Below are 72,089 nucleotides of genomic sequence, written 5' to 3' on the forward strand. Positions count from 1 at the left end.
TTAGTACTTGCTAATCCTCTTGGTCCTGCTACCCAGAAGCAATTACCCTTCAACTTCACTCACCTTCTCCTCACTTAAACAAACCAAAAAACTCTCACCTGAGGAAATTGGCCAGATTTTCCCACCACCCAGCAGAAGCAAACAAGACAATTCATAAAGAGCCCCTGGAGCTTAGAAGGGGGTGCACACTTGGTGTGGCCCTCTTCCTGCTGCTAGCTTCAGAGCTCATCTTTTATTCATGCTTCCACTACAGTGAGGCAAGCCTTTGATTTTTATTTTGATATGCCTCCATGTCCCACACACCGAGATCATGCTTTCTAGCAAAATGCTAGATTTAGCACACTACCCTTAAGACCAAACAAATCACCTGATAGAGCTCCTCAGTGGAATTTCATGGCATGTGGAAGCACTTACTTCCCAATCATCTAATCAGGTCCTTACCTGAGAAAATCTCACCATTACAGGTCTTCCCAGGAATTTTTGAGAATTTGGTTTAGTTCAGTTTCTCTACACTGGGGATCCCATGAATGCTTTGGTTCTGTTACATTTCTACTGTAATGTTACTTGTGCCCTTTTTAGTTCCCTGTGGAACTGTGAGCCCCTTTTGAGAAGAGACAATGTTTTATTCATTGTGAAAAAGCAGTAAGAGTTGGTAGAAATAGAGAAACATAAAGCAGACGGTATGGGTGTCCTGTGCCAATGACCTCAGCCCACTGTGGAGAGACCTGTAGGTGGTTCTTATTCCCAGTGCTGGCTTCTAGCATCTCTATGCCTGGGGGCATCTGGCCATGGGACTGTGTCAGCCTACATGTGCAAGACAGGCCAAAGTACAAGGAGTGAATGTCCCAGTGAAGGAGGAGAGTTGGTGTGTGAATACCCTAGCCTGATGACCCGGTAGGACAATTCAGAGCTATGTGCCAAACAGTTTCTCAGATGGTCCCCAGCAGCGGGTCTAGCAGCATGTTAGAAGTTGCTTTCAAATCAAGATTTTCTTAGGAGTTCACGTATTTTTCAAATTCAGGAGCTGGGTATGGTCAGATCCATGAAGTCCTAAGGTCAGGTAGGTTCAACATACAGGGTGTCCCAAAAAATGTATATACTCTTTGAATAACTATTAATTCCAACGGGTTAAATCTGAAAAGAAAAAAAAAAGAAAAGAAAAGAAAAAAAACAAACCTATTGAGCTACCAGGAAAAAAGTGTATACATTTTTTTAGGACACCCGTATATGTCTGATATAAGAGAAATGCTACATTTAGGATTGGGCCCAAGTAGGTCTGAAAGATACAACAATCATATGCAAAAAGATGACCAGACCCTAAGTTGCCAAACTCTCTCATTTAGTTCTTCTATGGCCTTATGATGGATTCTCTAAAACCAGCTGATGGGAAAGTGGGGCAAAAACACGCCTGGGTCATGGGAGGGTCATGAAAACGGTCTGCTACCATACTATAGTACAACTCAGGAAATTCTCCTAGGAGGGAGAACCCCAAGAAGCACACATAGTCATTAACCTTGTGGGGGGAGAAGTGGTCAGAGGGAAGAAGATTCAAGAATTTCTAGACTGATAACTGGATTGGTCGGTTGGTCAGGGGCCTGGAAGGAGCAAGAAAACAATATTTGAAGATAGAGACAAAGAGGTTTGGAGAAGCACATCAGTGGATCAGTAGGAACAGGGACAAAATGTTGCTCTTTGAGATTCGGATCAGTGCCTACCAGACCATCCACCATGAGAAGTTATACAGAAAGGCTCACACCATGGATGCCAGCAAGCCTGTGTCCTCAGACACACCAGTATCTACAAAACAGGCCCATAGCATGGGCTCCTTCTTACTCAGTCAAATCTTGTTATTCCCACTGCTTAATGTCAGCAATAGAAACTGGTACTGAGCTCTCAATATGGTACATTCCTCAAGGAGTCCAGCAAGCCACATGGTAGCAAGATGATTTCATTGGGTCTCATCCACCCTAAGGAGGACAATAATCTTTGCTTACACTGCCTGTACCAATACCACTATTGGGGAGTTCACAGAATATCTGATTTACCAGCATGGGATCCCCTATAACATCTCCTTGGACCAAGGGACCCACTTTACAGCAATGCACCAATGAACACATGACCACAGGATCCACTGGTCCTGTTATTATCACTCCATTGAAAAGGCTGCCAATCTGATGGAATATTGGAATCACCCTTTTTTTTTTTTAATTTATTTGAGAGAGAGAGAGAGAGAGAGAGAGAGAGAGAGAGAGAGAAACATCAATCGGTTGTCTCCTGCATGTGCTTGACCAGGGATTTAACTGACAACCTGGGTATGTGCCCTGACCTGGAATTGAACCTATGACCCTTTGGTGCACAGGATGATGCTCCAACCAACTGAGCCACACCAGCCAGGACTAGACTCACCTCTTAAAGACACAGTTAAGGTAACGACTTTAGAATAACACTCACAAAGTTGGGGTGTAACCACTCAAGATGAGTTATAAACATTGAATCAATAACTATTATGTGGTCAGTATCCCCAGTTGTTAGAATACACGAGCCTGGGAACTAAGGGTGTGAGTGTGAGCAACCTCTCGCACCATCGCTTCCAGGGGCCTCTTGTGTATTGTGGACTTCCTGTCCTTGCAACTTTAGGTTCCACAGGATTAGAAGTTACAGTCCCTGATGCCCGGCAAACCCTCAGATCCTTGACTGAGTTCTACTTTAGGGCAAACCCAGGCTAAGACAAAAAGAAAATGAAGGAAATTTTGATATATCCAACTAAAAACAGAATAATATGAGAACAATGAAAATAAGTATATAGCAATATGGAAAGACACATGCATTACAATGTTAACTGAAAGAATATTGTTTGTCTATTCTGATTACAAGCAAAGGAAAGCATATGTTTATAAGTGGAATATATAAGATCGATCATTGCTTTGTTGGGGTTGAGGGAACAAAATTTTTCAAGGAGGGAGAATAACGTTCTAGTAGATAAGGCTGACATTTACCCAGAAGACTGGGAAGGCTCACCTGAGTCTGCTGGGGCTGTAGAAGGCCTAGCGGGAGAAGTCAAACTAACAATGTGCAGCCTTCATAAACCTTCCGAGTTTGAAAGAAAAGCCTGACTTAATGTTGGGATATTCATTACCCCCAGGGGCCCCAAGCCCTGACCTACCTTCTGAGTCTAACAGGGCTGAAGGTGCCCAAGCCACCAGAATGACCTCATCATGGCCTCTGTCACTGAAAATTTTCCTTTTTACTAAGAGAAACAGATTAGCATGTGTCATAGGCCAGACCATAAATGAAAAAGATGAAACGAGTTATCATATAAAAGCATAGAAAATTTGGAAACAAAATATACTCCAAAAAGAAAGTCAAAAGCTAAATAATAAACTGGAAAAAAGCATGTAATATATATGGCAGAGTTAATATCCTTAGTAAATAAAAATAGGAGACAGATGGTGAATAATCTTTATTCAAAAGCTTCACCAACATATTTGCACTGAAAGAGACTGTCAGCCCTCAGCAGATATGTGGAATTTTATGCTGACTTAAGAGAAAAATTGTAATGCTTTCATGGTAGAAAGAAATCAGCATTTATCAATGGCAGTGAAACTGCTAGAAATTGTGGAGGAATCCAGGAAACGCCTGGGCTCATTTTCCATGGTTTTATACCGAGCAAAATCAGGAACGAGAAGTGTTACCCTGGAGCTGAGCATATTTAAACTATAGAACAACATGTAAAACTGTGATCTAGGGCTTCCTAAAAGTTAGTCCTAGCAAGCTATGGGGAAAACAAATAGGGGAATCATTCAATAATAACTGTTTTTAATATGATAATGTTTTGACAGTTCTACAGATTTGTTTCGGCCAGCTTTGAAACAACCACAAAAGTAAAATATGAGGTAATTATTTTGATAAAAATAAAAACACAACCCAAGAGTTCACAAAGAGCAAAGGACATCAGTACACTGTATTCCTCAGAAACGGCTAACCGCACACATTACCAACACTGGTATTGTGGGACCCCAGGAAGGTTCCAGTGGAGATCATTGCCCTAACTTCCTCCACTGAAATTCGACCCTTGAAATTGAATTCACTGAGATCTCAAAGGCCTTTGGTTTCTTGTGCAAATAGCGACAAGGTGATTAATCTAAAGTCACTTCCAACTATCACCTTTTGGGGAGGGCGTTTTTCAATTTAGCATCGGGACCCAAGGAAAGGAGAACTGAGACTGGAGAGTGAGGTGAGACCCCTCAGAAAGGAAGACCTGGGAGGGGCAAATACACATTTCTATCAATTCCAGTTGTGCCCAAAAGCATTCCTCCTGGGCACAGGTACTCACAGGCACATCTGAAATCATACAGCCGGAGTGAAAGCTTCTCCGAGTCATAGTACATTGACTGCGGGAGTGCGGTGCGCTGGCTCGGATGAAGGCCCACCTGAGGAGGCCCAGCTAAGCCTCATAATGGACCGTCCTTCCAGAACTCCTCCCACTGCCCTCTCAGCCTTTGGTGCCTCTCCAGAGTTTCTCAGACCCACCCTTTTAAAGAAGCTTCTCACAGATCGATAGCCTGCCCCTGAGCTGGGTTTGCACAGCCACTGCCCACCTTCTCTTCATTTGCCTGCCTTGCTGGGTTTTAACAGTGAAAACAGTTGGTCACAAATGAGTGAGCACCTCTGGGGGAAAAAAAGTTTTTCTGAGAAAATAAAGAGAGAAAGCTGGCAAAGCCTCCAGATGCGAAAGAGCTCAAAAGAATCGCTTGGTACTGCTTTGAACTGAGCCTTCTAAGCAGCAGGTGAGAGCCTTTTGATGCCAGAGGAATTAATAAGCCAGGCTTCCCAGGCACAAGTGGGAGCGAGGCTCTCACGACAGCGTCAGAAAATGAATTTGCCAAGTCTCGCACAGGAGGGTGGATGTGGAAGAAGGCTCTATTGGTGTAAAGTTGCATTTCTTGGGCCCCAAATCCCCTGCACTTTAAGCCAGTCCTGAAAGAGTGGCAGCTGGGAGTTCAGCGAAGTCAGAGGCAGGGTCAGCATCTAGTTTTTGTTCCATGTTTCAGCTGGGTGTGGTTCAGCATTCAGGCCAGATTAAAGTCCATTAGTCCATGGTGGAGCCCCAGATGGCCACGAGCCACGCGGGGTGCAGGGGAGCATGCCCCTGCAGCAGGAGTCCCAAGAGGGCCCAACACCCTGGAGCGGAGAGAGGAGAGAGAGAGAAAGGGGGGGGGGGGAGGGGGAAGGGGGGGAGGGGGGGAGGGAGGCAGGGAGGGGGAGAGAGGGGGAGGGGGAGAGGGAGGCAGGGAGGGGGAGAGAGAGAGAGAGAGAGAGAGAGGGAGGGAGAGACGGAGGGAGAACTTCCTTTGTTTAGAAGTTTATATGTTTAGATTTCGAGCTAGGGCAGTGACCACACCCATGCCGGCCCATCACCTGTTTCCAGGTGTGATTGACCCACAGGTATTTTCCCAGGTCACTCAGACCTTGCTGGGCGTGGTTCTAAACTGCCTTTGTCTAGTCCCTTCCCCCATTAATTAGTGGGGAACAGGCTTGGAGAATGTTAAATGCAGTCTTTTCGAAAAGCTGTATAAATGGCTTGCCTATATCTAGTCTTCCCTTACCTCCTTTCCTGTTAAATAATAACCAGGTTATTACAAAGGTATCACTTTCTCATACTAACCCGCCTTCCACCAGCCCAGGGACAGTCAGGCTTCGTTCGTCGCCTTCTGAGGCTATCTTCAGTGTTCAAAAACCAAGAACACTGCATCTTTTCCACCCAGCAGTGTCAGGCTCTGTGAAAGGTGACTTACATGCATTTAATCTTCCACTTGCCTCTTTGGGGTGTGGGTGTAATTGCCCATTTCATCAAAGAGGACCTGGTGCTCACAGAGCTCAGCCGCCGCCCAGAGTCAGCAAGCGGGCAGAGCCACGTGGCAGAGAAAAAAAAGCTGATTGACACTAAAGCAGGGGCCTCTTCTACTTTATCACTCTGCGCTTAGGATCATGAATGTGAAAAAAGTGCACCTAAGCTGGACTAAGGTCCACAAAAGTCAGCTTAGTAGAGGAACTGGGTATACTTGTGAGATCCTTACGAGGAACAGTGGTTATATTACAAGGACAGCAGGCCCCTCAGAATGCTTTCTCATGCTGAGACATGGAGGAAACGGAGTGTGTCAGTTATCAGTTTATTGACTCTCAGGGTCCAAACATCCACCCTTCAATGCCTGCTCCATAAGAAGGGAGAAAGAACCTGCATTTTCCCTTGGTGGGGGAGCGGGGGCTGGCACAATGTTGAGCTTCAGCAGTATAGGGTGTGGAGAGGAACCCTGAGGGAAGAAGAGGGTCCCTGTCCCGTCCTGTCCCGTCCCGCCCCTCACACCCCACACCCCCCCATTCCAGGTGGGTGTGCTCCTCTGCAATCTCCCAAAGTGCACACAGGGGCTCATGCAGCAGGTGGTGGTAGGCAGCTCCCCGTCTGCTTCCACTCGCACCCCTTTTGGCCCCACAGCATGGTCCGCCCTCTGAACAGCTCACCTTAGCACCCCAGACGACCTATTTCTAGCAAGTTCCACCGATGTGGCACCTCAGTGACTTCTCCACCGCACTTCCCAAGGAGCCTGGGTCTCAGCCCAGAGAACTGACGGGGTGTGGGGGCGGGGCCTGTGGACTTGCTCCCCGCTTGAGTTCTCGCTCAGCCCTGGGGGCCTTGGCTGTTCCCCATGGCCGCTATTCTTGTATTCTTTAAAGTTCTTTTACTTCCTTACCAGCCAATTCCCTATTGCTCCAATCCCTGATAATATTCACTATTTATGCTTAAACTTTCCTTTACAAATTACTGTGTGCTTTTTGTCTCCTGGTTGTACCCTGGTGGATACAGGTGATCAGAGGAAGGAGCCGGTTTTAACGCAATTGCTCTCCCTGCTAGCAAAACCCTGATACGCCTCTTGCCTCACTTGTTTGCCAAGTTTAAAAACTGAAACCAATATCCTGACATTGTATACAGAATTTAACACCAGTGACATTCAATACAAGGTACATAAAAGGTATAAGATTATCTTCCATGAAGGACAATAGGTTCTATACCCTGGCAAGATTCGTACAATAAAGTAAGCAACCACTCACCACAAATGTGAAAGAAAACCCTGTGAGCCAAACTCATCACTGAAATGAACTGCTACTTCTAAAGGCGCCATCTACCTCTCTACCTTATATTTATATGAGAGATCAGTCCCTGGAAATGTCCACGCTTGTTTTCCAGTCGGTACCTACGCGGGCAAGATTTCTCTTACATTGTGAAATTACCACTCGTTCTTTTCAGCCCCCACAGAGAAAATCAGGGCAATATATACTCTGGAGCTTTCCAGCAAATGCTAAAAGAGCTCCAATGTCCAGCTGTGCTTTGAGGTGGGGTGCTCTTGGCCGGGCCCTAATTGCAGCGCTAGGGGGCAGTGTCCTCACTTAGAATCTGCTCACACCCGCCACACACCAGACAAATTGTTGCTTTTTTCCCCAGTTAGGGGCCTTATCCAATTAGAGGGCAGAGTCCAAGGGTGCGTGAAAGAAAACAAATGCCACTTACAGTTCCCTTGGGGACTGAAAGACGTGCTGACCAACTGTTTTGAAAACCCCCAAGACCAGTCAGTTAATTCTGATTTTTACATGAGCAATTAGAACTTGGGATTCCAGTGTGAATGGCTGTGAGCAAAACCCAAGGCCTGATTTTATCAGCCCCCGCTGTCCTTTGCTTATCAACCAGCTGTCAAAACAAAACTCTGATTTTTTTCAAGAGTGAATTTCACTCAGACACTGAATTTAAAAGAGGTGAGTTAGTTAAATGAAATTTCAACCTGATACATCAGGACTTGGTTAAACAGAATCATTCTGTGGTAGGGGAGAAGGGAGAACAGGGTTTTTGTTTTTTGTTTTTTTTAATTAAGCTTCACTGCAGGAACCACAGGAAAAGTGTCTTCCTACTTTCCCAATACTTGGAGAAATATACTCTCATTTTTCCAGGGTAGCAGGCCCTCCTCCATGAACAAGGCCAGATTGCTCTTTAGGGAAGCTCTATCTTGGGAGAGTAATCGTGAAGTTTATGGGAAAGTCAAAATTTATGATACAAGGATGTGTTTAATTCACAATTGAAATTGTTAACATTTTTTGAGCATTTATTTCTCTGCTAAATATATTACTCATCTTACCTTCACAGCAACCCTTGTCATAACTTGATCAAGGCCCTTCCATTTGAGAGGAGTGGAGCAGAGCCTGACACCAAAACCCACTTTAATCACTTACCATGCTGCCATCCAGAGCCTTAAGAGTCAGAGAATGTTCGAGTAAGTAAGAGGGGCTTTAGCGGATCATTCAGTTCAGTGAAACTGTGCCTTCAAATAAATTCTTATGCAGACTTTCAAATTTTAAAAAATATTGGAAAGTAGTGGCTTTAGTTAGGTGGGGTGAGGGAGGGGACTCCTGGCCATGGCCCCGCTCTCATCATGTCTTGTTCTGCTAACCCCAAAGCCTCCCTCCTTCCCCCGCAGCAAGGTGCATGAACCCCAGTTCAGTTCAACTCCCAGTTTGCTGAGGAGGAAACTGAAACTTAGTTACCGTTCAGATCTTGTAGATCCAGCTCTGACACCAGAGACAGGGTTCTAAAGATTCCCCAAACATGGCACTTTCCAGTGAAGTTGTATTTAAAAGCACAATAAAATGAACAGAAAATGATTCCTCCCAGGTGGTATAAAAAAACTTCAACAGGAAGAATTGACACTGCCATCGTGAGCGCAGCTGACGCCTGGTACACAGCTCATCTTCTCTGTGGAGAGCAATTTGCATCTGTATCATCGCAGTAGCCTTAAACATTAACTACCTGCCAGGCGCCAAGGCTGCTGCATAGAGCTCTGCAGTTTATTTACAGAACAGCAGGACTCAGCTCAGGAGGGGCTGAGGCGGGGCCCACAGCCCAGCCACCGCCTCTTCCCAGAAGGGGCGCCTTTGTCCCATTCACACAATGGCAGCATCTGCTCACCAAGCGGTGACCCTCCCACCAAGCCAGTGTCTGTGAGGAGGAGGGTGCATTTCCTCACTCACACAAAAGCACCACGTGGGCTAGCTGAGGCCTTGCTGGCGAAAACGCCTCACATAGTTTATCTTGTTTAATCACTAGAACCCTACGGGGTGGCTCCCATGCCCATTTCCCAGCTGAGGGAGCTGCCTTCTTCTAGCTTCCCCACGTTACGCAGCCAGGAAGCAGTAAAGCAAGAATCAAGCCCAGGTATCTAGTGCCTAAGCCACTGCCACCAAGTCCAGGTGCAAACAAACCAAAGCTCTATCACCGTCAATGTCAGTCACATACAGTCCCAGTGAGAACAATTGCCATGTGATCTTTCCAAAGTCCCCAAATGCACCTTCCTCCCCGGCTATGCTCCAAAGTAAGTACATAAAGTAAAATAAAATAAACTTGAAGACTGTTGCATTAGCTATTTCATTGTGGAATATTACATAGGAGCATATAAAAATGTAGAGTTTAAGGAATAAATGATTCCACTGCTGTGATCACCATCCAGGTCAAGAAACTTGTCAGTACTTTGGAAGACGCCTCTCCATTAGCTCCTTCCCAGTCATACCTTCATCCTTCAGCCCTAGAGGCAACACTCTCCCGACTTTTATGATAATGGTTTGTCTCTATATTTTGATACCCACATATATATCCCTAAACAATATGGTTAAAGTCTCTCAATAAGTATCCATTAAGCATCTAGCATGTACCAGGCTCTGTTCTAGGCACTTGAAATAATAATAAAGATGCTTCCCCTCATGGGGCTCATGTTCTAGCAAGTTTGTGTCTGTTTTTGAACTTAATGTACTATCAGACATATAGTGCAGCATTTATTCTGCACATTGTCGATTCATTCACTTTGTTCTATGTAGTTGTAATTCATTTTCATTGCTTTTTATAGTAGCCCATTGCATACATGTTTTATAATTTGTTTCTTCATTCTATTATTGATGGATACCTGGATTGTTTCCAGGTTGGGACTATGAGCTTTTTTGTACATGATCCAGATGGATATGACTATGAAATCTCTAAAACACACCTATGAATAGAACTGCTAGGTCATTGGGCATGCAAATATTTAAATTTGTCAGGTAATAAACTATTATCCGAACATGGTTGTACCAATCTACACTTCCACAAGCTATGTATGAGCTCCTATTGATCCATAGCCTTACAAACACTTTGTATTGTTAGACTTAAAAATATTTGCCAATTTGATGTGTTAGCAATCTCATTGTGATCTTATTTTGCGTATCTCCAAACAAGTATTGGTCTTTTAGATTTCCTCTTTTGTAATGTGCTGGTTTCAAGATTTTTGCTCACTGACAGCAGGGGGGTTGGGGATAATTGTCGAAGCACATGAGCAAACCTGATCCTGAATATACATCTGATACTTCTGGGGACTCCCAGTGTGCAGGTTAAAGGGTCAATATAATTTAGATGTTAATGTTGATGTTATGACAGTTGTACCACAGGCTGACCAGGTCTGGAATTTGCTGAGCACCTACTATATGCCAGACACTTTATGCCAAGCAAGCTACAGAGTCAACTCACCTCCAAAGGTAATTCCAAGGTAACTGTTAACAGAAGCAATACAATAATAAGGGCAACTTTTTACATCTAATCCAAGATATTGGTCAAACTCAAAGGAACCAACAAGTAAATTCCTTGGGTGAGAGAATTGTAAAGAAACCCAAGGGCTTCTAGAGAAACTGGGACTTTGTAAAGTTTGTTCCCAGTTTGAGAAGGTGGAAGGGGATTAACTTTGCCAAGGTTACTCCCTGATAAGTAGCAGGTCTGTGACTTGAATTCAAGTCTACCCACTCAAACGTTCACATTGCACCACGATCCCCAGCAGCCGATTCAAAAAGCATGCCAAATGAGAACTTCGTGGCAAAATCCAGGAGAGCAACTCAGCCAGAATTTGACAATAGCAGGAGGTAGGGAGGTGGGAGAACTTACCATAGAAGCTGTTATTCTCCATCAATGACTTGCCCGGCTTTCAGGAGCGGCGTGTGTGGCGCATTGCTGGTGATTTTCTGGCGCTTCGATGAGTGACTGAGCATACCGAAAGGTTCCTCTAAATTCTCTCTTTTTAAAAAAGATTTTGAATAGTCCCCCCTCTCCCCCCACTTTTTTAAATATGAATTACCTAGTTAGCAAAGGTCAAGAGCCCTGGGAAACTGCAGTTTAATTTTGAGGTACAATGGAGACATCCATGTGACTATATAAGGGTTCTTCTACACCCAATTCCAAAGTATGGGAGGTCCCCACATATTGAAGCAATTCTCTGGATACCAACCAGCTGGGTGTCACAATTCAACTCAGTTCTGATGCCACCTACCCGGAGATAGAATCAGATTCTACTCTGAGGGCTCAGTCCTGTACGACTGTCCATGACCCACACCCCATTTCAGAGGCCAATCGAAAGTTCAGGTTGTCACCTGCGCTTCTGATCACCTGGCTATGAATCAGAAGTTCCCCCAACTCCCTCCTTGCGTTTGACTGATTTGCTAGAGTGGTATGCAGAAGTCCGAGAAATAGTTCACTTACTAGATCACCAGTTTCCTAAAACAGGATATAACTCAAGAAGAGCCAGATGGAAGAGATGCACAGGGCAAGGGTGTGGAGCTTCCAAGCTCTTTGAGCATGCCACTCTCCCCGAATCTCCACATGTTCACAACCCAAATGCTCTCCAAACTCACTCCTTTTGGGTTTTTACGGAGGTTCCATTACACAGGCATGACCGACTAAATCACTGGCCATTGGGGACTGATTCAACCTCCAGCCCCTCTCTCCTCCATGGAGGTCAGGTTTAGAATTGAAAGTTCTAGTCCTCAAATCACATGGTTGGCTCCACTAGCAACTAGCCCCTACCCTTAGGTGACCTAGAGGCTTTCCAAAAGTCACCTTATTAACATAAAAAAATATACCTTTATCATACCTAGAAATTCCAAGAATTTTAGGACCTCTGTGCCAGAAATAGAGACCAAGACCAAATATATACTTACTATAAATCACAGTATCACAGCATGCTAAGTGGCAGTCATATAAATGGGTTTAAGATGCAGAGAAGAAATCTAAGCCGGAGATAATAAACTATGGGACCACTGGCAAATAGGTGGTTACTAAAGTCCTTATTCACAGGGTATCTAGGCTGAAAAAACTGATAAATAGCCTCAGAAAAATGGCCAGTTGGGGAAAAAATTGGTCAAATTCATGGGTCGCCATAACATAAGAATATTAAAGTACATAAACTAAATCTAGGTCAGTCAATTACATTCCTACCTTAATTAGGAACTGACATAATTGAGTCAAATACTTGAACTTTAATTCATTTATTTCCATCATCAAAATATTTTATACCAAGTTCAATGTGATTTCTTTTCAATCAATGTTCATTTCTACTGCCCCTAAATCAAACTATACATAACTGAAATGCTGAGATATGGAGAAAAGCCTTTTCAGTTCCATCAATAAGCTTTTAAAGTATAAAATAATTTCAGTTCTCAAACTACATACAAATGAACTCTAGACAGGTTGAAAAATGAGAGAGGTTACTGTGGCTCCTGGTTGAATTAAAACTGTTGGAAGTAAAAAAATCTTTGGGGGAGTTAGGGGAGTTATCTCAAATAGAATCCAAATGATACTTTTCACACATTAAATTAAAATCTTTCCTGAAACAACTTATATTTTAGGGTAAAGGAAAAAGGTGAAGAGTGCTATAGACTATGAACAAGGTCAGATTTGGGGCACTGTCCCAAGAAAAACCCCAAGTCTCAGGATGTTAATCCCATAAATGCCTTTAAAATGAATGTAATTTCACCTGGTAGAACATTATTTCTTAAGTGTATTCTTGCCTATAACACTAGTTCTCAATTGTTTTCTGCAGCAATACAACTGATTACTTTCCCACATGGAACACACTCTCAGAACCTAATCAGACAATGGGCTATGACTTGCTTTGCTTTCAATCCCCAAGAGATAGCTTTGACTCTTACACTTTCAAGAAAAGCAACCGTAAATATGAGAAGTTATTTCACAGTATCATAGGGATAGTCCACTGTGATCCACAATGAACCACAACTAGAAGAGCCTCATAACCCAGAGTATAAATGGCCACTCATCTGATCAAAATCTGATCCATGATGAATCAGAAAAATCAAACTGATGAATTAATTGAAGTAAATTAGTTTCACGTTAAGCTTCTCCAATGATCACTTCCACAAGAATTAAAGCTAATAATTAAATGCCCAAAATAACTTTACATAAAACTTTAGCTCTAAGTTAATATATTCAGCTAAACATCTTTTCATAAATAATTTGCTTCCATTTTCCATATAAACATACTGAGAATTCCTGGAATAACAATTTCAATGATTACATTTGACTTTTAATTTTTATTAAAAATGAACGAAATCCAGAACAATTTATATACAACTATACAATGTCTGAAACAGTTTTCCTATTCCTATTAAAGCTTTACATTTGAAATGTCTACATGATATGTGCTTACGCAGGCTTGAGACTATCAAACTTCACCACCCAGTGACGTTAGCAGTTTTATTGCACAATGAGTCACAGAACACTGCATATTTGTCTAGTTCAGCCTATGTCATAAAGTGCTATTCATTGGTGGTAAAGTAGCAAAGCCTACTAAACAATGAAATTCTCCACGATATTTTCTATTTGGGTTGTAGGGGAAACTAATTTAGTGCTACCAGCCTGAATAACAGATTTCCATTAAAATATATATAATTAAAAAAAGGCCTAAGGGTTTTTGTTAGTCTATTAAAATGTCACAAGCGTTACAAAATGATGAGTGTTAATGAACAGCAGTAGAGTTTCTAACATTCTAACTTCAAAAAAACCAACCAGTTTAAATAAAACCCAAGAAGAAACGTGTTTCAAAAATAAACATAGCATTTACATAAAGTAATTCTTTAAGAGAACTTTTAAAAGAATTCAGTCATTATGATTTTAGTTATTACTCCTGAACAAATCAATCTGTATTTTTACTTGCTTATTACCAATGCTCATTACGAAACAATGAGCCACAGAAAATGTCATACAACTGACCAGTTAGTTATTCCACATTTTATATTATATTTAATGACACTAAAAATATATCGTGAATTTTTTTTAAATGTAAACATAAACCAGGACAATCTGATATGTAATATTTGTGCCCAAAAATGAAAATCACAAGACATAGGAAGAGAGGATTTAAAAAAAAACCCACAAATATGACCAATTTCAATGTATCTTCACTAATACTTATGAAAAATAATTATTTAACATAGGTGCAAATATTTTCATAGAATAAGAAAAACTGAAGACAAATTTTTCTGAAAAAAATTATATAAAATGAAGAGCTTCATGTGTTAACCACTAACTTTGTGTTTCCTACAAGAAACTGCATGGGCATTACAGCTAAGAAGACATGTCCTCAAGAATACAGTTTATGGTCTTTAAAAAAAGCAAACAAACAAACAAAGAGCAGTATTCATTTTCTAGGCAATACACACTCATTTTAACATTACTTACAAACCTCAAAATACATAATTTTCCATTTAAATATATTACCATTTCTATGGCCTTTTTTCTTTTTCCCTGTCTATACATTTATTTTCCTTTTAAAAACAAATGCAAGACACATTGCTTATTACTAATTTCCATCCATAAGGCATTTAAGAAACATCTCTTAGGACATATACATGATATAAAAATGAAAAACCAAACACAAAAGCAGCATAATAAATACATCTGTATGCCTTCCCCGAAAAAGGAATGTAAGTATCAGCAACGCCAGCTAACAAATAAATTAGATTTCCTGTTCATAAAAAAAGAAAGACAATCCAGTTAACCATTTCAATGTTAGGTAGGAAAGAGTGTCTTTTTCCTGCTATTCGTGGAAGGCAGAAGAGTGACATGGAAGCAGCAAGGCTGTTTAGGTTTTCTGCCTTTTAAGAAGAAACATACACAAAAAACAAGTGTGGCGACAGAATACTTAGACGATATGTAATTAGTTAGAAGGTTAACACCAAGGCATTATTTTGCCTACATTTTTCCTTCTAATTCGCATCAGATGCTTAAACTACATGTCCTCTTGGTATTCCAGATATTTGGCTGTGATAGGCTCTTCCAGCTGAATTCCTCCACTGCCCATTAATGCAAACGCCGGGTACATGGTGTGCGAGCAGTCCACTTGGCGCTCGTAAAGGCATTTCATGTGATCCATATCGTAGAAACCCACTCTGCCTTTATCATAGTCCAGGAAAATCCCTATACTTGTTGGCATGGGAAGAACTCTGTTTTCAGGTTCATTAGAAGAAGTGGATGACTTGGGGATAAAGAATTTCTTCATGCCTATCGTGACCAGCGTGAAGCGCTGAGAAGAGTCGAAGCAGGCGTCCTCGCTTCCGCTGTCGTGCCCACTGTCTTGCTCATACCTAAAAACACAGGGAGAACCTCATCCGCATCATTAGCCACAGGCCTTCGCGTACCTTCGAAACATTTTACAAGACAATATACACTGATTTAAAATTAAAATAAATTATATATCAAAAACTTTCTATTAAAACAAAAATACAAGAATTACACATTGCCATTCGGAATTATACCAACACACTCACCCAAAATTCTCTGTCTTAAAACATCATCCCTATGTTCATAGCAGCGCAGTTTACAATAGCTAAGATCTGGAAACAGCCCAAGTGCCCATCAGGAGATGAGTGGATAAAAAAGCTGTGGGACATTTACACCACGGAATACTACACAGCTGTAAAGAAGAAGGACCTCGTATCCTTTTGGGCAGTATGGATGGACTTGGAGAATATTATGCTAAGTGAAATAAGCCAGGCAGAGAAAGACAAATATCACATGATCTCACTTATATGTGGAATCTAAAGAACTTAATAAACTGATGAACAGAACAGATTCAATGACATGGAAGCATAGATGAGACTGACGAATGTCAGAGGGATGGAGGAGGGCGGGGGGGAAGGGGGAGAGAGTAACCAAAGAATTTATATGCATATAGGCACAACCCAAGGACACGGACAATGGTGGGGAGAGGGACTGGGGAGGAACAGGTCATTGGGGAGAAAAAGGGACATCTGTAATATTTTAAACAAAAATAAACACACACACACAAAAACCATCATCTACTTTTACCTCGATATATACACAGATGAGAACCTAAAACAAAACTTTGGCCTATCAAAAATAAAGCTGGAGGGTGAGGACAGAAGGATTTGTGAAAGATTACGTATTTATAGCACACAATCATATGCAAGGAAATACAAAACCAAGATGTGTGTCCTAATCCAAGGAATTACAAACTAAATAAATAGGCGCCACAAATAATGAAGGAGAAAAAAGCATGTTTCATTGTCCTCCACAGAACTCTATTTCCCAGCTGGGATTTCTACATGGATCTATGATGTAGCAAGTATTATGAAGGTTTTTTCCCCTGTTGCATAAAACAGTAGCAGCTTATAAACAATTTTGATACCAAGTTCCTTTCCATATTTTTTCCTATGCAGTTTGCTTTTTATATATTTGTGATCATACATACATCAACCTTTTTAATAATAAGTTTTTTTAACTTCTAACATTCCTCATGTTATACACTTTTAAAATGATTAATACTAATATTCTATCAAGTAGGCATGCCACTATGTTTAATTAACCATTTCTCTAATACAGATTTCATTGTTATCTCAATTTCTCATCTTTGTGCAAAATGTTTCCTATCACTCAGATTGTTCATGTAAGTGGTCAAAAGTTCAAGAATCATGGGATTCTGTTCATGTAAGTGGTCAAAAGTTATTTGTCTGGGCTAGTTTACCTTACACCATCTAAAAAAATTACACCACACAATCTCCATTAAGTAATTTCTCTCTTTAGAAACTGAAATTCTTTGCTATGGAAACATGTTTAGTATGACCCAATTCTGTAAAGTATTTATGGGATGTTTAAAGATACTGTGTCTCAAAACAAAAGAATGACTTAATATCAATTGTAAAGTATGCAATTGAGGCATTTCACCATGTTCGTAATTTTTATCACATAATTAAGGTAACTAATGTGACTTTCAAAATTTAAAGCAGACTTACTCATGACATCATAAATTAATTGATAAATCTCATTATTTCCTGTGTGAATAAAGAAACCTGACTCCTCTTATCCAACCGCATAAGCAAAGCCAAAACTCCTGAATCTAAGAAGTGTGCTGGAAATGTAACAAGTCAGTGCAGGTCTATTTTCAAGCTTACCTTGCTAAACAAGCGTGTTTATTTTTTAAAAAAATTATCAAGTTCTAGATGGGAAAAAAAAAAGTACCTTGGACTAACTGCATCCCGTGGAGAGCGAAGCCATTCTTGTAGTTTGTCACTGGAAGCAACTCCCGCTTTTACCAGGTATGAATGTGGTTCCACACGGAAGGCCCAGAAGTGTTTCCCTTTCGTGATGCCCACATCTCCGATGATGTAGTCCAAGGTCGTATAGCAGCCCACCTGGATGCGTTCCGCAGCAAGCAGGAGGCTAAACCCAGCTCTGCTCTCCACACGGTCTCGCTTCAAGTTCAACAGCAGGTGTTCATTATTATAGCCACATTTTTCATCAAAGAGGAAACTGAAAACTGTAAATACAGCTTAAAGTTAGTCTGAGAAATATTTATTAGCATTTTTATAATTTATAGTTAAATGTTTTCCAAATAGATACTGAAAAGAGACCAAACTATGACAAAACCTAAATCCCAACTTAGAAATAACTTCCAGTAAATTCTCTATACCTGAAAATCTTCAGAAACCTCAAAGGCAGAAAATATTTTAAATATGAGAAAATTTATGAATGTGGTTCCTTTGAATACATACAGCAAATCTATCCTAAGTATTTCACACCATTGGATCTGTCTTTTACCCCTAAAACAAAGGGTTGTACACTTTCATAATTATCTATATATTCTCTTAAATGCATACTCCAAATTTTATAAATTTGAAAAAAAACGGCAATTTTAATACATCTTTTCCTTATTCATCAGCATGGCAGACGTGGACACAGTGTACAGTGTGAAAAAAGAAAGCACAGGCTTTGTGTTCAGAAAGACATGGGTTTGAATCCCTGCTTAAGCATTTAACTAGAGCTTCACCTAAACTTAACTTCCTCAGCTAGAGAATGGAGATAACATCACTTCTCTTAAGTCTCTATCAACTCAAATCCATTAAGTGGAACATTGGCTGCTAGTCCAAAAACTGGGGACAATCCAAATGTCCACCAGCAGATGAGTGGATAAAGAAAACGCAGTACATACGCATACAAGGGGCCACCATTCAGCCTGAAAAGGAAGGAGGTTCTGATGCATGCTACAGCACAGAGGACCCATAAAGGGTTCAAGGCTCACAAAAGGATTATGTGAGATACACAGAACAGGCAAATTCATAAAGGTAGAAAGTAGAATAGCGGTTACCAGGCTCTGGGGGGAGGGAGCATGGGGACTTACTATTTAATGGGCAGAGTTTCAGAGTGGAAAAAAATGAAAAAATTCTAGAGATGTGAGTGTGGTGGTGGTTGTACAACACTGTTAGTGTACTTAATGTTACTGACCTGTACACTTAAAAATAGTTAAAATGGTAAATTTTAACTATATTATACCACAATTTTCAAAATTGTCTATTAGCAAGCTAAAACCATTCTCCATATGTAGCTGGCCATTCATTCTTCCTGGTAATGCCTACTGTGCTAACATGGTAAGTCACACATGCTTCCTTTTGATCTCAAAAGTCTCCCAGTTTGCAAAGTAAATTGCAATGGTCAACCTATTTATGTGGCTTCTCTCAGAGAAAAAGAAGACAATATTTAACGCCTCCCTCTCCCTCTACTATGCTACTGAAAAGAGCAGCTGCTTTCAGGTTTCTTTTTTCTCCCACATTCAATCAGACACTAGAAAAGAAAGCTGGGACTGCATAAACTATAAAATATTTATTTCATAACTACTAATCCATCCTAAAATTCTATCAGATTTTATTAAGACTCAAGAAAAACAATTTTAGCCAATCCTATTTATTTGTAACCTAATTTTTTTAAATTACCCACAATGTGTATGAAAAACCAACAGTGGATAAGTACACTCTGAACAAAAAGGGAAGGAAGGACAGACCACACAAAACATGCATACATAAGCCACTAAAAATGGGCAGGGGCAACAATGGGGTCTAGAAGCCAACTAATAGAACCTCTCAGACAATGACCAACAGAGCCAAATGTTTTCCTGGGAACCACAGTGAGCACAACCTTGGTCTAAGTGTCCCTTGTCCATGCAGACATTGTAGTGAACATCAACTAACCCATAAATCATTCCCATTCTATAAATATCTAAACACAATCTATAAGTAGTAACAGCAGGTTTTAACTTGAAGGGGAGAGGGGAGGTTGCTGGGCAGGAAGAGTTTTAATATGGGGAGAAAGCTGTCCATATGTTTCTAATATATCCCACTGAGCTGGGAATCACTGTATTAGAAAATCCAGGCAGGTCTAAATTAGGTTAATCAAAATTATATTTCATATTTTACCAATAAATTTTTTAAATATCTACCTTGATCCTATGTTCTAGAGAGTTCTACAAACTGATTTTAAAAATAGAGAATTATATTATTTAAAATTTGTAAAACTTGTAAGGCAGCATTTATGCTATTTTAATCCCAAATTAATAGCCCTAATCCCTCAAATGTCTTCCTTTCAGTTTTTAATTAATATCAGTCAAAAATCTAATCCTCACCTCAGCCTACATGGTGAAATTCATGTAATCAGTCCATTTCTAAACCTTAGCTGGGTATGGGATCTATTTCTCTAGGATCTTTTACAAATGCGAACTGGCTTCACGGTAGTCTACATAGAGACATTGACTAGTTTATTTTTATTAAGGTTTCTTCCAACTCTTTGCTTTTCAAATTCCCAGGGGTCACAGTACCTGGAGCTGGAGGAGTACGAAGAATCAATTCTCTGCTACAAGGACTACAGATGGAGCCCTTGTAGGCTCTTACTCTGAAAGCGTAGTTACAGTTACTCTCGAGATCTGAAATAACTTTACTCGTGCCACAAACTTCTATCTCATTCCAGGACAGCAAATCGTCATCTCTGTTAACCTTCCGGTATTCGAGGGTGTAGCTGTCCGCTTGGTCCTTCTCTGGGTGGTGCCAATTAATCAAAACATTGTTGTAAACTTTGCTCTGCTCTTCGTTGATCTCCGGCACATCTATGCCTGAAAGAATTATGAAACAGAAAACAATGGTAAAATATTGTTATTAAAGAGCCAATGATTCCTCAATTAATAATGGCAATACTTAAGTGATTTCTTTACTGTTCAATTTTCTACATAGTATACCTTTCTAAGGACTGTAATTGTTCACAATCACTAGAAGAAAAATCTTAGGGGATGAAAAGGTGAGTGAAAAAAGAGGAAAGGAAGAACTCTCTTCTGGGGAGCAGCAACACACAAACATAAGCAAGTCTACGGGCTGAACTGTTTGTCCCCCAAATTCATGTGAAGTTCTGATCCCCACCACCTCAGAATGTGACTTTAAAGATAGGGTCTTTAAAAAGGTAATTAAGTTAAAATGAGGTCATTAGAGTGGACCTTAATCCAATATGAATAATATGACCGGAGTCCTGATAACAAATTTGGAAACAGATATGTAAAGAGGGAAGGCCATCTGAAGACACAGGAAGATAACCATCTGCAAGCCCAACAAGGGAGGCCTCTGAAGAAACCAGCCCTGACCTCAGACTTCTACTTACAACTTCAGGGTTGTAAGAAAATTAATTTCTGTTGTTTAAGTCACCCACTCCAGATATTTTATCTTGGCAGCCATAGCAAAGTAATACAGCAAGGCAAACAATCATCTTAGAGTCACTTTTAGCCTGAGGATATCTAGATTTCTGCCCTAGAGAAACTCACATACATGTGCACAACCACTGACAAAGATGTTCAATACAGCATTGTTTATAATGAGAAAAAAAATAGAAACAATTTTCTCAGTAGGAAAATGATTTACATAAATACTATAAACAGTTAAAATATAGCTTTAAACCAGAACTTTGTGTATTAAAAAATATTTATCTTAAACTTTTTCTAAAAAGCAATTTACTAGAAGGATACGTACAATCTGGTGCCATTTACACAATGTTTGTTTAAAAACATAAGCCAATAGAATATAGTTTTTGTGTGTAAAACCATGGTTTTAAAAACATAAATCCAGTATGATTTTAAGATATCATGGTTCTGAGCAACTCAGATGCTGCTTCATAATGCCCAACTGAAGAGAACCTGTGTTTTTTCCTACGCAATGCAAATTCAGACTAAAAAGAGTGTGGGTTTGCAGTCAATAAAACTTACCACTAGAGAAAAAGGACAATTCTCCAAGAAGTTCTGTTTGTTTAGAAGTATTAACAACATAGTCTTCAAAAGAAGTCTGGGCTGCAGGTCTAAAGCTCTTCAAAGATTCCGTAGCTTTCTGTATCCTGTATTCAGACAGATAGATTTTATATAAAAATGACTTGTTAAAAAGGCACATCAGACTAAGTATTTGCAATGTGATTAACAAAAAGAAAACCTCACTCAACATGCAAGTCAAGAGTGAAGCAAGAGGTACTTCACATTCCAGCAGCACGAACGAACCACTCGATGAGAGCAGAACATGCAGCACCATCTAAGGACAGTGCTAAGGAGACTCCAGGTTAGGGGAAAATACCTGAGGTGCAGCTGCTTGGCTGTCTGTACGAAGCAAGACTGATCCGTCTCCTTCAGCACTTCCTGAGCATATCCCACAAGTCCATTGTTCTCTAGAAGCCCCTGATATTCTTCCATTTGAATCTGAAATTTGTCTAATCTGAGTTTCTTCGAAGTGTCAATCGCTTTCAAAACAGTTGATTTCCTCTCTTCTAGAATTTCAAAGAGCTTTTCAAAATGTGTAATTGCATCTTCTTTAGCCCGCTCTCCATTACACTATTATAAAACAAACAGAGCGTTACCTCATCTCCTAAATCCCAATGTCTTTTCACAAAATAACCAAAATTCAACAAAACAAACCCAAGTATTGTAAAGAAAATAAATTCTGTCCCACAGAAGTTTGGCATCAAGGAATGATCAGCGAGGAACGATCGGCAGCTTTTATTTAGATGAACTTTGTAATTTTATAATATTTTACCTTTCTTAAACTTTTAATCTCCAAAGTCCAGCAATAAACAATGTATTTAATTAAATAAGAAAACAACCTTCAATTTGTAAACAAAGGAAATTGAGGTAGAAATTAACTGACTTAACCAAAGATAGGAGAAAATACAATTCTGGAGTTTTTAATTCATTTCTAATCAAGAATTTTTTTTTTACCACTTCCACCCTATTCCAATTTTTTAAAAAAGTAAATCACCACCATGAAACTCAGTAAAATGACATCGTTTATTAAGATACAAAAATATAACTCTTCAGATAATATAATTTGTCTAAATCCTATGTGACTTTATGCAAATCACTTAAATTCTTATGCTTGAGTTTCTCTCTTCTGAAAATGGGATAAGAGAACCATTTGGGTTTGGGTTTTTTGGTGAAAATAGAAAAATATTACTTACAAAAAATGCCCACAATTGTCACATACTCCCAATAAACATTATTTTCACTGTATAACATGAGTGTTCCTCTACTTTGTCAAAAAACGATCTTATCTGTAGTGCTTATTAAACATTTTTAATGTCAATAAAATCAGAGATCAACTTTGAAAATAAGACCATCAGAGCACTCATAAGCACTCATCATAAGAGACCCTAAGCAGCAGCCGACAGAAAAAGTCTCCAGGAACATTCTTAAAAGCTGACAATATATTACAGACGTGCACTGTGCATTTTTCAGTGACATCTGGCCAATATTTATAACGAGAGAAAATTTTTTTACCAGATTTCATCTCTGTTTCCTAACCCCAACAGCCAAAATTTTGTGAATGGTTAGGACAGGGGAAGACATTTGGGTAGTATTTCAGTGACCTGTCAAGACATTAAACTCAGAAATACCATTATATGTAGGTAAAAAAGAGATTTTTCCCAGCTACATATTACAGATAAAGTATCCCAGACAGTAACACAATCATCACTGAGTAAAAGAAGAGAGATAAATTCTCTACCGCAGAAAATTTTTACTAAGACTAAAAATGCTGCTTAGGTCAAAGGTACAAAAAGAAACTAAATGATTTCTTCAGGATCCCAAGGAATCAGTGTCTACATGAATATCTGATGGCCCGAGTTCCTCAATTTTCAACCTTCTGAATGAAAAGCTCCAAAACACGTACTGGGTGTCCCTTATTTCAGAAGGGCAGCATGGCTGAGAACCAGGAGAGTAAAACAAACCTAAAATGACCAGAGACAAAATCCCTGAAGCAACTTAATAATCCAGGTGATAACATGCTCTGTGTTGGGGGATTAAACCAATGAGACAAAAATATAAAAACAAATTCCACTTTTAAATCACATGGAAAAACAACTTACTTAGGGTGGTGAATGCAATTAGTAAATATCAGAGAAAGAATATAAAAACAAAAGCAATACTGGTAATATAGGGTTAATCTGCATAATTTCTCAATCATTTTAACTCATCTTTGAAAAAAATTTTTCAAGAAATAACAGTCTCATACTAGTCAGGATATTTTTATATTTAATTATAACTTTCAAAGTGATCAGGAGTAATGGTTCTTCAATTTATTTCAAAGAGGAGACAAACAGGCATGAAATCAGTGAATATTTGGAATTGTGAAATAACCCAATCAATCCTGTCCTCTTTTGCTATATTTTTAAATGCTATCAATTTTTCTAATTTTTTATTTAAATATAACACACAAACAGAAAAATGTACATAAGTATAGAGATCAATGAATCTTTGCAAACACACCCATGTAACCAGCATCCAGGTTAAACAAAAGGCCATTACCAGTATCCCAGAAGCCACCCTTATAACTTTCCAAGGCACTAATCCCCCCCAGCTTCAACAACTCCTATCCTGAATTCTAACAATATATAGTCCAGTTTCACCTTTTTTGGCTCTTTTTATGAACAGAATCGTACAGTATGTACTCCTTTGTATCTAGCATCTTTCAATATCATTGCAAATTTACCTACATTGTTGCACACAGATGCTCATAGCTATAGATACTCATTCTTACTGCTGTTTATATTCCAAGACTGATGAACACTTGGATAGTTTCCACTTTGTGGATAGTACAAACAATGCAGCTATGAACATTCTAATACATGCCTTTTGGTGAACATATGCCAGATATATACTTAGGAATATCTGGAATTTTAAATAAACCTGGTTCTATCCACATATAGTACATTTTTCAAATGTGATCTGTTAATTTTGTAAAATATTGATAATTGCAAAAGCTATCATGTCCCTTATGTTGCTACTCTTGAGACCTTAACATTAAGAGTTAGTCATTCTTTCCTCTGTGCTCCAACATTATTTAATCACTTACCTCTATCCCACACTGATCACACAGCATTATAATTTACATTTTACATGTTTTCCTAGTCCCAGAAAAGGAGAGATCTAACATAACTTTGTACTCCCAGCTCATATACGACCCTCAAAATTTTATAAATGAAAAAATGGTTACCTAGATGAATCTGAAACTAGTTTATCACTTACCTCTGTTTCTTTCATTAACAAATTTAGCTCAGAAATCTGACTCTTCACCTGGCTCTCCTTGCCAATAAGATAATCAATATCCTTGGAAAGCTTTTCCTGTTGGAACATATTAGTAACACAAATAAGCAGAAATGGAAGTTTAACACAGGCCTTGCAGAATCTTTTTTTTTTTACACGGTACTTCTCTTCTTTAGCCTGTGATGGACAGACTGTAAAATCAACTATGGCGATTACAGCTGTTACCCCAAATGGAGCCAGGCTCTCCAATGAGTTGAAAAGGTGAAGCTGAGAGTCCAGGGAGGCCAGAGTTTGTGAAGTGTGATTCCTAAGAACAGATGGCTAGAGAAGGAACTCAAGAGATGTACAACAGTTCCCCTCACTTATTAAGAAAGTACTAATCAATTCATATGTGGGAGAAAACTGCCAGAAGCCAGGGAAAGAATCACCCAAAAGGAGAGAGAACAATTCCAGGAGTTCACACAAGACTGGAAAGAGTGACTGTTCCCTACCAGCCAGACTAAATGCATAGGGCAGCGGGAAGAGTAAAGAAAGGTTTCTTATATCAACAATCTGGTTAAAATTAGCCCTGGACTAAATGTTGCTCTGTCCTGCTTAACAGAGCTTAAAAGCAAGGGCCAAGAGGAACAACTGTTCCCAAGTAACTTAATCACATACCAGAAGAATACTCAGGAATATCTGTAGGATATAAAAATATCCAATGCCCAAAAAGGTAAAGAGTAGAGTACCTGGCAGCTAGTCAAACACTGCCAGGCACACAAAGGAGTAGGGACTACAAATCACGATGAGAAGAAATATTGGTCAAAACTGACCTAGTAATGACGCAGATAACAGAAGTAACAGATGACAATAATAGAACAATTATACCTGTAATCCATGTGCTCACTGTAGAAGGAAGACATATAAAATGAGCAAGACAGACATATAAAATGCAAACTATTAAAACTGTATATACAGCCCTGGCCCGGTGGCTCAGTTGGTTGGTCATCACACAACAAAAAAGATGGTGGGTTTGACTCCCAGTCGGGGCACATACCTAGCTAGGTTGGGGTCTGATCTCTGATCAGGGTGTGTATGGGAAGCAACTGATCTGTTTCTCTCTCACATCGATGTTTCTCTCTCCCCCCCTCCCTCTCTCTCTAAAAAAATCAATAAAAACATATCCTTGGATGTGGATTAAAAAAAACAAAAAAACTGTATATATGGATAAAAATTAGATATAGGCCCAAAATGCATATATACATATTGTTAAAGTTAGAAATGAAATAAAAATTAAAATGGGTGGTAGACTTATATATGGATTAATTTCTTTTTAAAATATTGTTTAAAATAAAAAAGAATGACACAAAAAAATAGTATTATACCACTGCTGACTTTGCTGTTTTAAAAGGGCCATGTAGCCCTGCGGGGCGCGGCTCAGCAGTTGAGCGTCAACCTGGGATCCAGGCGATCGGGGTTGGATTCCTGGTCAGGGCACATGCCCGGGTTGCGGGCTCAATCAATGACTCTCTCATCATTGAAGTTTCTCTCTCTCCCCCTCTCCTTTCCTCTCTCTGAAATCAATAAAGATATATTTAAAAAAAAAGGGGGGGGGGCATGTATAAGGTTAAAAGACAGGAAGTAACTCAATTGTAGCTTGAGGGTTCCACCAGAACAAACAAACAAATAAAAATGTTTGTACTAATTCTACAGGCAAGCAACAAGAATCAAGTGTTTTAAAATAGCTACTGTCCTTCAAAGTGTGGCATTCACATACATGCAACGTCACTGGCACTGGGCTGACTTGGGGATCATAATGAAGTGTCCTTCACCCCTGTCTCTTTCCTCAGAGTTCAGGACTAGCATGACACAGGGCTACCTAGTCAGAAATCCTGACAACCTAATATATTAACAAGTTACACTGTTAACTCATTTCAGTAAAACAGACCCCATACCAAGTCATGATTTTATAAAGCGAAAGTTAAAGGCATAAAGTAAAATAGAGTTATAAAGAATCAAAATTTAGTTCCAAAAATAAACAAGTCCTACCTTTAAAGTTTTGTAGGCACTGCTCATAGTGGTTACACGGTGATTGGAATGATTACCACCCAGCTTACAGAGATGACAAACTGGCCTCCTACATAATTCACAGTACATGTTTACTCTCTCTGTTTCATGCTCTGGGCACATTAAAATCTATTGAGTGAAGAACAAAAGTGTGATTAAGGGTCATTATAGCTTCCAGTAAGGCACTCAAAGTCCCAAAATACAAAGATCTGCTTTAGAAAACCACCAAATAAGGCCATTTAATGAATAAAAATGTAAAAATAAATAAAAGCACCTGGTATATCATACGAAAATTCTCTATATTAGAATTACTATTGTTCACTTTCAAATGGTCAATATGTAGATGTTATTTCCCCTAAACTTGATAAGATGGTGAAAATTTCATTCCTATCAGACTTAAGTAGAATGTTTTAACCAACCGAGAAAGGCTCTGACCACCCTGACTAGGCAACTCTTAATGATCATAATCAGTATTTTTATAAGGCATAACAAATAACTTATGAGAACCCATGATCTCACAATCCTCACAGGAAATCTGCTACTAGGAGACTCCTGGACACTTTATGATATAAGCTTCCAGGTGTATTTACTTTTACATATTAATTGCATACACATTGGCCAAATTTAGAATTGTGTTTTTCTGAGTTAAATTTCTCTTTTACTCAGGAAACTACCATCAAAGGTACATTTGAAGATTTACATAAAATAACTATTTTCATTTGGAAGGGCAGATTCCTTTAAACTAGTGTGCTGATGAAATCAAAAAGGTGTTCATGATATTCCAACAGTGTAGATTTGAAGCAACTATAACTGCTCTGATAATTTAGAAAGAAAAAAAGTACAGTATGAAAGTCCTAATATCAATGTGCAGGTCCTGGAGAAAAACAACTGAAAAAGGTTTCAAATTTTTTAGCATGTCCAAGTTCCCAAATTCTCAAAGCCACTTCATTTAAAATAAAATATAAAGTCTGGCTTTCTGCAAGGAATGATCATAAAAACTCAAAGCTACAGGCAAACATTCTACAGGATAACCTTTTTAGAATTTTACTATATTGAGTAACACTAACAACTTAGAGGGGGAAAAATAGAGGTTATTTCTCAAAATAACCTCTTCCTATTTCTTCAGTTCTTATTAACCTTTTATTGTTTTTGTAAACAGAAATAAGACTGCAATTTCACTCAAAATTTTTACTCAAAATTTCATGAGTTCTTAACTCATAAAACCCAAGCCTAACATAATTTATTCAATAATCATCGGTTCTTTCATGATACAATTTATTAATAAATTTTTTAACTTAAAAACAACAGAAGAACACCAGACTGAACACCAGATTTTTAAAAATCTATGACCTTGAGCTTTAAAATGACATAGGAATATAAAAGAGGATTGAAAACTACCCAATAAATCTTACCACACTAACATAGTTTAAAAAAAGAGTCATTCAAAAACATGGAAGCACAGATTTTGTTTTAATCTACCAGTACCCTAACCACAGTATTTAACACAATGTAAATACTCAGCTCACAGTTTCAATATTAACTTTTGGGATTTTTTTTCATTTTTCTATTACAAATTAAAGGTTTTATGCTCAACAATGTAAATAGATTTTCATACACAGTAACTAAGTTGTAAGGAATTAAAATCTTAAGAGAATAAATTATAGTTTTTTAATCTATATAAATCAGAAAGCAGTCTAAGTGAAGATTCCAAAAATCATTCTGCTTTACAGTCACAGAGCAGGGAAGGCAATACATAAAGGTCTTTTGAGCATTATTACAGAAATTACCCAGAATATTTAAGAAATGCAAATCCTACTTCAGATAGACATAGTATATCATGAGCTTCAGAATATCAGGCTGTAATTACACTTATTTACTCATAGAATTTTAGCTCAGGAAAATGTTTCCTAATCAAATCTTACAGACAATTATGGGTTTAAAACACAAAAGCTTTAATCATTTTAATCTTTTTTTCTTCTCTTTATTTTTCAGTTACAGTTGACATACATTATATTAGTTTCAGGTGTACACCCCAGTGATCATACATTACATAACCAAGCGATCATCCCGATAAAGCTCACACCCACCCAAAACCTTACATAGTTATTATTGACTATATTCCCTATGCTGTACTTTACATGCCCATGGCTATTCTGTAACAACCAATTTGTCCTTCTTAGTCCCTTCACCTTTTCCACCCATCTCCCCAACTCCCCATCTCATCTGGCAACTGTCAAATGTCCTCTGTTTCTATGAGTGTTTCTGTTCTGCTTGTTCATATTTTTAGATTCAACTGTTGACTGATATGTATTTACTGCCATTTTGTTGTTCCTACTTTTGATTTTTGTTGTTCTTGAAGACCCTTTAACATTTCATGTAGTACTGGTTTGGTGGTGGTGAACTCCTTTAGCTTTTTCTCGTCTAGGAAGCTCTTTATCTGTCCTTCGATGCTAAGTGATAGCTTTGCTGGGTAGAGGAATCTTGGTTGTAGGTCCTTGCTTTCCATCACTTTGAATATTTCTTGCCAACCCCTTCTGGCCTGCAAAGTTTCTGCTGAGTAATCAGCTGACAGTCTTATCCGCCACACATGGGTGTGGGACCAGCCTGGTCCACGTTTCCACCCCTCCTTGTGGCGGCTTCTTTAATTCCCTAGTTGTAAGACTTCCATTCAGTCAGACTTCAGGCGGTTCTGAATGATGGTTTTTCTGTAGTTTAGTTGTAATTTTGATAGGCTTTTGGGAGGAGGCGGGTACCACGTTTACCTACACCACCATCTTGACTGGAAGAGCCTAACCATTTCAATCTTAAAGAGTATATCTGAGGTTACTTTCCTTCTATTACTCAGAGTTATCATTATGAACATTCCTGTACTGTGTTGTATTAGACTGTACTAGAGCAGAGTGAAGCATAACACTGCCTTCTAAGCTGTGGGGATGCTGAGCAACATACTAAAAAATAACTCCAACTACTAGGCCTTAATTTCTGTATACTGGTTTTAAAATTATTTTCTTTCTTACTGTCAAATTCTGGACTTGCAATAATTCCTTTTATATTAATAATTCCTTTTAATATTAAGTTTAATATTCTAACAATAAAAACTTCACTTACCTTGGGTCTAAAATTAGTGGTTGGGCCCACATACTCATGCTGAGCTTTTATAGTACCCCAAGGGTGATAAATTTTGAAGCATTCATTGCAGTAGCTTGCACTACAGTCCATGCAACTTTTTGTGGATTCTTGAGGTGGTGGTTTACAAAGGTCACACATAATGGCTGTGGCTGCCCTGGCTGCCTGCCGATATCTTTCAACAATAGTTTCCAAAGTGAAATTTCGAAATAGACCGTTGATTCCTCGCTCTCCAAGATCCACATCATGCTCACAGCCAGGGCAAGGAAAAGTAGTTGTCTTAGGGGTCAATGAATTGCGCTTCCAGCCTGTGTAATTAGTAAGTCCTTGTTTAGTTACATCAGTAGGAAAATGAATAGAATGAAGAAAAAAGGAGTGATGTTTTGTAAAGATACGTATCTACAAATATATTCCAAAACTGTAACACTCAAAGTGTTAACACTCCCTTTGAATTAATTCATATTCTGAAAATGCTTTTTTAAAAAACATACATATATATTTTCCTTTGGTAAATAAAAGATAGACCCAAGTTATCACACAGTTATTAAAATCAAAGAGGAAAGGAAAATATTCTATAGTAAATCCCATATAAAAACCATTTTAAATCAAACAGATATATGGACAAAATATATAAAACAATACTACACAGGGTCAGGATCTTTTGAAATTATATAATTAACATTTATAGTTATTTTTATATACCATATCCAAAGGAATTTGACTTCCATTTAAATGGACACAGCATTGACTGTGTGATAAGTGATTCATACATAAAAAGGCAGGAGTCTTCAAACTGGGGTTCCATGAATAGGCTCCAAAGAGATCCAAATAGTTTTGCAAACTATTTGAAATTATATGCAAATTTTGCAAATATATACCCCTGCGCATATTTTCCAGTTAAATAATCCACAGCTTTTATTCGAGTCTCAAAGGATTGTGTGACAACAAAATTGTTAAGAACCACTGCAACAAAGGGTTCCCTCTGTAGTATTGTTTTATCTGGGAAAATTCAGTAGGCAAAATCATTAGTTAATTGAGTTCAATCTATAAAGAGTGAAAAGCTCATTCATAGACCTAAAATCTAGTGACTTTAAGAGGGACCAACCATTTAGTATCTTCTTATGACCTGAAAAAAAGAATCATTAAGGTTACTTAATTCAGTTAGCCAAAAGTTACCCAAGAAGTATTACAAATAATTTTACAATATATACACAACACAATGGCCTTAAACATCACACTTCCATTCAGTATTGTCCTGACTTTAACAAATCAAAAAACCAAGACATGACAGTCCTTACCCACAGGTTCACAAGAATCCGGGGTTGTCCATTTAACATAGGTGCATGCATACTATAGTCCCTCATCTTATTTATAAATCTATTCTTAGAGTATGTAATCTTGGTTGCCCACAAAATAACTACCTAAAAATAAACAAACTTCTTAAACTACAGCCTTCTTTCATACCACCACGTATCTAGTATCAAAAATGAATGGTTAAACTTAGTACACCACATTTAGAAAAGGTCTTTAAACAGCTATATTAATGTTACCTTGGCACATTCCTATCATCACTGAAAATACTGTCTTAAAAATGTCTGGCAAGATATTGTACAGGTAATATGTGGCAATCAGTTTACAATATTATTCACTTAAAGTGACTTTACAACATGCTAGATGGCATTGGGACACGAAAGCTACTTATGTAAAAAGATGCAGAATATTTTTAATATCTCCATTTAAAGATATTTTAACCTTTACATTTTTAAACACACACCAAAATAGCATACAAAAAGCAGCTGCCCCATAAAAATCTGAAAATTCTACATAAAATATATTCTTATACTAATTCTAAAAACATGCAATCTGTTTTATAACACAGCAGGCATATAATGAAATAAGCAGCAAAGCTGTTTTTAAAACACATGCCAATGAAAATTTCACTTAGTGAAAAAACAAGCCAAATAATTCTGGAAGTGATACAGTGCAGTGGTCAAGTTTAAACAAATGGAAATTCACATTTTACTTGCATGCTTCCACACATGAACTAGGTGACAGAAATTAAAATGGTTAACTAATCTCATGAATTTTTTTTAAATGGATTATTACTAGTTTTATGAATTGAAGATTGTGATCAATTAAGCAATGGGATAAAACAAAACTGACTCATGACAACAAAATCATGCTTTAACGTACACTGGTGACACCCAGATTTGGGCAATTTCAAAAAAAGTTTTATCCCTTTTCTGTAAACCTCTTTTAACTTATTTTTATAATAAAAATAAAGTGTAAAGCATCATACTAAACTTCTTAAAGAAGACCAATATTATCTTGTCTATTTTTCTAAACAGATCTTAAAAGCTCTCAATTTAAAAAAAAAAAAATGCTTAAGAACTGATATATTTTATTTCATCTGTCTTATACTTCTATTATTGTTTTCATAAAAGCAAACAACAGAATATATGTTCAGGGCAATAAGAACATCTAAGGATATTCTGGGAAGTAAATCTAATGAAAAAAATCACGTGGAACTAAGAACAAAATGTAATAAAGTCAACTTTTTACTCTCTATAGCTGTGCTGTCTAATATAGTTAGTAACCATTAGCCAAATGTGACTATTGAAATTAAATTTAATTCATTTCAAATTCTCAAGAGCCACATGTGGCTAGTGACTACCATACTGTATGGTGGCAGGGTCAAACATTTCCATGATTGCAGAAATTTCCATTGGATAATGCTTCTCAATAGCATGATATAATGAATAAGCATAACCCATGGACACAGACGTTGGTGTGGGGAAGGCCTGGGGGTGGGATGGATGTGGGGCGGAGGGGATCAGTGGGGATAAAAAGGGGACATCTGTAATATTCTCAACAATAAAGATAAAGAAACTTAAAAAAAAAGAAGATAGAAAAAAAGAATGGCTTAGAAAGGTAAAGAAGCAATGTAGGCCAACCAATGCAATGTTATGTCAAACTGCATTTGAGGGGCCAATAATATACGCAAGTGATTTGAATACTGTTGGCTTGCAGAGTCTATTCTTTTCCCCATATACCTTTAGCTCAAAACCAAATTAATCAAGTACAAATCAATACAACTTAAAAATAAAGACTCCAAAAGTTCTTCAAAATGGTTTATAGCAAATCCCCCCAAAAGTCAGCGTTCAGTCATATGTTTTACCATTTACATATCAAAGAGAAAAGAAGAGTATCTGAAAACAAAGAGAGTCAATTCATAACATGTTCAGAAACTCTGCTAGCTGCATCCCCTCCACATTCTGGCTAGAAACAATTTCCCCACTGGTACCACCTGGCAGGCAGTGGACTGCCTCTCCACACACTGGACATTCATGTTGGGCTTCTTGGTGTTTGGCAATGGACTGATGTAATATACTGCCACCTTAATGTTTCTTTTCACACATTCTGACTACCTGATTCCTACCAGTTATATTTTTGAGGATTATTAGTATTTTCAACTTGCAAAACGTTTCTTCTCAACTACTGCCTTAATCAAAAACAGGTAATAAGCAATGAACTTTTAAAAAGCAAATTGCTCCTATCTTTCCTCCTAATTGCTAAATTTCAATATTTATAATTCTCAGGGACTCATTAAAGCCTGTAAGAGAATAGATTACACGTGTATTCTAGAGGTGACTATAAAATTTTTAAATCAAGGCATCTAGAGGAAGGTAAGGAAGACAGAAAAGGGGTAACATTTCAGATGTTTATTTTCTCCAATAAGATATAAGGTATCACCAGCATTTCACAAAAAAAGTAGCCAATTTTACTTTAAAGGTCAACTGGAGTAAAAAAACTCTTTTTAAAAATAAGATAGGTTAGCCCATCTTTCACACAAAACCAAATACTTCAGAAAGTCTAAAAAAGCAGTGTACATTATTTACCCACAAATGGGTATGACTTCTATGTTACAACTCAAATACTTTAAAACGTTAACAAATAAAAGACACCATATGCATAAAACAAGCAAAGACTATGTTTTTAACTACAAAAATTATCAACTTCTTTAAGCAAATTTTTAAATACAGAAGAAAAGAAAACTTAGTTAACCTCCCCAAGGTAGCAATATGGCTGTTAACACAGCTTTGTTCAACTATAAAGGATAAATAAATGCTAAAAGGATTAATAAATGATTTTTTTTTTTTAAGGGAGGAGGGAATGGGGGACATCTGTAAATAAAAAATGTTTTAAAGTAAACCTAAAAAATAAATAAATAAAAAGCTAACAGAGGTACGTCATTTTCTTAAAAAATATCTTGTCATGTATATTGACAAAATGCGAACACTAATAATCAGCGCTCCCTGTGAAAACATCAGAACCTGCTTGGAAATTTAGTCCTGTTGACCTTTAAGTCATTTCAGCCCAATTTGTTCACTTTCCACAAAATTTTGAAGACTTGACCACTGATGTTTAAAATTTTATCTACACAAGGTTATTTAATTTAAATCTAACGCTATACTGCCTGCGGCCACACAAGCGATAAAGCATTTTCTACCTCTCCACCCCAAAGATCTCCGTTGTGATGCTGTGAACAATGAACAGAAAGCTAGATTTAGAATTTAATTTAAGAAAGAAGGTTCACAACTTAACAAAAGATAAAGCAGTAACTGTTCTGCACATAACACAATTATTGAGTTAACAGTAAAAAAATGTGTTTTTCCTGGTACACATGATATTTATGAAGCCATCACTATAAAACATTAATCAAGCTTATGTTAGAGTTCAGAATTAAACATTACTGGTGCACTTAAAAGACTGCACTTTATCTTACAGATTTGTATTTTTAAAACAACCACATTTCTGGTAACCACTGAAAATACAAAGTAAAACCAAGCATTTTTTTTGTTTGATTTTTTTTTTTTTACTGGTGTAAATAACACTGTAAATAAACATTACTAAAATCAACTTTATCTTGCTAACAAAAAAAAAAATACAAAATAGGGGGGAAAGTTTACATATATATGACCCAAAATGTACAGTAATATAGCTCCTTCATTTTTACATAATTGAATATGCTATGTTTATAGCCACAAATCTTACTCCCCTTTCAAGGCACCTTTTATTTTTAAAATCTGTCAAATCTCCAATGCAGTGCTAACAAAGGAGAGCCAAAAGTGTAAGCCACGTACATCTTTTTAAATTTCCCAACAGCCAGATAAAAAAGAAACAGGTGAAATTCATTTTAATAACACATGTTATTTAATCCAATATATCCAAAATACTATTAAATATAAAATTATAGAGAGATGTTTTATATTCTTTTTTCATTCTAGGTGTTTAAACTCCAGTGTATATTTTACACTTACAGCACATTTCAATACAGACTAGCACATTTCAGTGCTCCACAGCCACACGTGGGGACAGTCCAGGTCTAATTAACCCCTTTATTAAACCAATGGCAAAACTAATTTTTAGAATTCTATTGCTCCTACACCAATTACTCAGAACAGGGTCTCTGGTTTCATTCTTAAGCATGTCTAAATGATGAAAAATTTAAAAAAAAAAAAAAACCTGCCAGAAAAAAAGGGAATATTACTTACCCATGAGTTTATGTTTGAAGCTATCCAAATACCCCATAAATGGAGTATAACTATTTTAAAACTGGTTATCATGAGGTAGGAAACCCTAAAATTTGCATTCATTTGCTAAAAACCTCCAGGACTGGATATTATGCTTGGAGCGTTCTCACCCTCTAAGTGCTCTATCTGTATCTATTAACTTACTTACTTTTATGCTCTTTATGAAGGATTGTGTTATTGCATCTCTTATGAAGCTCTTTCTACTTAGGCTATATGCTTCTTGAAAAAACAAAAAAGAGGGAAGGTCTATGTTTTTCATTACTCTTCAGCATTTAGCCATATCTCATAACTAGCAGGTAACTTAAATATTTGGCAAATGAATGAATGCAACTGGGACTCAAAAAGGCACAGCATTTCAGTTGTGGAGAATACATAGAAGATGATATAACAACTGGCTTGACCCACCACCCAAGGCAGAAATCTCCTCTACAATATCTGCAAACAAATGCTCACCCATCCATTGTTTAAAACAAAGACTCCAAACACTGATGGCCCAAAAGCTGGATGGGTCAGTCAAAGATGTGTTTTGGCCACTCTTGACCTTACGTTGAGCTGGCATGGTGTTTTTAAATAATCTGAATCGACTGCCAACATTTAAAAAACAGACCTTGCATCAAAACCACTATCCGTTTTTTCTTGGGTGGGGGAAACTGTAAATCTGACAATCTGGAGCCCCCAAATCCATATGATAATTCATGAGTGCCAAATGGCGACTGCTCCTTTAGACAAGGCATCCATTCTGGTCTCCGCAGTCCCAAACCACGCCCACTGTCTCCAACAGGGTGGGCCTAGAGAGAGCTGGCTGCTGACACTTGGGCTGCGGGTTTTCTTATAGCTGAGTTAATGAGAAAATGAAATATTTATTGTCTCTATGCCTATATCAAAGAAGTAAAATAAAAGAGCTTATGGAGCTTGCTTTATTAATGTACCTATTTGGCCCCTGCAGCATCTAAATTTGACCTCTAATTTAAACACTTCCAGTGACAGTGATCTGGCAAAAAAGTAGGCAGCCCATTTTATTTTTGGACAGCCTTAGGTGTTTGTTTTCTCTCACGTTAAACTGAAATCTGCCTTCCTATTTTACATATTCACATACTCCTTAATCTGACACCTTTGCCGTGAAGATGCCCAGTGTACTGTTCTCTTCTATAAGACAGCCATTAAATTTTGCAGTCGTCTCTTCTTATTTCCTGTAACTGTTCTTCACAGAAAAGCTTTCTAAATTCCTCCCTCAGGACATAATCCAACTTAATAAGTTCTTCCTAAAGAAGAGGGAAGAACATCTCAGTAATTCTATGTTTGATCTAGATCTCCTGTTCTGGCAAGAATGCCATTATTACTGAATATAAGCTGTATGGCATGCTTTGAACAAATCTTGCAGCAGAGGGTTTGTCCCTTAATATTCACTCATCACATATTTATTAAACATCTACTGAATACTATGCTAGGTAAATTCCTGGAAACAGGAACAGTTCACTATATTTCATTCCTACTTCATATTAATCACATGTAAAAACTAAACAAGTGTTAAGATTAGAAGCCTACATAAAAATACAGGATTTCATAAAATACATATATAAGCATAATCGAATTATAATTAGAAATACTAGCACATAACTAAAATTCCTTTTAATGGTCTGTGCGAAATATTAGCATACAAAAAGTAAATTTTCCTTGGTCAATCAAGCAGGGGTCCCTAATTAGCCAATGAGGGTCTAGAATATCAAGTTTTATCTGGTAGGATAATTTCAGGCTGTTACTTTCTTCCCCTCCTCAGTGCGCCAGTTTCCCAGCAAGGATGGAAACAAAAGTGATGACTTCACAATGAGCATAATATCCCTCTCCGACCTCATAGTCCCTGCACTCCCAGTTACATAATGCTCCCTTTTTTGTATACAGTCAAGAGCTGCATAAAGACAGTCTGATCAGTGACAGACCACACACAGACAGTGGTCCTATAAGATTATAATGGCACTGAAAAATCCCTATCATTTAGTGACATCATAGCCATCCTAACGCTGCAGTGCAACACATTATGTGTTTGTGGTGACACTGGTGTGTAACCAAACCTACTGCCAGTCACATAAAAGTACAGTACATACAATTAGGTACAGGACATAATACTTGATGATGATAATAAATGACTATGTTACTGGTTTGTGTATTTATTGTACTATATTTTTTATCGTTATTTTAGAGTGTACTCTTTCTGCTTATAAAAAAAAGTTTCCTGTAAAACAGCATGCAGTTTTACACCAGCAGTAGCCTCATATACTGCATCTTGTTTTCCGTGTCTTGATAGCATCATTATCTCGTGTGTTTGATTTAATCTGCTGTTGTTTTGTACAGTAACATGTTGTACAGGCCCATAGCCTAGGAGCAGTAGGCTCTACCATATAGCCCAGGTGTGCAGTAGGCTTGTGTTAAGTGCACTCAGTGATGTTCAACCACTAAAACACCTAATGAGGGATTTGAGAATGTATCCCTGTCGTTAGGCAGCATGACTGTATATATATAATTTTTATATGTGCAAAATGTCTTAGTGATTACCATTTAAAGAAAAATACATGTTTTTTAAATAGCACAATACTAGTCTTACAACAAATCTGCTCTGCTCTTATCCACTCTCTGATGGAGCACAAAGACATAAACATCGCCCAGGGAGACTCCATATCACACCTAGCATGGACCAAAAAAGATTACATTCCCTAAAATGTAAATAAGGAGAGATTCTTTTCTGATAAGAAAAGTTTTCGCACAAGATTAAAAAGTTACTCCTATACTGTAAGAGGAAGAAATGGACAGGCAACCAATCGATGTGTCTCTCTCACATAGATGTTTCTCTCTCTCCCCCTCTCCCTCCCACTCTTTCTCAAAATCAATGGGGAAAAAGTGGCTGAAGAAAATAAAATCCTCAGGTGGAATAAAATACCAAATTATTCCCTTTAAAAAATCCTTTAGGATTAGTCACTATGTCGTCTCATCCCTTAATTCTGCATATTTATGTACATATTACCACATACAGATGTTTCCCTAGTAAGTACTTCAGTAGTCCATTACTTTATCCCTCAGGTAAAGGATATCACAGGGCAAGAACACCTCCTAAAATGCACAGTTAATAAGTTTTAACACAAAATTGGCGTTCAATATTCAACTTTAAGTGCATACCAAAAGACAATTAGAGTTCATTTTGGCATTTTAAAAGGGGGAAGGGTTCCTGTAAAACTACAGTTTTAATTTATTCACCTGGAAAGATGAACTCTGAAAACGACAAAAATAATTTCCCTTCCAGTTATCAATGAAATTCCCTGACCCCAGTGTTCTACCACATACCTGGTCTGTTAATCCTGTCAATTTTATCCAAGCTTGGGGAGGTGACCCAAAGTCGAGGACTGCTCTGATTGGAGTTGTCTGATCCCACATCATTGAATGAATCATCAAGTGTCAGTAAGAGTTCTTTCACACACTTATGACAAATATTATGTTGACAAGGGAGAATCAATGGGTGGGTAAACAGCTCCTTGCATGCTGGGCAAATGAGCTCTCTTTCAATATTCTTAATGGTAACCTTAAATTGGAAGAAAGAGAAATCAGAATCAAAGACTCTTAGTGGGTAAATATAGTAACATGCTTATACCACTTATAGAAGTACATGTGTTTACCTTTCCAAAAAGAATTAAGAAACAGATTTTTTTTAAATCTGTAGTTCCTTTTTGGCTATGACATACTATACCATCAACCCCCTTCTCAACACCCAATAGCCAAGAACTGAAGTGACGTGAGACGGTAAAAACTGAAGAATGAGAAAAATTAGTAGAAAATATTAGGGAAGCATAATATTTCATCCATTATGAAGTTATTCAAACCATCACTAATTTACTGATTTAGGACTTCAGTGAAATCCTAAAAGCAGATTACTTTAATAAAAATTAAGAATATAGCTGTTTTCCTATTCAGCACATTAACTGTGAGTAGCAAATAACAAGAGCTGATCAAAACTATGTTAGCCAGTACGTACATGGAACCTTACCTGAAACCTACTGTCAAGCTGAATTATCAGCAATTTTTACATTAAATGTGACCATTTTTCATACGCTGCAACTGTAATGTAGGTAAAATGCTTGAGGTTCTCATACTGCAATATCAAAGCAGTTATCTTAAAAGCACTTGATAAATATTGAATGGATGTAGAGGATTAGAAGACACCATAATAAATGCTCTCACTGCTACGAGCTTGCACTATTTTCAGTGAAAAACATTTATACTCTTATCACAACTAAAAAGGTTTTATAACCTCATACCAGTTTTCCCATCCTTTCCCTATTCAGTTTTTCCCCCCATGTATGTCAAACTTCAAGGGCTATGAATGCCTGCAATTTTAGTGATAGTTCAACTTTAAAGTACTCATAGCCTTGAAAATCACTTCAACTACTGAAAATACACAGAAAATGACAATTGAATTAAGTCACTTATTTTAATTAAATAAAAATGTATGCTATACTATTCCCCCTAAAGTGACACAAAGTGCTTTAATCCCTGACAATGTCACTACAGCCAACTGGCTCAATGGGTCTTTGTAGCGTTTCTTGCTGCATCACTCAATAAATACAGGGTGAGGCAAAAGTAGGTTTACAGCTGTCAATGCATAAAACGGGGTTTATTCTTGTATTATTATTTATTAATTATTGTATTATTTCCATATGAACAGCTGTAAACCTACTTTTGCCCCACCCTGTATTTATGAAAAGCCCCACATTGTGTCGTAATTTGAGTAAATTTAGAAGACAGCCACACCTCACAACTCACATCAAATACGGAATATTTGCATCCTATCTCATTTCCAAGGAAATTGACAATTCAAAGGAAAATATTGTCCTGAATATCCAAAATAGGTGCTCACACCCCATTTTAATGGGCGGTTTACCTCTCACTGGAAGATCTAAATTCATCTCCATTTTTCTTGTACATAAAGCAGTACATAAGCTTTTTAAGCACGATGTACATAAAGTAATTTTTACCCAGAAGTTAAATTAATGTTCATTTTACATTCACTGCGGGGAAACAATCCGATTAAGAGAAATGTGATGTGGTGGTTTCCACAGTTAAGCTGTTCCAAAATAAATGAGGTTCGACGGAACACTAGCAAGTTCTGAAGAGCTGCCTACCCGGCCCTTCCCAGGCCACCGGTACCCCGCCAGCTGCGAGGCGAGCCCGTCCTCCGGGCCAGCAGAGCCGGGAGGAGCCCCAGCTCGCGGCCGGGGCGGGCGGGGCCGAGCCCGCGGGGGGCCCGGACTCCAGCGCGACCCCACCGCGCTCCCGGACAAAGGGCGGCGGGACACGCGCCCCGAGCCGCGGCGGGCACCAGGCTCCCTAACGCGAATTCATTCTACAGCCCGAACCCCATTAAAGAGCCCCGCCCGGATTCCCCCAGGTGCCCGCATGGGCAGTAACTGCGCCGAGCGGCGCCCCCTTTCGGGCCCAGGTGACGCGGGGTCCGATCCTCCGAGGAGTGGAAAGGGGGCGCAGCGGGCTGCGGAACCGGCCTGGGACGAGGAAGGAGAAGAGGAAGCGGGGCCGCCGCACGGCAGCCTACGCTCCTCCGGAATAGTGGCTCCCTCCCGGCCGAGCGCGGAGGGAGAGCGCGGCCCAGGCGCCCGCCGTCGAGGCGTGGGCGCCGCTCCTCTGCCCCGCTCACCGGCGAGTCTGAACCGTCCCCCTCCATGGTGGCCTTGCGCAGGTGTCATCAACAGCAGGGTCCCAATGGGCAGACGAGCGCCGGGCAGGGGCTGGTGGGCGGGCCCCTGCGGCGGTCAGGAGCCTCGGCTGGGGGCCGGAGGGCGAGCGGGTCAGCCGAACCCGCCGGCGGAACGACGCGACCAGAGGCCAGGGCGGACGAAAGCACGGGCGCAGAGAGGAGTCTGGCTCCCTGCCGCGGCCCCGGAAACTCGCGGCGCGGCCGGCGGCGGCGGCGGCTCCTGCAGACTGCAGCTGGGCGTGCGGCCGCGCCGAGACCCGGGCGCGGGCGTCGCGGAGGGGCGGGGCCGGGGCGGGGCGGCGCCGTCACCGGGGCAACAGCGCCCACCGCACAAAGGAGGAGGGGCTACGGGCGGGCCGGGGGCTGCGAGGGGACTGGGAAGCAGGTCGGCGCCGTGGCGCGCAGTGGGGTCCCGCCCCCTCCGCCCCTCACTCCTCCAGGGCTGGTGGGCTGGTGGGCTGGTGGGCTTACGGTGGTCGCTCCCCGCGGGGCTAGGCAGCCCCGGAGGGGAGGAAGCGAGGGCGCGGCGGCGGAGGGCAGCGCCGGGGCGGGGCGGGCCGGGGCGGGGCGCTGCGGCGCAGCGGACTGCAGCCCTAGCTCCTGGCCCCGTGGCCCCGCTGTGCTTCATTTTGCTTTCCCTTTTCTTTGGTAAAGCGCGGCACCGAGCATCACAGACAAGTCACTTTTCCCGACTCTAGACAAGGGCGGCGAGGCGCGGGCGGGCCTGTGCGGTCGCACCCAGCCCCGCAGAACCCCGTGCTGCGGTGGCGACCCAGGCAAGACTTCGCCCACCCCACCCCTAGCTGGGGGCTCCCCTAGTGGGTCCCTCTCCCCGCCCCGCTCTCCTTCTCTTCCGGGCGGATTCAGAGGGTGAACCTCACAGTCCCTGGCTGGTCACCAACCACTCATATTCCGCTTTTTGCTTCTGCTTTTCCAAACGCACGACACGTTCTTGCCAAGTGGCGCGGGGACAGACCACATAGAAGTCCCTCTCCCAGGCGATGGGCAGGAACTGAATTCAAGAGAAAGCGGCAAGGGAGCGCCTGCCCCGCTTGATGTCAGCGCCCTGCCTCCGCCCCCGCAGCTGCTCTGCGGTGCTCCCGCTCCCCCGGGGAACCGCGGCAGCGGGTCCGGAGCTGCTCCAGCACCGTGTACCCACGTGGCGGGCGCGGGCCAAGGGTTAAGGCGCGGCTTCAACAGCTCCCGGACTAGGGCTGTAAAATCCACCTGCCGAGGCTCAGGCGCGTTTCTTCTATCTTGTTTTCAAGGCGAATGGGAAACAAAGTAACCTGGGATTGTTGGAAGCCGCCTTAGACCACGCCACTGCCTTCCCGGCCGAGTAAATGATTCCGTCTAAGAACAGAGAGAAAACGGACGCTCTCAACAGCTAGGTGAAGGGCCCACGGAGCTGCAGCAGCATCCCCGTTAGGCTTTGAAATGCTCCCCACTCCGATTCGTACTGGGGAGAACTCTCGCTGGGGGAACTTCTGCTCTTTCCACAGCACTGTCAGCAGTGGCAGCCTCTTCTCCAGCCCGGCGGTTAAACAACCGTGTAGCAGGGCGGAATTAAGAACAGCAAGGGACCAGAGCAATTGTTTTTAATGGAAACCCTCAATTTACAGATGAGCTTCAGAGGGGATGAACGCCTTGCCAAATAATGACTGGACTTTCTGATCCGCATTAAAGCCTGCTGCGTGGCCACACCTGCTGGAGTTGAGGCTGCTTTCTTGCCATAGGTCCTGAAGTATCCTAATCAGGAGGGAAATGAGGAAAATAACGAATGCCTGGGAAATTGTTATATATAACATGTACTACACCATGTTCCCACATATATTTTTAAAAGCTCAACCATTAAAAATCATTATAAATCAGTTTCTGTTTTTAATGCTGGTCTTCGGGTCAAATAATTGCCCTCTGGCTGTAATCTCATATCAGCACACTTAAATAGTGCTTTGGTCCAAAACTAACACCTAACAGTAAAAGAGATTAGAAGTCTCCATTAACACGAACTAAAGATAAAACTTGTATAGACAATATTTGGCTGAAAATAAATTTGAAAGCCCTTCCATTATGCAAATCAATCTTCAAATGAGATATCATTTTCCACCAGATACTCAAAGTTTAAAAATTATGTTAATACATGCGACAAGAACATGGGGAACTAAGTACTTTCAAAGTGTTTTGTGTGTGTGTGACTGTGTAGATTGGACAGTTTATTCCAAGGCAAATTTTGCAAGTCCTATAAAAAATTGTAAATGTTTATACCTTGTCTAAGCAATTCTACTTCTAAGAAATTTCCCACCGACTTTTTTGTGTGCACAAAAATGTGTGTACAATGATCTTAAATGGGACCTTATTTATAGAAACTATATTTCTATCATCCATAATGTACATCCATTCCATGGAATATTATGCAACAGTTAAAATGAATGTACTGAGGAGAAAGAATTTCTGACAATATTTATTTCTATTAATTTCTAATAATAAATCCTTTCTCCTCAGTACATTTGAATGTATTTGTATGTTTGGGGGTGGAGTGGGACAGAGAGGTAAACTTGTAATAACACAAAATGAATCTACTATAGTATGGAGGGCCTAGAATACCATGCTGCTTTTCTGTAGATGTTGGGAAGCTTCTGAAGGCTTTTAAGTGGGAATGACACAGGTTTGGTAAAACAGAGGCTCAACCAATGTTCATTACCTGACATTTAAATATAAGCCTGTTACCCTTTAGACTATACCCTACTGAGTAAACTGACCAGGTGTCTTTCCACACTGACTCCTAATGTTTAAATTACTGGCGGAGTCAAGTCCTAATGACCGTGGCACATATTTCAGTAAGTGCTGTGAGGCACCACTGGCTCTGAATCCCTCTGGGCTGAAATCAAACAGCCAGGGTTTCATAATGTTAGTATGTCCTAAACAAGAAGTAACAAGGTGATGTGGCCACATACTCCTAAGCCTTGCCCCCTGTTGGGAAGCCTCAGTCACTGAACAACCTGGGCACAAAATTAAAAGAGTCCTGGACTTAGGAGAGTAAGGAGGATGACAATGAAGTAAATCACAGGGTTTCACAGTGACTGGCACACACATTGTCTATGCTGCTAAAAGGAAGGGACAATACATGGCACTTATCAATTATTGACCCAAGCCTCTGACAGGCCAAGTTCACCTGTCATAAAGTGTTTCTATGGGAACAAGCTCAGGGGAGGGAGTCCAGGGAGCCAGGAAGCTCAGATTTCCAATGCCTAGCCAAGTCCTACTCAGCTTTCAAGCTGCAGATCGTGAGCCTCCTTCATTAGTCTAGTTTTCAGTGATTAGCTCCCCTTACTCTGAACTCCTTTAGCACTTAGAGTCTTACCACTTAGTTTAACATGATTCCATACTCTCATTTTGTACACTAATGTTTAATGTTTGGTAAGCCTAATCTTATCCATTTAAGTTTTTCTTTTTTTTAATGTTAAATCCAACTAGCTTTAAATTTTTTCCTTGATTTTTAGAGAGAGAAAGAGAAACACCAACTTCTTGTTTCACTTATTTATGTATTTATTGGTTAACTCTTATATGTACCCTGATTAGGGATCAAACCTCCAACCTTGGCATATGGGGTCAATGCTCCAACCGTTAGCCGAGCTACTCTGCCAGGGCTAAGCTTTTATTTGTTTTAAAATAAAAATCTAGTAGGCATTTATCTGCTAAATGGTAGCACCAGACCAACAATTTGAAATTTGATAAGAGGAACACAGTGCTGCTCTGGCAGACATTTTTCCATTAATGGCAGGAATGTACTGGCTGCACGACTGGTAGGCAAAGGACTTAGCTACCTTGAGTTGAACATTGGTAATATTTAGAGGTTGTTAGCAGGTCCCTTTTGGCCGTATGTTATCATTCCTACACTTCGGGTGGCTAGGTTCAGCAAATAAAAACAAGATAGACACCCTATTAAATTTGATTTTCAGATACATAATGAAAATTTTTAGTATAAGTATGTTCCAGATATTGAATGGGACATACTTATACTAAAAAAGTATATGTTGTTTATCTGAAATTCAAAGTTAACTCGAATTCCTGTATTTTATCTGGCAACTCTACCTCCACTTGCTAATAATCACAGTTCGGATATAAGGTGTCTCAAGCCCCAACCCTGTTGTCATAGTAGCTAAATGTAATAGCTTTCATTTATTGAGGGCCTACTGTGTACCAATAACAGTATCAGAAACTTTGCATAAAATATTCACTTAAGCCTTACAATAACCCTGTGAAATAGATATAATTCCCTTCAGAGACAACATGCAACACCCACAACTCCTCCCCACCTCCGCCCTCAGATTAAGTAGTACCCTCAAGTCACGTGATTAGATACCAAAGAGCCAGATTCAAATCTAGGTCTCACTCCAGCATCCCTACTGCACTGCCCACAGGTTAAGTATAAAACATGAAACTTACAATTTCATAAAAGATCTCATTTCAACATTCTTTTACAAAGTAGTTTAAGAGATACTTTTTTCCAAATTATCCTTTGAACATCAGAGGAAAATTTCAACGATATTTATGAAACTGGCTATTTTCAAATTATATTGCTTCAGTCTAAATCTTGTTTGCCTTCCGTACCCCCATAACACACACTTTACCCAATCTTTCTCCCTCTCTCTCTCTGTATATATATATATACACATATATATAAAAATATATATGTATATATATATATACACACATACACATATGTTAAAGAATACTTTGCAGTGAACACAACCTTACTATTATCACCCAGTTTAGATTTCAATTGTCAGCAACTATCTATCAAGCCTAATTCTTTCAGTGTATAAATATTTTCTTGTTCTAAAGTAAATTTTAGATTTATAAAAATGCTTGAAATTTTTGTGCCTAAAAGGTGTTCAAAGTTAAAAGTAATAATTCACCAAGTAATGGAATCATTGCCTGTTTCTCTATCAAAATTAAATGTAACATTACAATGCCTCTTTGATTTTGCTCAAACTATTGTACTCTTTGGAAGTGCCTAAAGTAACTACTGAACTATAAGAAACAAGAAGTACCCTGGCTATTTATACATAAATATAACTATGTAAAATACTCTAAATAAAAAGAGGTATACTAAATTTAAATTCTTCAGTGTTCTTTGTCATCAAATCTTCATTATATGATTCCAGAAGAGTGTATAATAATGTAAAGGGAAGAGGTGTATGAACATGATTTTTTTAAAAATTAGCAAGTAAATCATTCTAGAGACCAATAGATATTGACCACAGATTTGGAAAGCTCTCTTTTAGTGCAAAGAGACAAGTTAAAAAAGAAACAAAAAGCAGCTTCCAGAAATACAAATTTCTCTGATAGTGAAATATAAGGAATTCCATTTACATTGATTTTTAAACCTCTTGAGAATTATCGAAGGTATTAACTATACTTAGAGTGTATTGTTTGCCAAGCAGAAAGACCACACTGGTAGAGATCACTGTGTGCTTTAAATATTAATCATCACAATAGAGTAAAATAAGCTGATCCAGTTTGTCATGTGGGTTTTAGGTTACCCTAAGATGAAAGGCTCACCTCCCACATTCAAAGAACAAACAATAAGCTAATTTAATTTAAAATAGACACAGCAAGCTGCTGCCACTGGGGGAGGCAGTGGATTGGAGGTGGGAGTGAAGTTCCACTTTTTACTCTGTAAGACTTTCTCGAAAGGTTGAATATTTTGAACAAGCATATATTAATTTTGTAAAATTTTAAAGCCATCAGAGAAAAGTGAAAGAAATTAAAATAATGGTCAACTCACTGGCCTCAACTTTGAAGGAAAGGAAGGGAGAGGAAAGGGGCAGAGGATGACTGGCTCCGCTCTCCATTAACTCAGCCAACTTGGTATAATTAGGCCGGTCTCACACTACTCTTTACATTGCAAACCTGAACTACAAAGTGGAACCTAACTCCTCAGAAGAAAATAAAGCAAGTAAACCTCAAAGCTCTGCTATTCTTTGGCTAATACTTAGTGTTCAAAGCCGTATAATCACACACACAGTGAGGGTTTTACATGGAGCTGAGGGGGTGGGGTTCTCGGGAGGAGTTGGTGAAGACAGCAGGCAGGGGATCAGCTTGAGTCCAAATGGTTAGAAGGCTGCTTCTGACACACACACCACCATCACCACGAAGAAGAAAAATAAGTCAGAGGGAGGAACTGTCCTAAGTTCTTACTGCCAGAGCCTGCTTCCCAAACTCAGAGATTTTACAGGGACACCCGGCCTCTCTAACCTTGGAAGTCAGCTGAGCATGCTCCGTGTTTGCCGCAGGCCCATTGCAGACCCTAGTAGAAAGTGAGGCAAAGAAGTTCAGTGGATGAAACCAGAGGTTATTTTGATTTATTTATTTTTTTTCATTACAGTGGCCACATTGTGGTAAACACAGCTAATTCTGAGGGGTTTGTTTTTGTTTACCTGACTTTATTAAAGGAAGTTTCAAGGGTTCACTAATGGTTCTGTCCTACTCTCCCATTATGGGAAGTTTATCTGTCTGCTCTACAATCACCTGGGGTGTCAACATGCAGATCCCTGGGTCCCGCCTCAGAACTGCTCTCCCAGAATTTAAAGTTTTGCCTGCTAAAGGTAAGCATGTCAGCTAATGCAGTTCTGGCTTACTTTTAAGAATGTCTGAGCACCACAGGCCTAAGCTCACCTCTCAACTCAGAGTGGTCCATTTGCTTTGTAATCAACAAATGGCACCTTCTTTCCGGGGTCCCCCTCCCACCCGAGTTCCCGGCACCAGGGCCCCGCTGTGCGCTTTTGAGGGCGCCCCCAGGGCGCCCCCCCTCCCCCCCGCTGGGAACCAGCACTCCCTCTGCACTTCCCTCCCCAGTGTCGATCCTGCAGAGGGTGCAGTGGGCTGTGTATGCACCGTAGGCCTGGGGGTGGCCAATGGGAGGCTACTGGTGGCGACAAGGCGCTCGGATATACCGGCCAGGGTGTCCCTACTCATGAGTGGGAGCCTCTCGAAGTGCAAAATGAAGCCCAGGTAGGAAGAAAAGTGGAAAAGGAGTCTTCCATTTGTACTTATGGTTTAGGGCTGCAATTGCTAGGAGCCGCAGCCCCGCCTTCAAAACGGGCATAAGCATCCCGTCTTGGATGAGCGAATTCCCTGTTTGCAGAACAGCAGAGAAAGTTCAGGGAGGAGCATGGCTGGCCCGGGAAACTTTAGTCTGGAAGCGCATTAAAGCAGCCGCAGGGTATGGTGCGACCCCATACTCTCTATCCGCGGAGTTGGGGGGAGGTCTGAGACTGAAGCGTCGGGTGCGCACACCCGGCTGGCAGAAGCATCCCTCTCCTTTCTGATGACTGTGCGCAGGGAGTCCCTTTTCCTCTGTGCCATCCCCTCTTCTCGAAACTCGACGTGCAGAGGGCAAAACGCAGAGCCGGTGTCTGCCTGCGAATCCCTGCGCACCGGGCGGCCTTCGCGTTTCCCGACACCTCCCCCCTGCAAACCACTCCGGAGCCTCCCGGGCAGTTTCTCGCGCGCAGCGTGGGGCCGGGCTTCCCGAAAGGCTTTCCGCGGGGCGCGGCGCCGCCGGCCGGGCCGAGGGCGTGGTCTCGGGCGCCACCGACAGCGCCAGCCTTGATTTGGAACCGGCTCCAGGACAGGTGCGCGGCTGAAACCCGGCTCTTTCTCTTCTCCCCCACCCACCAGAGGAAGCCGGCTCGAAAGGTTCTGCGCCTGGGGCAGCGGCTAAGGACTTGGAAGGAAGGTGAAAACGCCTCGGCGTGTTGGTCAAGGGTTCTGCCCTGTTGACCAGCCGCACAGTCGGACTTCATGCTCAAGCCGATCCTGCTCCCCAGAGTTCGCCTCCTCAGCCCCTCCCTCCGCCCTCCGTGCCCGGACAGCCGAACTGACCCACTCGAAGTCACCAGGCCTGCGCAGCCCTGGGTGCGTCCAGGAGCGCACCCCTTGCCAACGCCCGGCCCTCCTCCCCATCTCCGCACGCTGAGCGTTCGCCCCTCGCCATCCAGCTGGCCCCAAACACGCTGGAAACTCCCCGTTGACACATTTTAGAGATGCCGGGTCATAAAGAAAAGGCAGCTACTTTGCATTCTGCAGCCGCTGGGACGCCCGGGCTGAGCCCAGCCCCCGCCCTGGAATGGAGCGGGGCGCCCAAACCTCAGCGGCCAGGTAGTGCCCGAAGTGGGGGCCCAGGCCGCCGCGCGCGCGCCCCATCCCTTACCTTGCCTCTGGCTAGCAATTCCATGATGTAGCCAAATTCACTGATCTCCCCCGACTCAGACATAGTTTCGACCCTTCACGAACTCTGGAGGGCCAAGGCAGGTGCATCGAATTTGTGTGGTTTTTTTTTTTTTCCCCTCTCTCTCTTTCTCTGCTTTTCCGTCTCTTTTGCCAAGCGCCCCGCCAGTACGCTGTTAAAGAGGCAAAACGAGAACGCGGGGCAAGCAAAAGGCGGGGCCGGGTGGGAGCCAGGCCATCTAGGGCTCCTGGGCAGCAAGGGGCCGGTGGGCTCGGGCCGGGAGAAGCGGTCAGCTCTGGGCGAAGCAACAGAACAAACGAGGGCGGAGGCGGCGGCGAAATCCACGCCCCGCGGGCCCGCGCCGAGGCCCCGCCTCCCGGGGGTCGCGCCCGCGCCTCCCGCCCGCGTCCCCCCGCCGCCGAGACAAACACCAGCACAAAAGCGGGGCTGCGCCCGGCGCGGCGCCCGCACCCGCTGAGCGGTTAAAGCGTCGCTTTATCCGATGCCCGGGAAGGTGGCCGTCCGCGCTCCCAGCGCGGGGACCGGGGGAGAACCCCGTCCGGAGTCTGGAGGTGCGAGGGCAGAGTGAAAGCAGGGGAAGCACAACAAAGGGTCTGGCTGCCGGCGCCGGAAAAAATAATAAGCGAGGGCCCAGGAAATGGCAACGCCGCATCTCAAGTCAGCCTTCCTGAAACCCAATCGGTAACAAAAGACCAAACCCAGCGCTTCTGAAATGAGAACAAATGCAAGGATTGTATTTTAAACACTCTAAGTGTGTAAGATCGATGGTATCTCTGTATCCCCTGGATACTCAACCTTTCCTTAATTTTTTTTTTTTTAAAAAAGCATTCCTGCCAGCAAGGTTCCTGGACACTGTCACCTTACGACGAACTCACTTTCCAGTTACTCGTTTCACCCGTCGAGTTAAACATTCAGTGCATGTTTCTCACATTTTACACCTCTTTTGAAAACAGCAGCTCCCCAGGAGGCTGCAGCTGAAATGGCCCTCAGGCGTCTCCCAGCTTCATTCATACCTGACAGTCTTTGCTTGTCTTGAAAAGACAACTGGGCTGAACAAAGTCAATTCTGGTCTATTACTCCACTCTAGGCCTTTCTTGAAAAGGTGGAAAGCAATAAAAAATTTTAAAAAATAAAAATCTGCCAGTGATGACTAGATTAGACACAAGTATAAGATTTACTACAAGAGTGAACCACTTCCCTTAAGCAGGTTGGCAGGGTTTGTGCCGGGCTCAGCATCAGTGGCTGGGTGCAATGTGGAAATTACCTAGTTTGCAGGAGCATAGGAGTTTGCAGGCTTGAGGAGATCCAGGTTTCTTGTTTGCCTCTTTTTTTAGTCATTTTTAAACTTTTCCTCTCTGGCCCAGAAGTCCAAAAGTATATAACATTTTTTTTTTTTCCCCCTGCACACCTCTTCTTAAATGTCCAATAATCACTCCTTGACTGTTCTATCAGAACTTTGCTCCGCCTTCTGTGTTGGTTCTGATAGGCTTAGAGCACGCAGCAAAAATTAATGTGCTGGGTTGTTTATTTGGGGGGCCCATTAGCAAGTTAGACACCATCATCATGCTTTTTGCATCGAAGCTACTTGTCCTTCTCAAGTTCTGTAGAACTAGTGCATTCTCTTTGCTTTCATAGGGAAATATAACAAAATTCAGATAAGGTCTGTAGCTATGAATGGATTCCTCCCAAACATTAGCAATAATTGACAGATTGCTCTAAAATTGAAAGTTTTTCATGCTCAGAACAGCTTCTGGCTCATGATAAAATTCACAGTGTTAGAGCTGAACTACTAATTTTATGTCTGCTTTACAAGCAGGAAGGAGGAAAGTAGAGACAAAAGGACATAGTACAGGCCAAATGTTTCCCCAAAAAACTTTCCCCCAAACCCTATCCAATGACCTCCACTTATATCTCCCTTGTGAGAACTGGGTCACATGACCACCCCTTGCTGCAAGAAGGCTTAGAAGGTGATTATTTTACTCAGGGAACATTGATTGCGACTCTAAACAAAATCAAGAATGTGTTATAAGGAAAGGGAGAGACATATCAGGTAGGAAACTGACAGTTTCTGCTACCCCTGGGGTAGGTCCATTTAACTCCTTGAGTTTCATCTTATCTTCTGTGGGATGACTGGTTTTGAACAAAATGGTATCTAACCCTTCCTGTTCTTCATGCTAAGACTTCTAGGATCCCTTTGCCCTCTGGCAACACTAGCTGCCACTCTTTTCCCTGAAAAGGTTGCTAAAATAAAAGGTCAGGTTGGGGGAATACAGCGGCAACTGATCAATGTTTCTCTCTCACATTGTGGTTCCTCTCTCTCTCCTCTCTAAACTAAATAAAAACATATCCACCAGTGAGGATTAAAAGAAAATTAGGTGGCTGACTCTTGGGCTGTAGTTTGCTGACCCTGGCCTAGAATATCATCGATTTGGGGTAATATTGCCTGTGTGCTTAAAAAGAGTATGTTTTCTGCTGTTCGTGGAGTGTTCCATGAATATCAGTTAGGTAAAGTTGGTGGCCCATGTCTTATGTCTTTGTTCTTCTGTTCCTCCTTTACTGTCTTTTTTGTGTTAAATATTTATTAGTATACCTATTTCATTTTTCTGTTGACTTTTAACAAAATTATTATTTTTAATAGTTACTCTAGGTACTAAAATATAAATCTTAACTGATCACAATGTACTTTAGATTAATACTTAATTCTGGTAAAATACAGCAACTTTACAATATAGTTCTAGTTCTTCCTCCATTGTCACACATATTACATCCACATATGTTATAAACTCAACAATACAGTGTTATAAGTATTGCTTTACACAATCTAACAAAAGATTGCATGTTTTTAAAGAAATTAAGAGGAAAAGATATGTATATTGTTTATTTACTCACGAGTTTATCATTTCTGGTACTCATCATCTCTTATTATCTAGTCATTTCCTTTCATTCTGAAGATTTCCTTTAGTATATCTTGTAAGACTATCAGTAACAATGAATTTCTTCAATTTTTTAATTAATCTGTAAATCCAACACAATCACAATACAACTGTCAAGGATTTTCTAGGAACTTGTCAGGTTGATTCTAAAATCAATTCAAAGACAGGGGCTTGAAGGGCTGGATAAAAGAAGGTGAAGGGATTACTCAAACACACACACACATATATGTGTGTGAGTGTGTGTGTATGTATATGTATATATATATATGACACGTACACAAAGACAACAGTGGGGTGATAGCCAGAGGGAAAGGGGTGTGGGGAGTAGGTGGAGGTGGGCAAAGTGAGGGAAAATGGGGACGGAAGGAGACTTTGCTTGGAGTGATGGGCACACAATGCAGTGTGCAAATGATGTTTTGTTAAGTTGTACACTTGAAACCTGTATAGTTTCGTGAATCAATGTCACCCCAATAAATTCAATTTAAAAATAAATAAATAAATAAATAAATAAATAAATAAATAAATAAATAAAATTAATTCCAAAGAGAAATGCACATGAATGCCCAAGATGATTTATAAAAGAACAATGTTCTAGCAAATAGAAAAATGAAGCCATAATAATTAGAAAAATTGGTATAAGGATAGACAAATAGATCAATAAAACTGTAGAAAATCTAGGAAAAAATCATGATTAGAATTTACATGATTTATATTTATTTACTAAATAATAAAGGTGATATTTCAAATCAGTGTGAAAGCATAGATCAATCAAATGGCGATGAGAAAACCTCTGTACATCAAAAGATACCAGTGTTAAAAGAAATGAGACTGGGAAAAAACATTTGCAACATATACAACAGATAAAGGATATACTTAATAATACATAAAGAACCTTTTGTAAATCAATAAGAAAAAACAAACAAACAAAAACCCCAATAGAAAAATGGATAAGGGATATAAAGAAAATATTTGTAAATAGGGGAAAACAAATGACCAATAAACATGAAAAGATGCACAACCACAATAGTAACAAGGGAAACAGAAATGAAAATAATGAGACCCCATCATTCATTCATCAGCTTATCAGCAACTAAAAGAAATTGATAATACAAATTTTTTAAGAATCTAAGGAAATGTGTACCTTTAAGAACTTTTGGTTTTGAGTATTGATATAGCTATTTTGGAGGGCAATTTGGCAACAGTGTCTAAAATGTTAAATGACTCAGCAATTTCACTTTTCCGTATCTGTTCAGAGAAGCATCCTTCAGGGAGACATATATAAATGTGTTAATTGCAGCAGTGTTTATAATGGTAAAAAATTGGAAGCAATTTAATTTTCACTTGAATAATTTATGCTATATCCATATTTTGGACTCCATGTAGAATACAAATTGTGTGTGTGTGTGTGTGTGTGTGTGTGTGTGTGTGTGTGTGTTGAGAAAGAGAGGAGAAACAGAGGAAGGTACAGGAGAAATCATAGCTAAAAACTTCCCAAATTTGATGGAAAACATTAATTTACAGATCCAAGAACTCAGCAAACCTATAGAGAGATAAACACAAAGAGGTTCACACCTAGACACAAGCAAGTAGTGTCGTCTTCCACTGTTTCCTCACATAGCATAAGAGGTAAGAGAGCTCCCCAGGTTCTCTTTTATAGGGCACTAATCTCATTCTTGAGGGCTCCACTCTCATGACCTAATAGCCTCTCAAAGGCCCCATCCACCTTCTAATACCATTGTAGTTAGGAATCAAAATACATGTCTTAGGGGTCATGTATTCAAATATACATGCATTTTTGAGCAGATGCATATCCTTTACATAGATATTGCTAGTAAGTTTGAATGCTATAGCTTTTGTCTGTTGATCTTGTTTCTGGTCGGTCACCTTGGTGGACTCTCTTATTATTTCTAATAGTTTGTTAGTTGATGCTCCTAAAATTTTTTAAAAAGTCAAATATATTATCTGAATATATATAGGCTATTTCCTCTACTTTGCCAATATTTAGAGATTATTTTGTTCTTGTCTTACTTTTATTTGTTAGAATATCCAGTATAATGTTGGATAGCAGAAGTGACAGTCAATCATTTTTGTCTTACTTCTGACTTTAATGGAAACCGCCCTAATAGTTCACCTTTGTAGCTCAGGATTTTGGAGACTAAGGGCTTAAGGTTAATAATATCTTTTATTTGGGTTTAGAAGGTTCTTTCTATTCCTAATGTGCTAAAAAAAGATTTTTAAAATTAGATATACATTTTGAATTTTATCAAATACCTTTCTGAGGCATCTGTTTACATGATTGTATGGTTTTCATTTTTAATCTAGTAATAGAGTGAATTACATTCATATTTTTGCTTCCAATTTTGAACCTCCCTGGTATAAATCCTGCTGGCATAATAATTCTATTAATACATGACTAAGTCTGATGTACTAACAAGTTCTTCAGCATTTTTGCTCTAATGTCCACATTTGTCCCATCTCAGTACTTCCTGGTGGCCTAGGGCTCTTCCTGTTCTCTGAATCTGCCCTTTGTAAGTCAGCAGCACATTTGAAGTCATTCCCATTTTTAGGTAGTAGCTTATCTTTGTTAATATTATTCCATCTGCTTTGCATATTTCAGGTTTCCTTATAATAATTTCTGGCCCACCCAGTATCTATTTCTGCATTCTAGTACTGCTATTAATTAAATAATAATTTTTAAAAAGCAAGCATCCGATCTGTCATTTCTAGGAATTTGGGATGGGAGGGACAGGAGCCTTTGCATGGGCTCCACCTTCCTTCTTATCCCAAATCCAAGACTGATGCCATTTTTAGGCTCTTGCTGGAACCTGATTATTTCTAGTATTCTCTGATCTGTCGAAATATTACCAAAAAACTAGGCACATCTACCTAATGTCTCCTTCTTTTTCAATAATGTGCTTTTTGGTTAATTCCGTAAAATGTTAACTATTAGGAAGAAAGATAACACATTAGCCAAAGTTGTCTGTAATGGAGATATGTCACAACATACCTGTCCTAGATGGCTTTTCAACACCCATCCGGAACAAATACTTAGAATTTCTTCTTGGAATGAACCAGCTTGGTAGGCCACCACCAATACTTATTTTCTCCTCTACATCAGAAGAGGATTTTATTTTTTCCAAATGAAGTGCTGGTGACCTTAGTAGCATTTTCTTGCCAAGTGCCCTCTCCCTTGAGGTGAAAAGGACACTGTATCTTCTAACAGTTTCTTTTCATCAGAAGTTTATCACACACAATCTTTGGCCTAAAGAGGGTGGCAAACTGCTTTGGGATTGTTTAAGGACAAAGAATCAGTCCTTTTCTTAGAGTTTCCCAATGGCAAAGTTGGAACTGTGTGTACATATCCTAAATTCATCCTTAATCTCCCAGGACAAGTTATTTCTTTAGCAAGCAAGCCTCTGCCCAGGAGGAAGCCTGGTATGGCCACCTCAGACTAGCGTAGAAGCCAGCAGCCCCCTAACATGCTGCTGAGCACATGGCCTTTAGTGCCTGAATCCCAAATCCATTCACTAAATCTCAATAGAACAGCACTCATTCATTCATTTAGTCAATATAACTGACCACCTCTGTGGGTCTAGTAGTGTTCTGGCAGTGCAGATTCAGCAGTAAACAAGATTCTTAAAATATCAGTGTCCTTTTAATACCATGCTGTGGTTTGAAAGCTTCAACTTTGTATTAGGTTTTTTGATGCCGAAGTAATATGATTCGGGTAGGGAGGGCAGAACCTTTTTTTCCTGCAGGGTACACTGTGAAATGATATACCATTTCTTTCCTAGGAAATGAGATATGCAAAGAGATCATCAGTTTGCTTGTCATTAGATATGGTAGAACTATATTGGATAACCAGTCTTTTCTTAACTAAGATCCTCACCAGTAACCCACCCCAGGCCCTTTGACATTGGGGCATAGTTCTTTGGGGGAGGGGAGGGTGACAGCTTCTTTAGGTACAGGGAAGGCAGGGTTAAGAGAGAAACTCCCTCTGATCAATACAGCTGCAGCATCATTATGAATAATTTAACCACATACTCCGCTTTTAGTTTCTTTGATCTACTTCTCTCATCATGCCTGGTTGTGTGTCTGCCAGGAAAGTTTGCTCTTTCTGATGCTGAAGAACTTCGGTCATTGTCTTGGGCAAAGGCCCACTTCGTATGACTCCTCCTGCCCCATAGCTAAGCCTCCATGGTTTTACCATCCTAAAGGATCCTGAGTGCATTGCCTTGAGATGTTATAAGCCAGAGATAAAGGGAGTTACTGATTAGTGCTGGTAATAAGACAAATGGGCGACTCTAAGAGCCCTCTTCCTGCTGTCCCTTGTTTATTTTAGAAGGTTGGTTATTGTGAGTGTTGGGGAGGAAAGGGAAAGGGAGGAAGGGGGAAGATAATTTGCGGGACCTCAGATTCAGATCTAGTACGGCTTTTCAGGGCCGTGAGTGAGAAGAATAGGGTGTGTTAAGAGGTAGTAATTAGTGTAAGATTGGCTGCTGTGTGATTACCGAACAAGGAGATGACTGGCTGTGGCACAAAGGATAAGTGTGTCTATTGTTCTATTTTGTCACCAAGACATATTTTTAAAATCACTTTCTTATTGTCCCAGTGTTCCTCAACAAACAGCGCAGCTCAAGTCTCCATTAATTTGAATTAAGAGTGTTAACACCACCAATATAGGCCACTGATTTATTAAATATTTGCTAGGACTCCAGCACTGTTGTTCTATTATAGAGGAGGGAAGTATCTGGGGGGAATTTTGCGGAGTAGAAAAAATGCTAAGGAAGGAACTCTATAAGCATCATACTATAAAAATAACATTGACTTTAAGAAGCAGGAAGGACAAGCTTTTAGCCAAAAGGGAGGCATATTTATCACCTGTCCCCAAACTACAAACTAGCCAGCCAAGGCAAAAAATAAAGCTATGGTGTAGGTTTAAAAATTTTAAATCATCTTTTTCTAAATAACATCAAGGGCACAATAGGAAAAGCGTGTTGAGAATTTTACTTGCTAACCTATTTTCTGCTTTTTGTAACCCATATTTACTACCTTTGCACAGAGCACTCCTTCAGCCTTGCCATTCTTGCTGCTTCCCTTCTCCCACTGACCCTGCTTTACTTCATTTGCTTCTTATGTGAATCCATAATTAAAATGGAGGGTTCTATGTGTTTTGTAATTTGAAGTAAATACTTTATTTTAAGGACTCGAACGACTTTTGTGGCTGTTTTTCTCAATACTCACATGTTTAGACAGGTCTCCAGCTTCTGGGTGCTCTGAGGTTCCTCCCACAGCCATTGTTGGCTGTGTACTCTGACCAAAAAAAAAAAAAAGGTGAAAAATTCAATAGTTTGAATGGCTTGTTTAGTGTCCGAAGGCAATCAGTACTAATAAACTGAAAATAAACCATGACACCCAGCCATAGCCTTAGGCTCTGATGCAGATCTCATATCTCTTTGTTTACTATGACATGCACAATTTTGAATTCTATCAGGGGAAAGGTTATTATAATATTTTCCATTGTAGAGGATTCATCTACAATGATTTTCTTCCTAAAACATTTCTAGAACACAGTAGCAATATTTCTAAATATTTCCTTAGAGAACCAATGGCTACATTAATATAAATGAGAAGAATATTTTCTGCAAATATGTCTATTTTAGAGTTGTATTAGCTCTAGGGGAGAGCACTATATGTCACAAAGATATTTCACAATATGTTGTTTACTGTTAAAAAGGAAAATTGTTAATATTTATATTTTAGTAACCTTCTATGTAAAGATTCGTAATATGTTTTTCTATGTGTAATGTGTACATAGTAGAAATAGTGGTATCTCATGATTCCAAAAGTTTTCAGTTTCTTTTTTTAATATACCAAATTTGGTTTACCTGTATGAAAAGAAATACTTTCTGTTTAACTGTAAAAGTACTCATTGAGGTACAAAGTTTAAATAATTTGTTACATGTTACCCAATTATTTTGTGAACGTTGAGACAGAAATGACTATCACATATAAATCAGCTAACACCTTTTAAGCTCACAAATATTTAATGAATGAATAAATGAATGACCATAGTTTATAACTGGAGAAACTGAGATTTTAAAAAAAGGTTTTGTCGTAATCAAGTACAGTATAACTCAACTAAGAAATTCTCTAAATATCAAATTCAAAAATTCTTTTCCTTTCCTTATGAGACAAATCAAAGCTTTACTATTGGACATTTGCTCTTTGAAAGGGAAATCTGTGAGCATATCTTGCAGAAAGAAAACCTCCAGATACAAATTTCAGAATTAAAGTAAGGAAGAAAAGTATTTCTTCTAAAACCACTTCCATCTTTCTTTTATTCTTCATTGTAAGAGTCTAAAATAATCATTTGAATACTATGAAGTTACAGAATCTCATCAATTATGACTAAATTTCAGATAAGGGGAAACTGGAAGTCTAATTAAAGTTCTAACTGGAAAAAAAAAAGTATACACCACCTTGTTTGTATTTTTCAAATGACTACTGCAAGTGGGGGAAAAAAATAGTAATACAGCCTTATTGTCACCTGCCAACAAAAACCACAATTCTTTTCTGAGAAGCTATATTCTGTGGTGCATGGGTCTAAAATTTATTGTCTCTTTTTTCTTTTAAAGAACGTTCAGAAATGTGAACTTTCAGAAGTTTAAAAAAAAAAGCAAACACATTTCCCAGCTTTCTTTGCAGTCAGGGGTAACCAACGAGATGTCAGTGGAAGTTGTCAGGTGGGGCTTCTGGGAAAGCCCTTGGCCCTCTCTCTCCTCACTGAAACACAGTTCTGGTGCCTGGCGTTCTGATCCCATCTTGGACTGTAGAGGAGAACCTGAGGATAGAAGTCCTGTGCTAAGATGTCTAGAGAAGAAAGAAAGATGAGCCTGAGTCCCTAAGAACGTGAGTCTGCTCTTCCAGCCTTTGACCACCTACCTCCCATCTTCCTTTACTCAAGAGAAAATTAAACTCTAATTTGTTTAAACCATGTTATTTGAGTTCTCTGTTATACGACCAAACCTAGTCTCAACCGATACAGCCACATTGTAGCTATCTGACCCTTAGCAATCCATTTAACTTCTCTGGATCTCAGTTTACTCATCTGTAATGACATGCACAACGAGAGTTGCTATGAGGATTAAATGAATCCACACCTGTAAAGAGCTTAGAATTGCAACTAGCACACTGAGGGCTTGATGACTCCTCTGTCATTACTATTCATTAGCACCACCTATAATATAATACCTGGAGTTTAAATGTAAAAGAAAAGGGTACATAAAGAGGAGAAATCACTGCATTCCTTTCTTTCCACACTCTTCAGAGACCGAGACCTGGGCAAAGAGCTTAACAGAACACTGATAATACTTCCCAATTAAAAGCACTTTACGGATTCCCAAGCGCGTTCGGATAACCGAACTCCTCTGATCCTCACCAGAGCTCCCAAACGAGGGTGAACGTTACACTTGTTTGTGCTGGCAGCTCGGTCGCTGGCTGGCTGAGTGGCCACAGTCCAAGTTCACTGTTGCAGGGAGGGCCAGCTGGCTTGGTTCCATGTCCTGGGCCTGGCGGGTGAAGCCTACTCAGCCCAGGTTAACTGCCCCTGAACACGACTCCAAGTTTAAATCACATGGGAGAGGCCAGGGGGAGGTGTAACTCAGCTCCTGAGACTCAGCATCTGCCTTCCCACCTGCCAGCAGGTGCATGCGGATGGCAACTCAGGCTTTTTTTGTGCTGTTGGGGATTTTTTAAGAGAGAGATTTCCTGATCTTTTCCAGAACATTTTTTTTTTTTCCAGCTAGCTTATTTAGAAGCTTTCTGAGCCTTAGGATTTTAACTTTAGGATACTTCCTGGATTAGCTCCATTTTAATTAGTCACCCCCTGATACCTGACATATTCATTAAACTCTCCCCTTTTTGCCTTTACTCCACTGGACAGGGCACGGGCGTTTCTCTGACCAGGTGCCTTGGTTTGGGCCATATTTTCGTCACTTGTTATTCCACATTCCAGTCTTTCATTACAAAGGGTGAGGAAATCCCTCAGGCAGTGTCTTCTCCCAGGGCAACTGCCAGGATTGTTCTGTTTTCTATGCTGGGCCGGTTGCCTTTGGTTGGCCGCTCTTCTCAGCTCACTCACTCCCAAGTCTGTGGCTCTAAGGCTACTCCTCCCGGGGCCTCTCTGAGGGGTCCATTCCCACTAGTGATATCCAAGCAGGTAAGAATGACTTCCTGTAATACAGACCAGAATAAGCCCCCATTTCCTTGATCCTAACAGGCACTATCAATATAGTAACAGCTTTCAGGAGGTGGAGATAGGGAAGAATTGGCATAGGATTTTTAAAAAGTAGAAATGTATAAAAATACACTTTGTGAGCTTCCTCCCAAAATCCCATAATCTCCTTCTAATAATGAGAAAAATATCAGATGAATCCTCCATTTGAGAGACATTCTACAAAATACCTGGCCAGTACTCCCCAGAGTCATGGAGAACAAGGAAAGTCTGAGAAACCGTCACAGCCAAAAGGAGACATGATGACTGAATGTAATGTGGTCCCCTGGATGGGATCCTGGAACAGAAAAAGGACACCAGAGAAAATCTAAGGAAATCTGCATACAGTTAATAATGCATTAATATTAGTTAATTGTAGCAAATGCACCATACTAATGCAAGATGATACTACTGGGGGAAACTGGATGCTTTGTATTTGGGAACTCTCTGTCCTATCTTTGCAATTATTCTGTAAATCTGAAATCTGTAAAATAAAAAGTTTATTAAAAAAACAAACAAAACAAGGGTAATGTAAGTTCTGTCCTATTTGTGAGATTCACTGGGTGGTCTGACATACTGTCCTCTCAGTTCTAGAAACTCTGAACCAAACAGCCTCTTCTCTCCTCTGGAGAGCTTTGGGCATTTTATAGACAGGAACACATCAAGCTGTTACTATTTCTACTGATCCAGGTGGTACATTTTATGATTCCTGTGGCATACAGTAATGAGATCTGGCATAGGAAATGGCTTGTTAAAGGTGACCAGAATGGACACTTAGCTGAGTGGGGAGCCCTGTTTGCCTTCCAGTACTAAGACAGGATAGTAAGAAATGAGGAAAATTCCTTGGCAAGTGGAATGGGGAAACTGAGACAGCCAAGCAATTTACAGCCAGGTAGTAAATCACAAGGCCTTATTTTCCCCTAACCAAGGACACTTAGGAGCAAATGGTTTACACATCCCAGACTCTATGGGGACAGACTCACCTTAGTTGGTGACATTCTTTGAATGTCTATACGCTCATTTTGATGAATCAGCATATTAAAGGACACACCTGGAAAGCTGATGAATATTCTATTGAGATCCTCCTGGGACCTCCCATAAAATTCCCACCTTTAGAAAACAGATAAAAACTCTTAAGACAAAAGACCCACTGCACGTTCTCCTTCCTCAGGTGTGTATGTTTGCTTTCTTTCTCCTAAGCTCTAATGCTCCCCAAGAGATTTGCAACCAGAGGAGCAGTAGGCAGCAGCAGCTCATCCAGGGCTAACCTCCTGAACCTGTCTCCAAGGGCATTTTGCCTCTATAACTTGTTTCCTGAGTCCACACAGCCCAGCTGACTCACTTCTCCTGCCTCTGTGACTTTCTTTCTAAAAGGGCCAAGGCAGCCTTGCCTAGGCTCTACTCTTTCTCATGTTTCGCTCTGCCCAGGCTCACTCCTATTACTATGATCTTGCCTCTTCTACCTTAAGCCCTTACTTTGTTTCACTGCCCACAGCTTTAACAAACATACTCTCAAAATCACCTGGCCTGGCCAGTGTGGCTTAGCAGTTGAGCATCGACCTAGGATCCAGGAGTTTGAGGTTCGAATTCTGGTCAGGGCACATGCCCGGGGTTGTGGGCTCGATCCCCAGTCAGGGGTGTGCAGGAGGCAGTGGATCAATGGCAACTCTCTCGTCATTGATGTTTCTGTCTCTCTCCCTCTCCCTTCCTCTCTCTGAAATCAATAAAAACATATATATTAACAACAACAAAAAAAAACCCACACCTGTATTCGTGTAGTAAAATCTTTCCTGCATGAAGTCAAGAACCCACACGTTCCAGACTGTGTTCGGACAGACCCACCACTGTCCCGGCCACTTTCCAATGACAGTAGGCTGGGCAGGAAAACTGGCTTAGATGAATTAAATTCAACTAATGTTAACAAGCACCTACTATGTATTGTAAGCACTGGGAATCTGAAACAGAATAAGGTTTAGTTCCCTAATCAAGGGCTACCTGTTGCCATTGAGGAGAGACAAATAGATCAATAGGCAATTTTAATACAAGAAGCTAAGTGCCATGGCAGATGTGTAAAGAGTATTAAGAAATCTGGAACGAAAAGCATCTCCAGACAAGAGGTGGCTATTTAGCCATTGGATAGAAATCTCCTCAGCCTGAAGTGTAGGCGAATCCTGGTTAGGGAAGAATGTGTTTCTTAGATCTGTAGATGCTCTGCTGCACCTGATTTCTTACAGCCCCAAGGTCTCTTCTGAAGGGTTCAGTTGGTGGTACTAGTGGGATTGCACTAGAGCCCATTTTTTGGCAGGGCATGAATCTTACATTCAGTGGCCCAGTTCTGTGAGAACATGAAAGGGATTTGGTGTACACGAACAGCAAAATCACAGTCCAGGTAACTTGGCTTACTCCTGTGTTTTTGAGGCATGAATGGAGAAAGGAGATATGTGCAGGATTTTCTGGACTGTAAAAATAGGTTGGCACTCTTAGAAGAGGGCGACAGCTCTGAATTTCCTGTTTTATGTTTTTAGTGACTGATTAGCTAGTCAGGACAATGGAGATCAATGATTTTCTTATACTCTTTGATAGTAAGGCTTAGGTATTTCTTCCTTAGGCTGTGAACCAGATCTGGGAGACACTCTCTGGGCCCCTTTCATCCCTGTGAGGGATTTAAGGAGCCACATTAACTCTTTAGGCCCCTAAGCCACGGTTTTGAGGCTCTGTACAAAGCCCATTTCACAAATGTAATATTTTCTTTCTTTTTAATAGAGAGTCTCTGCATTAGAGAAGCAAGTTCCTAAGCCAGGGGTTCCAAATAAATTGTCTGTGTTGCCTAAGTTTTATTCTCTATATTTTAAAATTACTTGCTCTCTTTTCCTGTTTTCTGAGGGATGGCGAGCAGTCAACTGTTGGCTCCTCTTTGTCTGCTCAGTCCTTGCTGTCACCACCACCTCCCCTTCTAACATCCTAAAAGTTTCTCGTCTCAGAGGCAGATGCCTGTATCAGACCTTACAAAAGTTCACATCCTTCCCTTCATACCTACTTTCCTAAATTCAGAAGAGGAAAGAAACTCTGTCTGCTCAGCTTTACGCAGCACTGGGTGTGGTCTCATGGAGGACAACTCTGGTAAATTACACCAATAATTGCTCAGCTATAAGAGAGAAATTGGTCTTTTACAACACTTCCTTGTATGAGTCTCCCTAACACAGTGATATGGTGCTGGCACCCAGACAAGGACTGATAAGTGCTGCATGGAGAAGGCCAGCCAAAGAAGTGTATGGAGTTAAGTTTACAATGCTTAGGGAAGAAAAAGAATACTACGTGAGAGTTTGATTTCTAAAGTGGACACAGACCAGCTAGAAATAATGATTTTTTATTATCTTTATAGAAAAAATAGTGAGTGGTGAATATATAGTCTTACATTTTTGAAAAATAAGAACTGGACAGTGATTTAGTAGACAGCAGTCATATTAGAAGATGTTTTTAATCTATAGTTTATTTTGATATGATTTTATTTCTCTTTGCAATAACTCTATTACAGTTAAAATATATTAAATCCTAAAAAGATAGATCATAATTTTATATCTGGCCTGAGGCATAAGAAATGGGTTTAGATACTATCCTGCATTTTATAAAACTGGCCACAAGTCAGAGAAATACAAACAGAATTATTTTGAAATGATTTATAAATGTTATGTACACTATTGTCTTTAGAGGAAATGGTTTTCTGGCAGAAAAGTCCAGCAAGAGTCCCTGGTCGATTTATCTAATAAGCATGGATTGTGTACCTACCATGTGCTGTGTTGCTTGCTAGAAATTCAAAGATGAATACACCAAAGGTTCTGACATCAAGGGCTCACATCTGCTTGAGAAAATAGACAGTAAGCAGACCATTACTGTCCAATGTAATAATTACTATAACCAAGTCACATCATCTGATCTAGGGCACAACCTGGGTGGAAGATGGGCCAGTGTCTTGCTCTGCCTAATCAGCTAGGCAGGTGAAGCTTGACTTTTATTTAATTTTTTTCAATCACAGCTTACATTCAATATTATTTTGTATTAGTTTCAGGGGTACAGCATAGTGGTTAGAGAATCATACATTTTACAAAGTGTTCTCCCTGATATTTCCAGTACCCAACTGGCACTATATGGAGTTATTACAATATTATTGACCATATTTCCTATGCTGCACTTTACATCACTATGACTACTTTGTGACTACTAGTCCATGCTTCTCAATCCCTTCATCTTTTTTACCCATCACCCTCTGGTTCATCCTCTGGCAACCATCAGTTTATTCTCTGTATCTATGAGTCTATTTCTTTTTGTTTGTTTATATTGTTCTTTATATTCCACATATAAGTGAAATCATATGGTATTTGTCTTTCTCTGACTGACTCATCTCACTTAGCATAATACTCTCTGGGGGTTCATCTATGCTGTTGCAAATGGTAATATTCCATTATTTTTTGTGGCTGAGTAATATTCCATTGTATATATGTACCAACATTTTTTAATCCACTGTTCTACTGATGGGCACTTGGGTTGCTTCCATATCTTGGCTATTGTAAATAACACTGTAAGGAACATAGGAGTGCGTATATTCTTTTGAATTAGTGTTTTGGCTTTCTTCAGATATGTACCGAGAAGTAGAATCACTGCGTCATAAGGCAGTTCCATTTTTAATTTTTTGAGTAACCTCCATACTGTTTTCCACAGTGGCTGCACCAATCTGCATTCCCACCAACAATGCAAAAGGATTCCCTTTTCTCCAATCCTCACCAACACTTGTTAGTTGATATATTGATAGGCACTCTGACTGGTATGAGGTGATACTTCATTGTGGTTTTAATTTGCATCTATCTGATGATTAGTGATGTTGAACATCTTTTCATATGTCTATTGGTGATCTGTATGACCTCTTTGGAGACGTGTCTATGTAGGACCTCTGCCCATTTTTAATTGGATTGCTTGTTTTTTGGTGTTGAGTTGTGTGATTTTTTAATAAATTTTGGATATTAACCCTTTATCTGATGTATCATTGGCAAATATGTTCTACCAATCAGTGGTTCATCTTTTAATTTTGTTGATGGTTTCCTTCACTGTGAAAAATCTTTTTATTTTGATGTAGTCCATTTGTTTATTTCTTTGGTTTTCCCTTGCCCTAGAAGATATATCAGAAAAAAATATTACGCCTGGCTGGAGTGGCTCAGCGGTTGAGCATCAACCTATGATCTAGGAGATGGAGGTTCGATTCCTGGTTAAGGCACATGCCCAGGTTGAGGGCTTGGTCCCCAGTAGGGGGCGTGCAGGAGGCAGCCGATCAATGACTCATTCACATCATTGATGTTTCTCTCTCTCTCTCTCTCTCCCCCCCATCCCTTCCTCTCTCTGAAATCAATAAACACATATTTTTTAAAAAAATATTACTAGAAGAGATGCCCGAAATTTTATTGCCTATATTTTCTTTTAGGATATTTATGGTATCGAGTCTTATATTTAAGTCTTTAATCCATTTTGAGTTTATTATTGTATATAATGTAAGAAGGTGGTCTAGTTTCATTTTTTTTGCACATATCTGTCCAGTTTTCCCAACACTATTTATTAAAAAGACTGTTTTTACCCCACTGCATGTTCTTGCCTCCTTTGTCAAATATTAATTGACCATAAAGGCATGGGTTTGTTTCTGGGCTCTCTATTCTCTTCCATTGATCAATATGTCTCTTTTTATGTCAGTTCCATGCTGTTTTGATTACTATGCTTTGTAGCAAAGTTTGATATCAGGAAAAGTAACTCCTCCAACTTCTTAAGATTGCTGTGGCTATCTAGAGTTTGTCATTCCATATATTTTTGGATTATGTATTTTAGTTCCATGAAATGTGCCTTGCTTGTTATTTTGATTGGAATTGTGTTGAATCTATACATTGCTTTGGGTAGTATGAACATTTTAACAGTGTTAATTCTTCCTATCCATGAGCATGGTATGTGCTTCCATTTACTAGTATTTTCTTCAATTTCTTTCTTCAGTCTCTTAAAATTTTCTGAGTACAGGTCTTTTACATCCTTGGTTAAATTTATTCCTAGGTATTTTTTTATGCAATTGAAAATGAGGTTGTCTTCCTAGTTTCCCTTTTTGATAGTTCATTATTAGTGTATAAAAATGCAACTGATTTCTGGATATTTATTTTGTTTCTTGCTTACTTTGCTGACTTTATCAATTCCAGCAGTTTTTTGGTGGAGTCTTTAGGGTTCTCCATATATAGTACCATGTCATCTGCAAATAATGACAGTTTTACTTCTTCCTTTCCAATTTCTTCTTGTCTGATTGCTGTGGCTAGGACTTCCAGTATTATGTTGAGTAAGGGTGGTGAAAGTGGGCATCCCTGTCTTGTTCCTGATCTCAAGGGAAATGCTTTTAGTTTTTGCCCACTGAGTATGATGTTGGCTGTGGGTTTGTCATATATGGCCTTTATTATGTTGAGAAATGTTCCTCAATTCCCACTTTGCTGAGAATTTTTATCATAAATGGGTGATGGATTTTGTCAAAAGCTTTTTCTGCACCTATTGATATGATCATGATTTTCACCCTTCATTTTGTTTATATTGTATATCATATCAATTGAATTGCTAATATTGTACTAACCTTGCATCTCTGGAATAAATTCCACTTGATCATGGTGTATGATTTTTTAAATGTATTGCTGAACTCTGTTTGCTAATATTTTGTTGAGGATTTTTGCATCTACATTCATTAGGGATATTGGCCATAATTTTCTTTCTTTGTAGTGTCTTTATCTGGTTTTGAATTAGGATAATGCTGACCTCATAAAATGAGCTTGGGAGTCTCTCCTCCTTTTGAATTTTTTGGAATAGTTTGAGAAGGACAGATGTTATTTTTTCTTTGAATGTTTGCTAAAATTTATTCGTGAAGCCATCTGGTCCACGCCTTTTGTTCGTTGGAAGTTTTGGATTACTGCTTCGATTTCATTAGTTGTAATCAGTCTGTTCATGTTTTCTGTTTCTTCTTGATTCAGTTTTGGGAGATTATATGTTTCTAGGAATTTATCCATTTCTTCCAGTTTGTCCAACTTGCTGGCATATAGTTTGTATTTCTGTGATGTCAGTTGTTACTTCACTTCTTTCATTTCTGATTTTGAGTCCTTTCTTTTTTTTTCTTGATGAGTCTGGTTAAAGGTTTGTCAATCTGGTTTATCTTTTCAAAGAACCAGCTCTTGGTTTCATTGATCTTTTGTTTTTTTTAAAATTTTTTTTTAGATTCTATTTCATTTATCTCTGCTCTAATCTTGATTAATAATTTCCTTTCTTCTACTCACTTTGGGCTTTGTTTGTTGTTCTTTTTCTAGTTCCTTTAAGTGAAAGGTAGGTTGTTTGACATTTTTCTTGTTTCTTGAGGTAGGCCTATAACGTGAATTGAAATTGACAATTGAAAGATAAGTAAAAGTTCAGCAGGGTAGGTAAAGGGCATTCTAGGCTGAGAGCCAGCTAGTGTAAAGGAAAGACTAGAAAGAGCAGAGTGTTCTCAAGTATTAAAGATACTTCACTATGATTAGGTTGGGAGAGAGGAATGACCAACAATGAGGCTGGAAAGGTAGGTAAGGCTTTGCTCTCCAAGGGCCTTATAAGCATGTTAAGGAGTAGACATTACCTGTAGAATGCTTCTCAAACTTAAATGTTCACAAGACTTACTTGGGAAGCTTGTATTGATTCGATGGGTCTCAGTGTCAGTTTTTCTAACAAGTTCCAAGTGCTATTGCTGCTGTAATAAATAAAGTGGTCTGCAGGTCTCACTTGGGTGGCAAATGACTACAAATTCCAGTGCTGTAATTGATTCTGAGTGCTCAGATATGCCCTTTGAGAGGAAAAGTGTGGGGTAGAACCTGGGCCAACAGAGTGTCAAGGATGGTGGGTTTTCTGCTCATAAGCTGCCTCCTGGGTTTACATCCTGCCTCCTGTGGGTGCCCTATAAACAATATTCTGTATGTGTCCTATGATGTAAAGAGGGCGAGGAAGCAAAGCCAGCACAAACAACCAGGTCTGTGCTTTCTTGATTTCTACTAAGAACCAGCAGTGTTGCAACAAATAGTCCCAGTTACCTAAAGCAGCTGATGTTGGTTGTTGACACGGCCCAGAACCTTCTCTCCTCAAGCATTAAGCATTTGGAGATGGAAATCTCAGCTCCAGTTCACCTCTGCAGTGGGACTTAGTTCATCTCAGCCTGTGGTGGTTATTGCAGCAGCCCAACGCGATCAGGCTCAAAGTTAAAAGATTCTATTATGCAGTGGCAACTGAGGAGCGGTAGAATTAAAAAAATAAGAATCTTGTTCTGTGACCTTCCAGTTATTACTGTTTAATTATTTTTATGGGTTTATAAGTTATTTTATTAAGTCTTTCCTTAGTCCTTTCTCAAATATAACAAAGATTATTAAATTGGCCATTTCCCCTAATAACTGGTACTAGATATTTGGAATAGGAAAATGCCAGGCTACGTCAAATGAATGAAAATTTGAATTTCTGCTGAGTCAATTGCTCTTTGGGTCACCATTATATGTAAGTGTGTGGGCTGCATAAACATTCTGACACATATGTTGTTGTGTCTACAGGCCCATTTCTGGAGAACAAACTGCCCACAGCGTTGCCTGCAGAGGCCTGAGGAGTGAGAAATTGGGTGTGGGAGGGAGACCTTCTTGTCCACAGTACCCCTGTTGTCCTCTTTAAAGTTTTTCTGATACAGCTGCTTACCTTTTAAAAACTAGAAAAGACAGGGTTGTATCAATGGCTTAAAAGTATGATGATACTTGAAGTCCTGGGTTGGGTAGTAACAATCACTTTCCTCCTGGGGCATCTTGAAGCTCTTCTTGTACTGTGTGTTTAAGGGGAAAAGATGAAAGTCATTAGGTTTCCTGTGTTTAAAGCCAGGTTGCTAAGTTACCCAGAGTTTATTAGTAAGAAAATAAATCTTTAAAATAAAAAAATTCCCCATAAATCGGGATTTTTTTCAGCTGTGTCCTCAGTTGACAATTTCTGCCCTCTTTTCAGACAACAGTAAAATGTAATTGAAACGGAACTGGAGGGAAAGGCATCTTTTTAACAGTCAACCAACTTCTCTCTTCCCCCAAATATACTATCAAAGAACTCTGAGGAAAAGCACATTCAAGATATACTCTTTATTGGTTATTAAAAATTTAATGGGTAACTTCCATTATGTTATTATATATTTATAAGCAGAAATGTGCTATTGTGCCTCCCATAAATACTTTGAGTATTAAACATTCAACAGTTATAACCCAGTTTGCAATCTCCTATGACTTAAGTAAAATCTCATTTTAATAAAGTAGAGTGAGCTCTATGAACTCATTTAGACACTAAAGTAATGTTAGTACATGCCTGTTATAGAAATGAAAGCTGAAATAATTTGGTTTCGAGCTCTCCATTCTGTAATCTGTGCTTCCTCTCCTCCTAGCAGGGAGTAAAATGTTGTTTGAAAAAACTTAAAAGCCGTGCTTCCTGAAACTCACTTGTCTACTTACATATTAATAGGCCTTACATTTAGTACATCTTCCTACACTTTTAGGTTTCATCTATGAGGGATGCAGAGATAAAGTAGAAATGTTTTCAAGCCAACCCCCACTTCTTAAATGTTTTCAATGAAAACATCTTCTTCTCCAGTGTTGGACGTAGCCTAGTCCAGCCAGGCCTGACATAGAAAATCAAGAACCTCTGGAATCTTTTTTTTCTTTCTCAAATACTCAGGCTTCTGATTTGTGATGAACTGCCCAGAAAAAAATAATTTTGCTAGCAACATACTGCCTCCTAAAGACGCTGCTCTCAACTACCATTTAAGAGCCACACGTTCATCAGCCCGAAGTCACCTTAACATCACGTACTCTCCCTGTAAGAAGGGGCCTTCGAGTTATTTAATGATCCCTAAAACTGGCTTCTCATCAGAAACTCCCATGGAACTTAAAACAGCAATAAGAAGAACCCTGTCCCTACGACAGCCTTCTGACTAAGCCCTCGGAGGTGAGTGCCACTAGAATCTTTTTAAAGCAAAGCTCTGATTTGTCAATCCAAATTCTGAATATATCTCTAAAATATGAGGAAATACAACACAAACGATTATCACAAAATTAAAAATAACTATTTAATATTATTTAATATCTAATCCATAATCGAATTTCTCTAATCCTCTCAAAAAGGTCTTTTTGTTCAAATTAGAACCCAAATAAAGCCCACGTGTTGTTGTCTTACATTTCTTTTTTTTTTTTTTTCTTCACCCAAGGATACTTTTCCTTTTTTTTTTTTTTTTAAATATATCTTTATTGATTTCAGAGAGAGGAGGGGAGAGAGAGAGAGATAGAAGCATCAATGATGAGAGAGTCACTGATCGGCTGCCTCCTGCATGTCGCCGACTGGGGCTTGAGCCCACAACCCGGCATGTGCCCTGACCGGGAATCGAACCCCGATCTCCCAGATCCTAGGTTGATACTCAACCACTGAGCCACACCCGGCTGGGCTCCATTGCTTTTCAGAGAGAGTGGGAGAGACAGAAACACTGATGCACATCGATTGGTTGCCTCCTACACGTGCCCAGACCAGGGCCGGGGATTGAGCCTGCAACTGAGGTTCATGCCCTTGGCCAGAACCAAACCGGGACCCTTCAGTCTGATGCTCTAACCACTGAGTCAAACTGGCCAGGGCTTCCATTTCTTTTAATCTACCTTCTCCCTCCCCCTCCATTTTTTATGCCATTGACCAGCTTTGTCTTTGGGAAGTTCTACCTTCTGATATGGCTGATTGCTTCTTGTGGTGCCATTTTTTTTAAAATGTGCCAGTCACTTTAAGAGACTGTGGTCAGTTGGTTCAGGTGAGCCTTCCATTTGAAAGTTTTCCATCAACTTTTCTCCTAATGGTTTCATTATCTACTGAGGATTGTTGCCTAAAATCAGCATTTGTGAACTAGTTTTCTATCCCCATCATTCCTTCTACATTTATGAACTGAGAACTTTTCTGAAAAAGGGAACTTTGCCTCATCAACTAGGGTGATCTGTTTACTGTGACCATGCAGTTGTTCAGAAGGCAGTATAAAATGCTTATATTTCAGAGAAATGGGTTAATGCTCTAAAACAATTGTTTTCCTGTTTAACACCTCCGTATGAACTGAATGCCGTCTGGAAGTGGATGTAGCTACACACTGCCAGGCTGCAGTCCTCCTGCTCCATTCCTGCCTTGCTGCTGGGCCTTGCCTCCTCCAGCAGCAGGGGCTTCCCTGGGCTTGCCATTCTGTTATCAGAGGAGATTGCATGGGTGGGATTTCTCCAATGCCAGTGGGAGTG

General features: G+C 39.8%; 1 protein-coding gene and 1 long non-coding RNA gene across 2 annotated transcripts; both read right to left on the reverse strand.

Annotated features, from left to right (window-relative positions):
- Positions 1–13,420: 13,420 nt before the first annotated feature.
- Positions 13,421–41,441, reverse strand: TRIM36 (tripartite motif containing 36). The gene is made up of 10 exons (XM_087815498.1): positions 41,214–41,441; positions 38,852–39,086; positions 29,907–30,232; positions 26,781–26,927; positions 24,735–24,830; positions 21,793–22,046; positions 21,438–21,562; positions 20,013–20,303; positions 17,387–17,684; positions 13,421–15,492 (listed from the first exon to the last, which is right to left on the reverse strand). The coding sequence occupies exons 1-10, from the start codon at positions 41,238–41,240 to the stop codon at positions 15,138–15,140; spliced, it is 2,154 nt and encodes a 717-aa protein (XP_087671624.1). The 5' UTR covers positions 41,241–41,441; the 3' UTR covers positions 13,421–15,137.
- Positions 41,442–57,708: 16,267 nt separating this feature from the next.
- LOC107546489 (uncharacterized) lies at positions 57,709–64,676 on the reverse strand. Its single transcript, XR_001604131.2, has 3 exons — positions 64,525–64,676; positions 60,930–61,036; positions 57,709–57,776 (listed from the first exon to the last, which is right to left on the reverse strand). It is a non-coding gene; the product is annotated as an uncharacterized LOC107546489 (long non-coding RNA).
- Between the last annotated feature and the right edge of the window lie 7,413 nt (positions 64,677–72,089).

Source organism: Miniopterus natalensis, chromosome 3 (assembly GCF_054644295.1).
Source record: "Miniopterus natalensis isolate mMinNat1 chromosome 3, mMinNat1.hap1, whole genome shotgun sequence".
Taxonomy (NCBI): domain Eukaryota; kingdom Metazoa; phylum Chordata; class Mammalia; order Chiroptera; family Miniopteridae; genus Miniopterus; species Miniopterus natalensis.

Excerpts from the sequence above, each read along its gene's own strand:
- TRIM36 (XM_087815498.1), bottom strand. The coding sequence starts at position 41,240 with ATGGAGGGGGACGGTTCAGACTCGCCG. Across the intron at positions 39,087-41,213 it reads GGGACGGTTCAGACTCGCCG|GTTACCATTAAGAATATTGA; the intron begins GTGAGCGGGGCA and ends TTCCAATTTAAG. Across the intron at positions 20,304-21,437 it reads ATTGTCCTTTTTCTCTAGTG|GCATAGATGTGCCGGAGATC; the intron begins GTAAGTTTTATT and ends TAATTCTTTCAG.